A 52,947-nucleotide genomic window follows, 5' to 3' on the forward strand; every position below is an offset into this window, starting at 1 on the left:
TAGCGGGAAGTTGTAAATCTAATTGGCTAATTTTGTATGTTTTATTTATTATGGCCTTAAGTTGTTGATACTCTAAAAATGTATTCCTGCTAATTCCGTATTGAACAATAGGTGTATTGAAAGGTACAAACTGTCCTCCTACAATTACGTGCTGTAAATACCGTATTCCTTGATCTCTCCATTGAACGAAATTAACCATCTAATATCAATTAACCACATGTATATATGGTTGAAATTGTCATGCAGAATTTATGAAGGTTTGTAAAGCCATTCCCCTGCCACTTATTAATTTGATTAAAGGTGCTCTAATGTATGGAGATATTGAGACAGCACTTCCCCTGTTAGTTATTGAGGATTATGGGTTATTGGATAAGAAATGTAACAACAAGTTTATAAGGGCTGTCTTTAAGTCGAGATCATTTAACAACTATCACAGAGGTTTATATTCTGACACTTCACAGTCTTTAAGTTTGTCTACATTAGAAAAAGCCCACTCAAATTATATCAAATGGCCCATTCCCCCCAAAGTCAAGGAAACTCATTTTAAATTGATTAATAAAATGTATCCAACCGCTGAATTCTTGAGACATAGATTTAAATTTGAAGTTGACCCCTGTGTTTTTTGCAATGAATCTGAAGAATCACTTGATCACATGTTTTTATTGTGTCCTGTCTCAAAAGTTTTTTTGGCGTGAGATTAGAAATTGGCTATCTTTAAAAATGAATGACATTCCAAATTTAGAAATCGTTAACATTATTTTTTATATAGATACTATTGACAAATCTTGGTTAATGTCATTCTCTTACTGGCTAAATACCACATACATTGTTGTAAGTGGAGAAAAATTAAGCCCTCTTTCCATTTTTTTATAAATTATTTCAAAAGTTTTTTTGTTTCTTTAAAAAATATTAAGTCAAATAACTCTGCAAAAAAATTATTAACCAATATATCAAAGTATCTTTTATTTTAAGTCTCTTTCTGAAATGTCGATGCTATTTGCTTTAAAATGCCTTACTGTTCCTTTGTATTACTGTAACTTTACTTGTCTATCTTATTTTTGTTTATATGTCTCTTGTTCATGAAACCTCCAAGATGTTCTTTTTTCTCATTATATTTCCTCTACTAGCAGTTTTGTATAAAGTGTGTTTTTCTTGTTTAAAAAATTGTGTTCAATAAAAAAAATAAAAAAATCTATGTGTACGTGTATGTATCTATGTTTAAATGGATCTACGTGTATATATATCTATGTTTACATGGATTTACGTGTATATATATTTATGTTTACATGGATCTACGTGTATATTTATCTATGTTTAAATGGATCTACATGTATATAGATCTATGTTTACATGGATCTACGTGTATATCTATGTTTACATCATGGATCTACGTATTTATCTATGGTGCGGAGCGTGGGCTGTGTCCATGGATCTATTATATAACGGCTGTGTCACGTAAAGTGAGTTCAATAAAGTTGTTTGTTTGTGGTGATCTGCGCATGCGCAAAGCGGTGTTACAGCGGAGGTAAATAAATAAAAGTGAACTTTTGCCGACTTGGCGTGCACAAGGGCAGCGGGATGGACACCCGTCCACCGCGAGGAAGATTGTAGCTCACTTCAAAACACATACGTTTTATTCTTTTAAGCCAGAAAAGGACAGTATGTAAGAGTACAGTCTAAAAAGCACATTACTGCCTTACTTCATGACCTTGTTGCTCTTTTATTTGCTTATTTGTTTACATGCCTGCCGGGTATTTTAAATTGAGCTGCTGGTTTTATTTAATTCAAATGTATGTTTAAATTTGCACTATTTTACTAGTTAATAGTTGCACTATTATTACTTGATTGTTCAAGCTACCTCAAAGAGAACTGTACTGTTTAAGTGCAAAAATATGATAAAATGAGGTGAATATAATAAAAATAGGGGACAAACCCAGATCTGTTTATTTTGCATTTGTTCATTTTTTTAATGGTTTATGAAAGTATCGGATCAGGACTCGGTATCGGATCGGCACTCGTATTGGCAGATATTCAAAATCAAATGACTCAGAATCGGAACGGGGCCAAAAACACCCGATCAGGACATCCCTGGTATTATAGATTACCTTTTCTGACCCTGCTTAAATCATTCAAACTTTATTTGAAATTGTTTAAAATGAATCAACATCAGTAAATGTCAGGAAAACCTATTTTAAATATTGGATTTAACTAATTAAATTGGTCACAAGAGGAAATTGATTTAGACTGAAGGTGAAAAACCTAAGGTGTTTTGCATTCCATTTGCAGCTAGTCTTAGCCATATATGACTGTTCAATGAGGAAAAATGTAACACCACAGCTACTTATACACAGGAATGTCTTGGTTGAAGCTGTGCACTTTTTTTGTAGCTGTGCCAGGAGGGTCCCCCGGCAGGAAGATTATGATCCAGGTCCTGGTCCAGGTTTCTTCCCTCCTAAAGGGGAGTTTTTCTTGCCACTGTTTGGTTTAAGGTTTTTCTCCCATAGTGGAGTTTTTACCTGCCAATGTTTATGTTATGTTTATGTAATAATTTCACGGGGGTTGTATTCTGGTCTTTGGAAAGATCGTAGACAACTTCTATTGTAATAGATGCTATATAAATAAAATTGAATTGAATTGAATTGAAAATTGAAAGACTAGTTCAGCTCAAGACCGAGACCGAGACAAAAAGAAAACTTAGTTATTTCATCATCTTGCGTGAGTTGTAGAACATCAGCTCCATCCTGGTTCAGCTAGTTTCCATATGAGCTTGTATTCAACTGCAGCACAATAACACAGAGAAGTGGATGATGATGTTGACCTCACTATAAATGTTTTCATCAATCATCTGAGATCAGATATGTGTGGCGACTGCACTACCGCTATTTCTACACTATTGGAGGATTGACTCCAGTGCTTTTAAGGATTGACACGACTACTAACTATTCCCAAAGTCATCTAACAAAATAACCAGCCTCCAACACCCCCCTCCACCTCAGAAAAGTGTAATGAATAGTAAATGTTACTGATTTAAATTGGACTTAATTTGTAGATGAAATGTGAATTTTAAATATTAAAGATACTCAATTATCGACTTAAAATTGCATTATTTATCATTATAGTAGCAGATTACACTGTATATCAACATCACTGAAATGGCATAGACCTAATTCTTAATCAATCACAACAATATGCAAATATTATTCATATATTTATTCAAACAAGGCAGTTATAAACACAATACTGTAATTAAATACAGACACAGATGCACCAAAACATTAAATCAAATGCAAAATACAAATAGTTTACAAAACTGTACATTAACAAGAGGAAGAACTGGTGATCACAAGATTCTATCCGTCTGATTCAGTTTTATTTATATAGCGTCTATTACAACAGAAGTTGTCTCTAGGCGCTTTCGAGAGACACAGAACATGACCCCTGAGTAATTATCACATAAACAACATATGACTGATACATGGTTAGTTGGTTTACTACAGAAACCACTATATGAACAGGAGTAGATACTGAGGGGGTCACTGACTGCAGGTCAGCATGCAGCTCCTGAAGCTCTGGCCTGCAAACATGTACAGAAGAGAGAAGAGGGGGCAGACCAGCACAACAAACTACAAGAACAATGTAACAACTACGAGTAAACCTGCCCTCTGAGAACGGAGAGCTCTTTTATCAGTTAACAGTTTAATTGTTTCTAAAGAACTGCATTTGTAATCCAGGATATCACCTTTTTTCCATTTAGGATTATTACTGGTTCAAAGTCCTGTGATCTCAGCTCTATAAACCTTGAGATGTGATCCAGCTGGAAATGTGACCCTCCAGGGGTCTTCAAGTTTTAAATTGGACCCTTTACAGTATGCTTTGTTTTTATTATTTTCATTTTTTCAAGAGCACTTGCCTTTTTTTAAGTGGGCACATTTGGGGAATTTGATTCACTGTCTTTGCGCCTTCTTTCTAGATCCAGAAAACTATTCTTTGTGAGAGGCAAACAATACGAAAAGGGTGCAATGCTGCCATCTAGTGGATAACACACCAAATGACAACGATGTCTCGCAGTAAAACTTTTAAACTGTCATTGTAACCAAATGATGCTCATTATATCTAATATAAGAAATAATGATTACTACAATTAATAGTATACATCATTATATGAGTCATGTATAACCAGGCCGGGAGCTTGAGTCCACCATGCCCCAGAAATTAAGATCATGATTGATGAAATTAATGACAAAAAGAAATTAATAAAACATTGGTTATTCAGGACAGAAATACCGACAGAATAAATTATTTAATTACCCGACCCTGGTCTTCAGGTAGTTTCATAGTTCATGATACAGTTTAGCAGGTAAGATTCCAATCCATGGATCTGTCAAGACAACTACTGTTTCGAAACTACATAGGACTTGTATTTCATTTAGCTTTCTTTAGTCTCATTAAATTAATTATTTTATTCTGATGAAAATATTGTGATAAAAAAAAATGGAAATATTATATATGTGTAGTAGACTATATAAAAGGCGTGTTCTGTTTATTTATGGCCCTTTCAACAAATACATAAATAAGTAGATGTTTCTTTTGTCCAAATATTAGATAATTTAACAGAAATATAAAAATGTCATGAGCAAAATATAGAGGACTGTCTCAGAAAATTACAATATTGTGATTTTCTGTAATGCAATTACAAAAACAAAAATTTCATACATTCTGGATTCATTACAAATCAACTGAAATATTGCAAGCCTTTTATTATTTTAATATTGCTGATCATGGCTTACAGTTTAAGAAAACTCAAATATCTTATCTAAAAAAAATTGAATATTCTGGGAATCTTAATCTTAAACTGTAAACCATAATCAGCAATATTAAAATAATAAAAGGCTTGCAATATTTCAGTTGATTTATAATGAATCCAGAATGTATGACATTTTTGTTTTTTTAATTGCATTACAGAAAATAAAGAACTTTATCACAATATTCTAATTTTCTAAAACAGTCCTGTAGCCACATTATGTAGCCTATTTGCTTATTTTAACTGTCGTGGGATTGTATCCCTGAGAGTTTCTGATGGAAGCAGATGTGGAAGATGTAGTTATTATTAAATGTTACAGTGCGTTAACGGAATAACGTGTCAACTTTAAAACCTGTTCGCATTTAGTCTCAAAGATCGTTTACGAGCCTCTTTTGTGCACAACACAGGTTCGGAGACATGAACCGAGTCACTAGCTGCTGTCAGTAGCCTACAACAATAATAATAATAATAACAATATCAAGGGGGGTTCAGTCCGGATGACGCCATCTTTATTAAGGGACAATAACCGTATTCTTACAAGACAACTCATATTAATGTTCTAAAACTCCAGACACATCCACAGTACATTTATTCCCGGCGGTCTTTACCGTAGGCGCTTGTAAAGGCGACTTTTAAAGGGACTTTGTCGGTGTGGAGTCGGGGCACGGCGGCGGCGTCGCAGCCCGGGACGGGGCCGGCGTCCCGGTCCTCCCCCCGGCGCCATCTTTGTTTGGGGCGCCGCGAACCGCCCTCCATTTTCCTCCGCCTCTGCTCGTCAAGAAGATGGCAGCGTCCAGGCAGGCATGAGAGGAAACTACCCCGCTCTCGTCGCATGAACTGGGATTATTGACGCCGGATCGGAGCGCACTTGTGTGTTTTTGCATTTCCTGCACCGGGTTGAGTAAGTAGGACGCTGAAAAACGCGTGCCTTTGCGGGTTTGCGGCGCTTTGTTGTGGCGAGCCGCCCGGCCATTTTTCTTGTGGGTAAAGCGGGCCGAAGATGGCTGCTTCCTGAGGCGGCGTGAGGCACAATAACCACCCGGGATCGCCGCTCCGCTGCACCTAGCGGCGCTTTCCCGGCGTATCTGCAACCACAATCCCTTTAGGTGACTTATGCATGCAAGGATCGCTTGAAATCCCGGAGGTTTTAATTGTGAAATTACGGCAGATGCTGAAGCCGCGGAGCTAGCGGGCTAATGGCTAACGCGCTAACCTGCTAACGGAGCGCGACAAACATTTGGAGCCTACAGTCACAACATCAGCTCTTTTCTGGTGGAAACCAACCATTATGTGTGGGTTTAACGCCCTCATTTATTCCCAGTGTCTGTGTGCGCCCCTGGTGTTGTGTAGCTTGTCCAGCTGCGTTGGGAGGGTTGTATAGAGCTGGGGTTGTTAGCTACAACATGGCGACACCCAGAGAGGCATGAAAACAGCCGACTCCCGCTAAACATCTCCAACACAGACCTGCGCCGGCCAGGTGAAGCCCTGGTCACGGCATATAACCTATATCTGTGTGTCTGTACTGTGGCTTTGTTTTTGAGCGGGTTGGTGGATTAAGAGATGCATATTTTGCTTTTTAATTCGCTTCCGCCATTTTTTCCGACGGGCAGTGGCGTTAAGGCTGATTTATGGTTCCGCGTCACACCGACGCAGAACCTACGGCGTATTGTACGGCGTAGAGTACGCGCACCCTACGCCGTAGGCTACGCGTCAACTACGCCGTAACCCTACGCCGTAGGCTCTGCGTGGATTTAACGCGGAACCATAAATCCAGGCTTTAGCGGGTTTGTTTGGCTGCAAAGATGGACGAGATCCAGCCATCACAAGAGGCGCCTGCAGCCTCCAGCCTGTGAACTAACTGCTGCCCTGTGGTTGTGTGGTTGCCCCGGCAGGAGTCATGTCTGCCCCTGGCTCGGCGGGGTCTGGGACCACGGCCGCGGTGCTGCAGCCGCGCTGGAAGCGGGTCCTCGGGTGGTCCGGTCCCGTCCCGCGGCCCCGGCACGGACACAGAGCCGTCGCTATCAAGGAACTCATGGTTGTGTTTGGTGGAGGAAACGAAGGCATCGTTGATGAGTTGCATGTATACAACACTGGTAAGTTCATGCATATGGAACCTGCAGCAAACATAACCTTTCTCAGCATGTTCATGATCTTTTACCTGGTATGATGAGATACATTTTTGTAAAAGCTTTGTGTGAAATACTGATATGCAATGTAAATTCTTGATATGTGAAATGTAGCAGTCGTTAGGCCTTAGCAGGCCAAACAAACCAGTGGATTGTTTTAAATAAATGCCGCCCTCTGCCGGCCACAGGGTGTAGTTGCACCCTTCAAAAAAGGCGGGCTAAAATAAAATGGATGATGCTGGTTGGTTTAAGCGCATCCTCTGCCCCAGGTTGCTCCTCACATGCCAATGACAGACAACATCAGCAACTGTTCTGTCATATATTTACCATGCACGGCCTTGTTTAAGTCATATCTGCATTTTAGTTCAATGTAAAAAACAAAACAAAGAAAAACTTTCCATTGCTGTTGTCTTGTTTTCTAGCAACAAACCAGTGGTTTATCCCGGCGGTCCGTGGCGATATTCCCCCTGGCTGTGCCGCATACGGTTTTGTATGTGATGGCACAAGGTTGCTGGTATTTGGTGGAATGGTGGAATATGGAAAGTACAGCAACGACCTTTATGAACTACAGGTATCATCTGTTAAAAATAAAAACATTAACATCTTTTTGTTGGCACATTTAATTTTAGAAATGTCTTAAATGTTACTGCTTTGAATGTGATTTCAAACAAGTCCAAATCTTAACTCAAATGCGCTGTAGTGTAAAATCAGTGCTGTTTTTATATTAATATGCATATTTTTATTTTATGTTCACAGTAGGCAGTAGATGCATCATACTACTGGTGAAGAGTGTTTTGTTTTTTTTCAGCATTTATTTGTATCTTATATTTTCAGGAACAAGCAGAATTGATTAGATATGTCATCAACTTAATCACTGTGCACAGTCTGTGATCAGAGTTATTGTTACTATGAATTCTTATTATGGCAAATACAGACTGGTTAGTGTGTTTTGCAAAGTCAACTGTGTCATTGAATGTCTTTAATCCTCAGTATGTTAGAATTGAACTGAGGGGTTCATACCATGAAATCCAGACACAGGCCACCGTTTGTGGGGGAAGCATATGAATTTCTGCTGATTGATTGAGCACTATTTTAAAACCGCAAGTGGAGTTATAATTAGAGGAGAATGGAAGACTATAGAAAGTAAATTAAGTTATTGACCCAATGTCTAGCTAAAGAACAGAACTTTTGATCAACAAATTCAAGGAGTGCAGTCAGTGTTGTTAGCCAGCTGGGTTGATGTCACGAGCAGTAAAATGTCAGTTAAATATTCTCTGTAAACTATAGGGGGGAAAACATTTACTGACACATTTGACGGAAGTTGTTTGATCACCATCATCTTGTCTGTGCGTGACCAGTCAGCTGGTCGGACATCTAATGAAGACATCATTTTCTCTGTGGTCGTCCTAACAGGCCAGCAGGTGGGAGTGGAAAAAGTTGAAAGCAAAAAACCCGAAGAACGGCCCCCCTCCATGTCCTCGGCTGGGCCACAGCTTCTCGCTGGTCGGTAACAAGTGCTATCTGTTTGGTGGACTGGCCAACGACAGCGAAGACCCAAAAAACAACATTCCCAGGTAATTATATTGCAACAGGACCCTCAAACACACGACTGAGATTCTGCTTCAGCTCGTTGCCTAAGTGCTTGTTTTTTTTCCCAGATACCTGAATGACTTGTACACGCTGGAGCTCCGTCCAGGCTCCAGTGTGGTCGGGTGGGATATTCCCATCACTTACGGAGTCCTGCCTCCCCCTCGTGAGAGCCACACTGCAGTCGTGTACACAGAGAAGATGAGCAGGAAGTCTCGCCTCATCATCTATGGCGGCATGAGCGGCTGTCGTCTGGGTGACCTGTGGACACTGGATATCGGTAGGTTGTTGTTGACTGTGTTGTGAGAATGGGATGTACGGCCTCCTCATCGTCCCGCGCTGAGTATTCATCTGTTGTTTTCCCCGCAGACACCCTGACGTGGAACAAACCCACAGTGAGCGGCATCGCGCCTCTTCCTCGAAGTCTCCACTCTGCCACCACCATCACAAACAAGTGAGCCTTAAAGGACCATTTAACTATTTCTTTATTTCGAACATAAGCACAAAATATATCAAAATAAAACTACAGAACAATAAATCAATAACATAAAAAAGAACAATAATAATAATATGTATCATCGTAAACAAAGTAGACGAGAATTATTGAATATAATAGCAAATGTGTTATGCTCGTAAGAGGAGTAGGAAGAAGTAAAAAACGTATGAACTAAATGCTACTTTTTTCAGTTATTAAATATGAAAAAAAGAAAAAAAAACGACATCTAAAAGGTTGCAAAATTTAATAGTAAGAATTTTATAACTATAAATTGTGGTATACCCGAGTATTAATCACCTAAATTATTAACCCTGAGTCCCTGTATTCCCTGTATTCATATATGTGAAAGCAACATTATTTATGATGTGAATTTACATCCACCCGTGTACAATCTTATTCATAACAAACATTCCTACTCAGACATATTTCTACACACATTAAAGGAAACATATACACATGTAATTGTTTCTGTTCAAATACATATATAATATATATTATATACACACACACACACACACACACACACGTTTCCACATTTATATATATACACTCACAACCATACAAGTTACAAGTCCAGTCCCCCACAAAAGCCTCACCCAGCACGCCGGCTTCAGATCCACACTCTGTTCCATAGCCTTACTCTCTTACTTGTTCTGCAGAATCTTTTCATCGTAGTTCTATATTTTTGGATTTTGAAATTAACCTTTTCCCTTAAAAGAGCTTGAGGCAGGATTTATGAAAAAAATACGTATACGTTTTAAGTTTTCTAGTAATAATGTCGGATGAAGCGTTCCAAACCAAAAAGAATGAGCCCTCTAGTGTATCTCTCCGTTGCCTTGAACAGGCTGTGTGCTGAAAAATGTGCTGCTATTGTCACCGGAATTTCCCGCGCTGGGCTGCGGACGTGACGTCACATGACGCTGCATGCGCGTTCTCCCCGTTCTCCCGTGCCGGCTTCACTGTTGGCTGCAGTACCCCCGACGGCCGTCGTGGCGAAGGGTGGCGCTAGAGAGTCTAATTTCTTAAAATGAGCATCATGCTCCTTTTTAAAATAGAGAGGAAATAAAAAGTGAGCAGACCTCTGGCACTGGTCTCCGTCTGGACTCCTTGTACTTGTCCACTGTATTTCCAGTAATTCAATGTTCTCTCTGTGCAGGATGTATGTTTTTGGAGGATGGGTCCCGCTAGTGATGGATGATGTAAAAGTGGCCACACACGAGAAGGAGTGGAAGTGCACGAACACTCTCGCCTGCCTAAACCTCGGTTGGTCCCGTTGTTGGTGTGGGAGAATCGGTCGGACAGGGGGGGGATTACGACGGACAGCCCCGGTGCTGATTCTGTCCCATCTCTCTGCAGACTCCATGTGTTGGGAAACGGTGCTGATGGATACTCTAGAAGACAACATCCCCAGGGCTCGTGCTGGCCACTGCGCCGTAGCCATCAACTCCAGGCTCTACGTGTGGAGCGGCCGCGACGGTTATCGAAAAGCCTGGAACAACCAGGTCTGCTGTAAAGATCTGTGGTACTTAGAAACAGGTGGGTGTGTCGCAGCGAGCACGGTTAAAAGAACCGCTTGTTGTTCCGCGGTGTTTTTAAACTTTGCTGTTGTGCTTATTCCAGAGCGGCCACACGCTCCTGCCAGGGTCCAGCTAGTCCGTGCCAACACCAACTCTCTGGAGGTGAGCTGGGGGGCCGTCTCCACCGCCGACACCTACCTGTTGCAGCTGCAGAAGTACGACATCCCTGCCACTCCGGCCGTGGCTTCACCAGCCATGAGTGCAGCCCCGTCGCAGCCCCTCAACTCCCCGAAGAGCCCTGCCCCGGCGGCTGCAGCGCCCTCCTCTCAGAGCCTCCCACAGACAGGTATTACTCTGCACGGACAACGGCCACGGTTACATGATGTTTTTTAATTCGGAATTCATTATTGCGAATTAAATAATTCAGAATTAATCTATTTTTCTTCGAGTTTACATGGAAATAGTAATTCCGAATTGAGGTTTACATGGAAAACATGTTTGATCGGCTTTATCCAATTCAGCTTAAAGGAGCATGAGGCTCCTTTTTTAAGAAATGGGACTCATAAGCGCCACCCTTCTCCACGACGGTTGTCGGGGGTACTGCAGCCAACAGCGAAGCCGGCACGGGAGAACGGGGATTACTAGAAAACTTAAAACGTATACGAATTTTTTTTCATAAATCCTGCCTCAATCCTGCCTCGTGCTCCTTTAAAGTCTGGGGGTTGGGAAGGTTCTGATTGGATCGGGGGGCGGACGTCTTTACGTCTACCGGAAGAAAACAAAGTTACTCGATTAGCAGCAACATGGAGGACCACATTATTAGCATCCTCCTTCATTTAACCTAGCCGCTACAACTTTGAAAAGCTCACCATTTTTATGTTTCCTGCCATCTGTTCTTTTAATTATTTCCAGGTCCTCCGAGCTATTTATTAAATAAATGGTCTCTGCTCTTGACCACCGTTTACTGTGTGCTGCCATCTTGAAACTTTGTTTGGAAGCCCAGCCCAGCGCGGAATATAAGCGTCATGGAGACAGACGGGAGAGGGAACGAGCAGCGCAGAAAGACCGGAATTAATTTAAAGTGGAATGAGTGGATACATGATCGTGGAATTATTCTATTCGGATTTAAAATCAGAATAAACCAGCCACTTACTTCGGAATTAAGTTTAATTCGGAATGGCCATTTTCATTCGGGATTAGGTGTTTACATGGTAATTTTTACTCATTTTAAATCGGATTTAATTTTAATTCTAAATTAAAGAGGAATTAAACTTTGCATGTAAACGCACTGAATGTGACGACCAAGAAAACACAAACACACTTTCATTATCTGATTCCCTTTTCCCCAGCTGTTTTAAAGGTTGCAGCTCAGCAGTCTACAGGTGCATCTGTCGTCACAGTCCGGCCCAGCCAGCCAGGGAAATCCCCCGTCACTGTGACATCCCTCCCTGCAGGTGTCAGGATGGTGGTCCCCGCCCAGACCACCCAAGGATCGGTACGAGCACTTCTGTGCAACAGTTTACACTTGTGTGAGGTGACTTATCAAATTAACAAATGCGTTCAACGATGTGTGCATCTTCAGCCAATTGGAAGCAGCCCTCAGATGAGCGGCATGGCAGCGTTAGCTGCTGCAGCTGCAGCCACGCAGAAGATCCCGCCCTCCTCCGGAGGCACCGTCCTCAACATGCCTGCAGGCGCCACCATCCTCAAGACGGTGGCCGTGTCCCCCGGCACCGCCACGGTGAAGATGGCCTCTCCAGTAATGGTACACGTCCCGACCAAATGTCCGTCCCTCCAACGTTGTGCGTCCGTCCTGCCGGTTGGTGAGTCCATTGCTGTTGTGTTTTGTAGGTCAGTAATCCTGCTACGCGGATGTTGAAGACCGCCGCGGCCCAGGTGGGCACCGTGCCGGCCTCCTCCCCCACCAACACCAGACCCATCATCACTGTGCACAAATCTGGAGCCGTCACGGTGGCTCAGCAGGCCCAGGTGGTCACCACCGTGGGAGGGGTCACCAAGACCATCACGCTGGTCAAGAGCCCCCTCACCATGGGCAGCAGCGGCACTCTGGTAAGAAAACACACAAACGCTACTCAAAGTATCATTTGGTGTTATTCCAGGCAGGCTGTAAAGCAGTGGTTCTCAACCTTTTTGGGGTCCGGGACCCCCTGCAAATTTGTGATCAACTCTTAAGGACTCATCCTTTCCACCCCCATCCCAATGCGCACATGTAAACTGGGACATTAAGGAAATAAGTGGAAAATGGACTATACAGGACTGTCTCAGAAAATTAGAATATTGTGATAAAGTTATTTTATTTTCTGTAATGCAATTTAAAAAAAAAATAAAAATAAAATAAAATACAAGATTAAGATTCCCAGAATATTCTAATTTTTTTAGATAGGATATTTGAGTTTTCTTAAACTGTAAGCCATGATCAGCAATATTAAAATAATAAAAGGCTTGCAATATTTCAGTTGATTTGTAATGAATCCAGAATGAATGACGTTTTTGTAATTGCATTACAGAAAATCACAATATTCAAATTTTCTGAGACAGTCCTGTATATGTTGTTGTAAAGTCTATCCAGTGTGACATTGGTTATACATTTGCTTTAGTCATCACATAAATATGAAACTACCACATTCTAGCTTCAGCCATTCAGAATCCAGCCCCACACTCACAAAGGTTTTGAGGTTTTGGTTGTCATTACATGTCTGTGTCATGTTTGACTTTACTGGTGAAGTTTATTTCAATCAACTAAGTACACTTACAACTTACGTGGTTAAGAAAAACTTAAGTTTTTCTGCTGCAAACTTTGCTGTTCTCTATTGTTTAAATTGTGTTTTTGTATTTTGATTGTTGTACGGCGACCTTGAGTGCCATGAAAGGCGCCTAACAAATGAAATGTATTATAATTATTATTGTCACCCCGATCTGAGGGGTGGGGGTGGAATTTGACAGAAACAGACTTTTCCAGAACAAAACGAAAAAATCATAAATCAGCAGCAGCTCCTTGGTAGGATATCTATGCAGCATCCTTTCAACATGATGAAACAGAATAGATGCAGTAACTCTTCAAATAGCTACCTGGTACGAAGCTTGTAGAGAAGATGCTGAAGTCTTAAGGTGCTGACACACCAACCCGACGTCGCCCGCTCTCTGCCGACTGCTGTGTCGGCTCGCGTCGCCTGTGTCGGGCTCACTAGACACACCGCAAATACGACACCCGACGGCGAACTAGCATGTACGTTCTGCGCATGCGTGAGAGGTAATTCCCCTCCATACCAGCAGGCAGCGGTAGTCTGTATTCAGGGGCTCAAGGAGGAGGACAGCGCTTTTTTTTTTTTTTTCAAAGCTTTATTGAGAAGACACAAGTGCAATACAAAACAGACGGCACAACCACCTGCAGCTCTGTGGAGAATTAAAATAAATGGCTGGCTGAAATAAATCATTTAGGAAGATAAATGTTGGTTTAATAGATGAAATCTAACAGTTGTAGTTACGCCTGTTAAGAAATTTGCTCCGAAAATTTTGGGATTTTCTGCCTGCCGCCTCCGGAGCTGATTTATGGTTCCGCGTTAAATCGATGCAGAGCCTACGGCGTACGGCGCGCGTCGCCGCGCAACCTACGCCGTAGGCTCTGCGTTGGTGTAACGCAGAACCATAAATCAGCCTTTTATTCTGGCGCGGTTTGAAAAAGACAAGCGAGTGATTATATACATTCACTGAGTAAATATTATGAAAGTCACCGACGGCCAATTATCGGCTTTGTGTGTCAGGGCCTTTAGGGCCAATCCCAATGTTCACCCTACTCACTACAACTAGCCCTCACCCTCACTGAAGCCACAAAGGGTAGGGCTTTGTAATCTTCCCTAGGGATTGGGAAACCACTTGCTACGTCACTGCGTGGTTTACGTTCGGGTACGTAAACGGTCCTGGGCATTTCACGGATTTTTGTGAGATCAGGTTGAAAACAATATTTTGAGTTAGTTTCTGCATAAAAATGCGTTTTGATAACATTTTAGCGAGAAATATATATATTTTACTTTCATAATATTCACTCAGTGAATGTACATAATCACTCGCTTGCTCATTGTTGCAAAGTTTTTTCAGATCTCGCCAGAATAAAGGCTGATTTATGGTTCCACGTTAAATCGACGCAGAGCCTACGGCGTAGGTTACGCAGCGACGCGTAGCCTACGGCGTAGGGTTCTTAATTTTGAAGAACTGAAGGGTGTATAACACTGAAACTAGGGGGCTCTTAATTTGAAAAGGATGTAGATTGTGTTACGTTTGTATATACAGTGTTGTGCAGTAACTTCAACAATGCTAACGGGTGCAAGATTTCTTATTAAAATACAACAAATTACACTTGAGTAAAAGAAGGGTCATGTATTTTAGGTAGATAATGGTCTCAGTCATATTTGAGTAAAATAATAATCTTTAATATAATAATTTTATTATCATGGATACCACTGGGGGTCCGCCGAGCCTCCGGTTGAGAATCACTGCTGTAAACAATGGCCTTCTAAATGAATGTTTCACACTTGGTGTGTGTGGTGGTGTCACAAGACGGTGACAAAGTAGCATTAAACTAATGAAGGAGGGTTGCAAAGTTGGCCGGCAGTGCCTCTAGCGTGTCGTCGCTCATCTGCACGTCCAGTGGTCCGCCATCCCGCCGACCTCCCTGTCCTGTCCGACGCTTTCTGCTGACTCCTCAAGTGTCTCTCCTGGTTCCGCAGATCTCCAACCTTGGCAAGATGATGTCCGTGGTACAAACCAAGCCGGTGCAGACATCAGCGGTCACAGGCCAGGCCTCCACTAACCCCCTCGCACAGATCCTACAGGTCAGATCCGTGCACGAGGTAGGCACCGGATGAGCTCCTTCAAACGGCCTCAATGACACCTGCCTCTTTCCTCAGACTAAGGGGCCTCTCCCAGCGGGCACCATCCTCAAGCTGGTGACCTCCGCTGATGGCAAGCCTACAACAATCATCACAACATCCCAGGCAGGGGGCGCAGGAAACAAGCCCACAATCCTCAACATCAGTGGCGTCTCGCCCACCACCACTAAACAGGGCACCACCATCATTAAGACCATCCCCATGTCCGCCATCATGAGCCAGCCCGGAGCTACAGGTCTGAACTCGAAGGATATAAAGACAGACATGTCTGTCTGCAGCCTGAGGGATTATATGCTACAACAAAGTTAGTGCTGTTAGAGTTCTTCTTACTTTGGGTGACATGAGTTAGGGTTATGTCAAGGTTATCTGTCTGCGGTGTGATCACATCAAGGAGGATTTCAGGAGTATTTTTGTCTGCAGGTGTAACGAGCAGCTCGGGCATGAAGACTCCTATAACCATCCTGACCACCAAGGTGATGACGACTGGGACTCAAGGTAAAATCATCACCGCGGTGCCCAAGCTCGCCACTGCCGGCCAACAGGGACTCACGCAGGTAAACGCTGGAACCACAACCCACGCTGCTGTAATACGGCGCTTTTCCACTACTACCTACTAGGGATGGGTGGTATGGACTAAAAAATGTATCACGGTAATTTCTGGCATTTTATCCCGATAACGATAAAAATTACGATAAAAAAAATACCAATTCAACTCCACCTTTGTAACTATAAATCTATCACCACATTCAGTCTTTGGAGCCAAAACACTGCTCTAAAAGAATACTAAATGCTACCAAACTAAACCAATTAAATTGAATTAATAAAAACCAATTAAATTGGTACACCTGTACTGCAAAACTGTAATGACTCAAGCTCCTCGCTCTCAGATCCGCCATGTTTGTTACACAAAAACGTATCAATGGGAATTTATCCTTCTTTCTTTCTTTCTTGCTCATTTCCTTCCTTCCTTCCTTCCTTCCTTCCTTCCTTCCTTCCTTCCTTCCTTCACGTACGTTGTGCGTCGATTTATCGCAGAACCATAAATCCGGCTTTACACAAAAAACGTCATCAACAGGAATTTATCGTTTTTACCGTGAGATACAAATTCTTACCGTGGGGAATTTTTTTGACGGTATATCGTGAACGGTAAAATCGCCCATTCCTACTACCTACTCAGCCCGACTCGCCTTGCCCTCGTTTCTTTTCAATACCCAGAGCTGCTGTGACGTATTCGATGTGCGACATAAACGAAGAAGTAACGGCGCCAAAGACGGAGAACATGGATGAGTTGATATATCTGCTGCTTGTTCTGTGGCATTTATTTGATATAAATTTAAAACAACGTCATTGTTCTTCGAAAAAAATGAACAAGAAGCTCTTGAAATGATGTCACATCCTGACTCGGACACCTCTTTGGCCAACCCCCCCGACCAATCAGTGTCCTGTAGTGTGATGATGTCAGATACAGCCGACTCAGCAGCTTAGAACCTCGGCAGAATAGATACAGAAAAGTATCTACTCGACACGTTAGACCCCTAGTGGGAAAGAACCAAACCGAGTGGATTCGGGCTGAGTAGGTACTAGTGGAAAAGCGCCATTAGAGTCATAAATGATGATAGTGTTGCGTGAGACTGAGCAACATGTCTCCTTCCAGGTGGTCTTGAAGGGTGCTCCTGGACAACCTGGCACTATTTTGCGCACAGTTCCCATGAGCACGGTGGGCGGTGTTCGTCTCGTCACCCCAGTGACCGTGTCTGCCGTCAAGCCTACAGTCACCACGCTGGTCGTCAAGGGGACTACCGGTAAGAATAACCCTTTTGTTGTGACTCATTGTCATCATGTGACGCTGAAATGAGCGGCGTGGTTTGTTCTCTGTTTTCATACCTGGCTCCGTAACCCTGCAGGAGTCACCACTCTCGGTAACGTGACTGGGACGGTGTCCACCAGCCTGGCAGGCAGCACGGTGGACAGCTCCAGCGCCTCCCTGGTGACGCCCATCACCACCCTGGGGACGGTGGCCACGCTGTCCAGCCAGGTCATCACCCCCGCTCCCATCACCGTGTCGGCGGCCCAGACGAGCCTGAGCTCCGCCACCACCCTGCCCTCCTCCACCATCGCCGTGCAGGTCAGACCACCCGTCACTGGCCTTTGGGCATTTTTCTTTCATGAGGGCATCAAGTTGTTCATTACTTCATAGTAAACTTGAACAAGTATTTTTTTCTTTTTTATTGACAGATATATACAGAAAAGGTACAAAACTTCAGGATAAAATGCAGTTACAAATTAAGGACAGTAAATTATATATCAAAATAAAATAGAAGGCTTGAGACTTAAGGAGGAAAATTAAATAAAAAAAAAAAAGATCAGGAAATATCTGGTCCTGCTCAAGGTTTCTTCCTCCTAAAGGGGAGTTTTTCTTGTCACTGTTTGGCTTAAGGCTTTTCTCCCACTATGGGAGTTTTTACCTGCCATTGTTTATATAATAATTGCTCGGGGGTTTATGTTTATGTTTATGTTCATGTTCTGGATCTCTGGAAAGCGTCTAGAGACAACATCTGTTGTATTAGACGCTATATAAATAAAATTGAATTGAATCATATTTTTCACATAGGCTTCTCGTTTTTACCGCTTTGGGCTTTATGCTCTAAGACTGTCTGAATACGATATTAATCTAGCTTTGAGAACAATTATATTTGGACGTTGGCTAGCAAATCTAGTACAGTGAATATGATATTTAGCAATGATTAAGAGAAGGTTGATCAATATACTTTGTCTGGGCTTGTCATATCATTTTGGATACACCAAATAGTACATGTTGAATGCTCCACTTAAAGGAAGAATCAACTTTAGCATTTATAAAATTATTAAGGTCAATCCAGAGGTCATGAGTATATGTGCAATTCCAGAATAAGTGAGATATTGTTTCATCCACATTACCACAAAAAGAACAGAGTGTGTCAATGTTTATCTTATATTTAATAAGATTGGTCTTGACTGGATAGCATCTATGAAGTATTTTAAAAGTAACTCCTCTATTTGTAATACATTTCCTTGACAAGACCAATGTGTTTTTCCAATATATCTCATTATATACAGGACTGTCTCAGAAAATTAGAATATTGTGATAAAGTTCTTTATTTTCTGTAATGCAATTTAAAAAAAAAAAAAAAATGTCATTTATTCTGGATTCATTACAAATCAACTGAAATATTACAAGCCTTTTATTATTTTAATATTGCTGATTATGGTTTACAGTTTAAGATTCACAGAATATTCTAATTTTTTGATGGGATATTTGAGTTTTCTTAAGCTGTAAGCCATGATCACGATATTAAAATGAGAAAAGGCTTGCAATATTTCAGTTGATTTGTAATGAATCCAGAATGTATGACATTTTTGTTTTTGTAATTGCATTACAGAAAATCACAATATTCTAATTTTCTGAGACAGTCCTGTAAGTTATTCCAATAGAAAACTGCTGCAGGTTTAGAAACAATATCTCTGTATAATATATCTAATGCAATGAGTCGTAGCTTTATCACTTAGGAGCTGCTGCCTAATTCCACTGTACATGTACATTGATAATAAAGGCTTTCTATTCTTTTCTAGTAAAGGACAAATATTACCAACATATGTCATCAGGATTCAACCTTGGAATATAACAATTTCTACCTTTTTAGGAGCAAAACCCAGTAACCTTCTAGCACCGTCTGGTATTGAATCAAACACAGTTGAATATTCTCTAACTTAGTATTTTGCAACCTGATGACATGACGGTGATCTCATTTTCAGTTGCTAGGGAGACAATCCATGTGTGTAGCGTGTGTGTGACGTGCTCTCCTCTCTGCAGAACCAGCCCACCCAGGTGACCCTGATCACCACCCCCAGTGGCGTGGAGGCCCAGCCGGTCCAGGATCTGCCCGTGTCCATCCTGGCCTCGCCCACCTCCGAGCAGCCCAGCTCCACCGACGCTGCAGCAGCAGGGGAGGGCTCCGGCACCGTGACCCTGGTCTGCTCCAACCCGCCCTGCGAGACCCACGAGACCGGCACCACCAACACGGCCACCACCTCATCCGCCACCATGGGAGCCGGGCCGGTCTGCTCCAACCCGCCCTGCGAGACCCACGAGACGGGAACCACAAACACCGCCACCACGTCCTGCGCCACCATCGGAGAAGCCCAGAAGTGCTCCAACCCGCCCTGCGAGACCCACGAGACCGGCACCACCAACACGGCCACGACGGCGTCTTCCAGCATGTCTGGCCTGCGCATGTGCTCCAACCCGCCGCGCGAGACTCATGAAACGGGGACAACTAACACGGCCACCACGGCCTCGCCCAGCATGGGCGGAGCCCCGCAGGTGTGCTCCAACCCGCCCTGTGAAACCCACGTGACCGGCACCACGGACACGCCCACCCAGGTCTCGTCCAACATGAGCACGGGCAAGACGGGCACCGTCTGCTCCAACCCACCCTGCGAAACACACGAGACGGGGACCACCAACACGCCGTCCACGGCCACCTCCAGCATGGGCGGGGGCCAGACCGGCACGGCCGCATCGGGGGTGCAGAGGGTCTGCTCCAACCCGCCCTGCGAAACGCACGAGACGGGGACCACCAACACGCCGTCCACCACCACCTCCAGCATGGGGGAGGGCCAGGCCGCGGTCCAGAGGGTCTGCTCCAACCCGCCCTGCGAAACGCACGAGACCGGCACCACCAACACGGCCACCACGGCCACCTGCAGCATGGAGACGGGCGAGGACACAGGTACGGCAGCGGACACTCTAGGGATGGGAATGATAAGATTTTTTTCGATTCTGTTTAACGATTCGATTCTTTATCGATTCTCATTTGGGAAAAAAGGAGAACAAACAGGTCGATTAGCATCAACTTTGTTTTATATCTTTGAACAAAAAAATACAAGTGAGGTCAACAGTGAGGTGTTAAGACTCTCAGCCTTGGGCTCCTCCATGGTGGGCCAGGGGGTCCCAGAAAAAATTATTTGTTTTGAAAATAAATATAAAATAATAATAAAATAAATATTCTTCTCTAATAGAAATTAAAATTATCCTTTTTAAAAGGATATCTGAGCTGAGCACTCAAAAATAAAACCACGTCAGCCGATGACAAATACAGTCAACTCAAGTCCAATGGATCTGTGCAATTCTGCAACTATGAAGAATTAACAATTATTTTGCAGAAAAATAAGAATATCTGCCTTTTCAGGAAGGATACGCGATCTTTCTGGACTTATGGTGTCTCCAGCTGTGGAGAACAAGTCGCCCTGTTGTCATCCGTTTTGGTAAAATGTAACCAAACCTTCGAGCGTTTATGCTGCTTTGTCGCCATGTTTTCCTGCTGGTGACGTCATTCGCGCCCCCTGGAATTGATAAAGGGAATCGTTTGGAAAAAAGGCAACCGATTCCAAGGAATTGAAACACTGGGAACCGGTTCTCAACAAGAACCGGTTTTCGATTCCCGTCCCTAGGACACTCGCCCCAGGACCTGCACTCTGATAACCTGCTAGTTTGGAGAAACGGAATCAGGGGGAGTTGCAGTGATGAGCAGTTCTGACTATCGTGCTGCTGCTTCATACGTTCATACGTCAGTGTTTCTAAAACACAAAAATGTGCCACATTAAGAGACTTAAATGTTGTGAGATTATTTATTTCTGTTCATATGTTGGATTACTTCTCAGGCTCAAGTACTGGAGCCAATTACTTTCTTTAATTTGTAGTAAAATTATGGCTGGGGATCGATTCAAGATTCAGAATCGATTACCAAGATTTGATTTGATTCGCTTATTATTGATTTGGGTTAGTGTTATTAAAAATGTTTTTTGAGCTGTTGCATGAATTATGACTGTAGTTATGCAACATATGAATACTAGTATTATATTGAGATTCAACAGCAAGTATTGCAGCTAATGATGCTGTAAGGACCAATCAGCTCCCAGAATGCTGATAGAACTGCTTTCAGAAACATCGTGGGTCAGAATTACCAAACAGATCCAGGGCAGCAAAGGACGAATGAAATTGGTTTTATTTTTTCCCACATTCCGTTTTAATTTTTTCCATTTTCGGTCTATTTCGGTTTTTTATTTTTGAGAATTTGGTTTTTAGCATTTTATGCAAATGTAACCCCAAGACAGTATATAAAGTAATTGAATATAGACAATTTATGCAATTATAACTGAAAACTGTAATGTTTTTATACTTATATTACTAATATTTAAAGGCAAAGTCATTCTCGTGTCCAACAAAACATTCCTTTTTTGGGCATTAACCGAAAAATTACCAAAAGTTGTAATGTAATGATGGAAAAAAATCGATCTTTAGACAAACACCAATTTTTAGGAATTAATGAGAAACGATTTAGAATTGGAAAATCAAATTATTTATTTATTATTTTTTTTCAACACAGGCTGAGGTAAAATGTATTTTTTTTCCTTTTGATATGAAAGTTTAAATGGTTAAGATCTTGCATTTTTAGTGTGTGTGTTGGGCGGCTGGGCGGGGTGCTTGCCGCGTGGGGGTACCGTTAGACGTGAGTGACGTGATGCGTTTGTGTTCCAGCTGCCCAGCAGACGGAGGAGGCGACAGAAGGCACCAGCAGTACAGAGGCGGCCCCCACCACCACCGCCGCCGCGGCCATGGCCACCACCACCACCACCCAGGGCAGGGCCATCACCACCGTCACCCAGTCCACGCCGGCCCCCGGACCCTCAGTCCCAGTAAGCCCACCCCACGCCAGCGTGGATCACAGTGATGTGTAGGGTTGTGCCCCCCAACCCCCCGATGATGACCGCTCTGCGTGTCTTGCTCGTGTCTCTCCAGTCTATTTCCTCGATCACCGAGGGGGGGGTTTCCGCTGCCAGCTCCACAGAGGAACCCATGCAGACGGACGAGGCCGCACCCTCCGAGGAGGCCGCCACGGCCATGGAGTCACAAGCAGAGGTGAACAAACCGCATCCATGTTTACTGACGTGCCGGCCCGTGGGAGTCGTGCCCTTTGCTCAGACGCTTGTGTTCCTGTTTGTTGCTCCAGGGGGAAGCAGCGGCCGCCACGGCCCTGAGCCTGCCCTCGGAGCTGATGTCTGAGGGCCAGGGAGCCACCCTGATGGTGACGGGGCTGTCGGACGAGGAGCTGGCCGTGACGGCTGCAGCGGAGGCCGCCGCTCAGGCGGCCGCCACCGAGGAGGCTCAGGCCCTCGCCATCCAGGCCGTCCTGCAGGCAGCCCAGCAGGCCGTGATGAGTGAGTCCCGCACAGACACACGCTTGGACCTGCTTTTACCTTACACACCGGAATATTACTAAATACTAGAGACAGACATAACCGTTACACCAGAAATGCCAGCTCTGGATACCTGATACCTCCAACTCCCAGAACTAATATAATCAAACACTCTTTATCGTTATTTACCGTTCAATAATGTCCTGGAACTCTTTACCTCCTCACACATCTCGCTCACAAAACAAATTAACTTTTAAAAAACAACTTACGGCTCACCTAATGCTGTAGACCATATGACTGGGAATTTACTATTTATATTGAAATTAGTAGAATTATTATAATGATAGCAGTGACTGAAAATAAATTACTAATGTATGGTATTATTAGTGCTATTATAGTGTATTAGTATAATTATAGTGTTAATATATTTTGATATTATGCATATATAACTGGTGTGCGTGTGTACCTGTATGTGTATTAGGGGTGGGACGATACGTTAACTCACGATTTAATACTGTGGCGATATGTGGCCCACGATAATGATAATATCACGATACACGATATCTACGATATTCGATATATTTTAAGAAATTTCATCAACGATATATCACGTTATATGTGACTGAAAAAGAAAACATACACATAAAAAGGAAAACGTTGGTAGTTATGCATTTATTCAATGCCAAAACTTCATACAATGTACAAAGAAAGTGCATTTGTATATTTCCTCACTGCCTCCTAGTCTTGTAAATGTAAACACTGAACAGCTGGATTAATTAAAGTGCATGAACAATAGTGCAGTGACAACCGCGTAAATCAATGACGTATGTTATAATAAAATATTGATATTTGCCTTCAGTTTATCGATTATTTATTGCGACAGAGAGCGCAACAATATATTTTAATATCGATTTTTTTTTTTTTTTTTTTTTTTTTTTTTTTTTTTTTCCTCCCCACCACTAATGTGTATTGTTGTTTTTATTATTTTAAGTGTAGTTATGCTAGGAATGTATGATTGCATGTATTTGTCTTAGATGTTTTCATTTATGTAATATTTTATGTACTTAATGGACCCCAGGAAGATTAGTGGTCGCCACGGGGGCAGCTAATGGGGATCCATCCAATAAACAAAAAACCTTGATGTCATGATGCCGTAGATAAAAGGCTGGAGCTCCCAATGTGGGAGCAGGTGGAAGGTGATGCCTTCACTGAAATCCCCTGGATATTTACCAGTGGAATATTATCCGTCGTTTGCAGGTGAGGCTGATGCGTCCGGAGACGGCCAGCAACACGCCAACATCCCCATCATGCTGACCCAGCAGGAGCTGGCGGCGCTGGTCCAGCAGCAGCAGCAGCTCCAGGAAGCTCAGGCGGCGGCCCAGCAGGCGGCCGTGGACACCAACCTGCCCACCGAGGGCCTGGCCCCCGCCGACAGTCTCAACGACCCGTCTGTGGAGAGCAACGGACACAACGAGATGGCCCCCTCGGTCCCCACCACGGTGGTGTCCCTGCTGCCACGGACCACCGCTGAGAGTACGTTCCTGTTTGGTGTTCAGTGTTTATGTTCTGTGTGGGGCAGTTAACCGACCTCTGTGTTGCTCTGTGTTCACGCAGCGCTCGCCCCGTCAAGCACGTTTGCTGTATCAGTATCAGTTGCCAGTCCAGCCAAGCTCCAGGCAGCGGCCACGCTGGCCGAGGTGGCCAACGGCATCGAGGGAGAGGTGAGTCCTGCTCCGTCCGCTGTGGCCACGGTGACCACAGACCTCACAATTAAATCTGACCCTGTTTTTGAATCCGTGCAGAAGCCGACCCCTCCGCCGGCCCCAGTGAAGCCCGTCGTGAAAAAGGAGAACCAGTGGTTCGACGTAGGGATCGTGAAAGTGACAAATACGGTCGTCACTCACTTCTATGTGCCAGGAGATGATTCCCATGGAGATGTAAGTGTCCGAGGGGCCGCCGTGCAGACGCCGCTGTGCTCGGGGCTTCTCTCATCACTCTGCCTCTGTTGCAGGACGACTCCGGTATCGTCCCGGACTACAGCCAAATGAAGAGGATGGAGCTGCAGCCCGGCACGGCCTACAAGTTCCGCGTGGCCGGGATCAACGCCTGCGGCCGCGGAACCTTCTCCGAGATCTCCGCTTTCAAGACCTGTCTACCAGGGTTCCCCGGGGCGCCCTGCGCCATCAAGATCAGCAAGGTGAGGCTTCCCCAGCAGCTTTCCGATTCTAAATCGATTCTCATATTAATTCCTAAAAATCAATTCATACAGGACTGTCTCAGAAAATTAGAATATTGTGATAAAGTTCTTTATTTTCTGTAATGCAATTTAAAAAAAAAAAAAAAAAAATGTCATACATTCTGGATTCATTACAAATCAACTGAAATATTGCAAGCCTTTTATTATTCTAATATTGCTGATTATGGCTTACAGTTTAAGATTAAGATTCCCAGAATATTTAAATTTTTTGAGATAGGATATTTGAGTTTTCTTAAGCTGTAAACCATGATCAGCAATATTAAAATAATAAAAGGCTTGCAATATTTCAGTTGATTTGTAATGAATCCAGAATGTATGACATTTTTGTTTTTGTAATTGCATTACAGAAAATCACAATTCTAATTTTCTGAGACAGGACTGTCTCAGAAAATTAGAATTGTGTATGTCTAAAGATAATTAATTTTTTATTTTTTATTTTTTTTTCTTCTCATCATTACATTACAACTTTTGGTTGTTTTTTTTTGTTTATGCCCAAAAAAGGAATGTTTTGTTGGACACGAGCATAACTGGTGCCATGTTTTTGCCTTTTAAATATGTTTAAAGGTATGAAAACATTAAAGTTTTCAGTTATAATTACACAAATTGTCTACATTTCTTTGCTTTATATACCGTCATGCGGTTACATTTGCATAAAATGCTAAAAACCAGATTCTCATGAATGGGGAAAAATTGAAACCGATTTCATCCGTTTCTGTTTCCTCCCTGGATCTGTTTGGTAATTCTGACCCACGATGTTTCTGAAATCAGTTCTATCAGCATTCTGGGAGGTGATTGGTCCTTACAGCATCATTAGCTGCAAATACTTGCTGTTGAATCTCAATACAATACTAGTATTAAGATGTTGCAGAACTACAGTCATATAATTCATGCAACAGCTCAAAAAACATTTTTGATATAACTAACCCAATATCCGACTCGGATCGAATCATAGCGTGATAATCGATTCTGAATGTTAAGGATCGGAATTGAATCAATTCATTTAAACCGATCCCCAGCCCTAATGTGTCCACCTGTTGGTGTCGTGCACTGAATGACTCTTGATTTTCCCCCCAGAGCCCAGACGGGGCCCACCTGACCTGGGAGCCGCCGTCGGTGACGTCAGGGAAGATCATCGAGTACTCTGTGTACTTGGCCATCCAGAGCAGCCAGACGGCCGAGGCCAAGGCCTCCACCCCGGCCCAGCTGGCCTTCATGCGGGTGTACTGTGGGCCCAACCCCTCCTGCTTGGTGCAGTCGTCCAGCCTCTCCAACGCCCACATCGACTACACCACCAAGCCCGCCATCATCTTCCGCATCGCTGCCCGCAACGAGAAGGGCTACGGCCCCGCCACCCAAGTCCGATGGCTTCAGGGTGAGTTCGCTTCCTCCATTCTCCCGCGGCGCTTTTCCACTAGTACCTACTCAGCCCGACTCGACTCTACTCGCCTTGCCCTAGTTTCTTTTCGATACCCAGATCAGAAGTAGGAGGTTGGAGAGAAGCTGCTGTGACGTATTTGATTTGATTTGTTTATTTGCACAACATAAAAAAAACGGTACAAAAGTTTAAATAAACATAAAAAAAACATGAAAATATGTGCAGGTGAGAAAGGAAGCCCTAAATGGGCTTATTCAAAGTTCTCACCAGGAAAAATACATTGTATTGAAATAATAGCAAGAACAAAAAAACAAAAAAAAAAACAGCGTTAAAAAAAGATGGATATAAATAGACATTTTCTCGGTTTGCACGTGCAGAAGTTTGATTTGATTGTGTGATCTAAACGGAAAGACAACAACACTAAAGATGTAGAAGATGGAGGAGATGATAGATGTGCTGCTTAGTCTGTGGCTGTTGTTCGATACCAAGTTAAAAAATGAGAGTGAGAGAAGCTTCAAGCCGCGACGAGTTTTAAATTTTGTTTGTCTCGGCGCTGCTGAAAAGTCATCTGGAGCCGTGAGCAGCTATGAAGAGACAGAGCTCCTGGTAGATCTGGTCGTTCCTTATCTCCGTCTAGATCCCTTTTTAATTCTCTCCTCAGCACCAGGTTTATGAACATCTGCACCTCAGAGTTGGATCATGAAACAGACTTTTGTGCTGCCATTGTTGTTGAATAAAATGAACAAGAATCCGTCAGAGTCTCTTTCTCTGATTTCCTCCTCCTGACTCAGACGTCTGACTCCAACCCCCCGACCAATCGGTGGTCTGTAGTGTGACGATGTCAGATACAGCCGACTCAGCAGCTTAGACCAGGGGTCACCTATCCTGGTCCTTGAGGGCCGGTGTCCTTCATGTTTTAGAGTTTTTTTCTCTGCTTTAACACACCTGATTCTAATTAATCATCGTCATCAATGTCTGCACAATTCTGTTAACGACAGTCACTTTTATCACGGTGCAATGAAGCAGGGAAACATGTAAAACATGCAGGACACCGGCCCTCTAGGACCAGGATTGGTGACCCCTGGCTTAGAACCTCAGCAGAATAGTTACAGAAAAAGTATCTACTCCGCACGTTAGACCCCTGGTGGGAAAGCGCAAAGGCGAGTCGTGTCGGGCTGAGTAGGTAATAAAAGCGCCATAACTTTCTAAATGTGTAAATAAAACCCAATCTAATAATTTCTAACTTGCAGAATCTGGTAAAGATGCCGCCTCTGCAAAACCTGCCCCCAAAAGACCAGGCACCTCTCCTGATACGTGAGTAGCTTTTGACTGGTTCTGCACGTGATGACAGCAGCGATGGAGCACACATGCAGTACTCATTCTGGTTTTATGTCCTCCTGCAGTAAGACTACTGGTCCAAAGAAAGCAAGGACGGACCAGTGAGGTTGCCCAGAGACCCCTCCCAGTCTTTTCCAGTCTTTTGTCCTGTTTTTTTTTTTTTTTTTGCTTTGTTTTCTGGGTTTTTCCCCCTTTCCCTCCACTTGCTGTCCTTTCCATCAGGAAGACTGACCCTCACCCCTCCTCGTCCAAATGTCATCCTTCACCCCCTCAGATGAAGAACGGAGGCGAAACAAAGTATGAAGTGGAGATGAAAGTCAATCTGAGAGACGCTTCTGTAGATAAATCCTCGTCCTTCCTCGTTCTGTTGGTCGTACTATTTTTAGAGCAACACAAACCTAGAAGCACATTGTCTTTTTCAGTCCCCGCCCCCTTTCCATCCTTTTAACATCTATTTTTGGCTTGTTTCAAGTAGATGAACAGTAATAGAGAAGCATTTGCATCTTTCACAAACTGGGAGCCAGCCTGAGCGCAACGTTACCTTCTTTCTTCTGTTTTGTGAATTCTGGGGAATGTAGAGAGAGACTACGTTGAACTGTACAGTGTCGAGAAAAAAGCTGCGGAGGCATTTGTGTAGACGAGAGGAAAACAGGTATGGAGACAAACAAAGCACTTGTCCTCTAGGAACGAGGACATCCCTTTTCTTTTCTTTGTTTTTTTTTTTTTTTATTTTATTTTTGGCTCACAACAAATTTTCTGGCCGGAGAAGCGAGTGTACAGTCATCCTCCTGGAGCCCGGTCTCCCGGTGTCACCGTCACTGTGCTCTCCCCCCCCCCCCACCCCGAGAGGACCGGTGGACAAAAAGGAACAGCAAAAGGAAGAGATTTGTCGAGAGAGGAATGCGGACTTTGTTACGACAGAGACTTGCAGCACACGTTTAAGGAAAAAAAAAAAATCTTTCAAAACCCTCCCAAAAAAATTAGCAAGCAAGAAGATCTTTTGTGTAGTTTATTTTTGTATTTTTTAAGCTTTTTTTTTTTCCTCTTTTTTTTTTTCTCTTCCCCCTGTGTATGTGTATGTTGTGTGCATTTTTAAAAAAAACATGACTTTTTTTAACTGTTGTCCATCCCCGTAGTTTGTGTTGGCGTGAAGATGGGTGGCTGTGTTCAGGTTGCCACTATATTTTTACAACTGTTCATTGATTGGTTGCATGTTCCTGTGGACAGACGGCAGCGGAGAGAGGCGGCCTGTCGCGTTCGTTTGAGTTGAAGCGCGGAGGTTATAGGACTGAAGGGAACTTTGAGCTGGACCCGGGGGAGGAGACCTTTTCTTTTGTTTACTCTTCACTCAGTAGTTGTTGCTTCATTTTGCCAAACCAGGAATTTCCCCAGCCGTGAGGAAAGTCGACATCAGATCTGTCACGCCTTTCCTCGTGATATCCCGTTCTCCTGTTCCACGCTTTTTATGCTCATGAATGTGGTGTCTCACTCTCTTTAATTTTTAGAAGGCAAATTATATTAGTAGACCTCCCTCCCCCCTCCCCTCCCCTATCGATGTATGTGAATCCATTTAATAAATTTACATTTTTTTTTCCTTCCACGGCTTTGTATTTCAGACTGCAGATGGTGTGCAAGCGAAGTGTGACATGTAAACGCGTATGTCTTTGAATGGGAATGTTTTGGGAAGAACGCTTTCAGCCCGGAGTGTACTCACTTGTAAATTAGTTCCTTCATAGAGCAAGAATAAAAAAACAAAAAAAAACATCTTGGCCTTTTATATAATTACCTGTAACAAACCGTTTTTACATGTTGGTCATCTCTTGATTGCCTTTTATGTCTTTACTTATAAAAGAAAAAAATATATATATATAAATATATAAATATATATAGTCTCCCTGATTGTTCAAATGTTCTTCTGTCAAAGCTGATGGACTGTAGGAGTCTGAATCACTGCGAGGTTAACTTCAGTCTGAACGTGTACAGGGAATTTGTGACTGGACACGACTGTATATGTACTTTGTAAAAGCCGGTTCGGTTGTCATGGTAACGGCCAGGAGGAGCAGAGCCGCAGTTTCCGGGCGCAGCCTTTTCTCCAGCGCGCCTCAGGCTCCGTTTGTCGTTTCTCCCGATCTTTCTAGAAGTGAGCTTTTCTTTTCATATGCATTCATAGTTTTGTGCGTGTCGGTGTGTCTGTTGAACAAAACGAGACATGCATGCTAAAAAAGCAGTGTATTTTAGTAGTGATGCCTTAAGTTAGACCATAAGCTGAAGGTTCTCAGAAAAAGAAAATTAAAAAAAAAAAAAAAAAAAAACAACATTTAATGAGTTTGTTCCTCTCTCCATGTGGTATACAATTGTCCTCTCCTTCCACAGTACCTTTTGCTGGGTGGTTATTTTTGCCCCCGTGTTAGATAGGTGAGCATCCTTGGTGCCGGGGGGCCCCAGCTCCCTCCCCGGGGAAGAGCTCCCAGCACCCAAAGGTGGGGGGGTTCTCTCGGCTGTTCGCAGGTTATCTGGAAATGTCCTGTATTTTCCAATGTGTGTTTTTTGTACTGTAGGGAGTAATGTATCTTTTATCATTAAAAAAAATAAACATGTTAAACAGAGATTTCTGTCTTTCTTCTTTTTAAACTAAATGGATTAGCTCAGGGAGGGCTAATAATAAATAATAAACCTTATTTATGTAGCACCTTTCTTAAAGTTACAAAGTGCTTCCCAAGAACAATAAAATACATCAAGATAAAAATACAGTGCATAGTGGATAAGAATATAAGACAGGAATAGAGGTGAAAAAAACTTGCAGGTTGTACAGGACTGTCTCAGAAAATTTGAATATTGTGATTTTCTGTAATGCAATTACAAAAACAAATATGTCATACATTCTGGATTCATTACAAATCAACTGAAATATTGCAAGCCTTTTATTATTTTAATATCGTGATCATGGCTTACAGCTTAAGAAAACTCAAATATCCTATCTCAAAATTTTAATATTCGGGGAATCTTAATCTTAAACTGTAAACCATAATCAGCAATATTAAAATAATAAAAGGCTTGCAATATTTCAGTTGATTTGTAATGAATCCAGAATGTATGACATTTTTGTTTTTTTAATTGCATTACAGAAAATAAAGAACTTTATGACAATATTACAGTCCTGTAGATAAGAGACGATCAACATGAAGAATGGTCTTGGCTGTGAGTCTATGAGCTGTGGGATGAGACTACAGGCCTATCGTGACCTCAATATAAAGAGACAAAAGAGAGAAATCTCCCAGAATTTGGACATACCAGGTGTGTTTAAAAGTGGTAGAAATGTGATATTCTTTTGCTCTTTTAACAATAAAATGTTAGTTTAAAATAAAATAGGATTTCCATGCCTCATATCAGGATCAATTGAATCATTTATCAATATATGGTTATGAAAAGACCACGTGTCAATACTTTTGTAAACTGAAGCACATACTTTACTACATGTCCACTGCTGCTCGTCTCCTCCTCCTCCTTCTCCTCATAAGAACTAAAGCCAGGGCTTTTCTTTGAAGCAGGGACAGTGTAGCGAAAGTTGGGAGCAGCTACAGACAGATACATTTTGCAAACCGAGCCGTCGCTACTGTACGTCCAAACGAGTGGGAAAACGGCGCCAGACCGGAAAAAACTTTTTTTCGGTCGCCTAGCAACTTGCAACAAATATGTACGTGATGCGCGCATGCGCGCGCTGCTCTGCGCCGAGAAATACACGAAGCAAAGCTTCAAATATCAAATAAAGCGATAGAATTGGGGTTTTTTCTCTTTGTCGTATAATGTTCACAGAGTGTAATGCAATTCATGTGAGGGGTAGTGTATTTTGAAGGATCAAATACTCAACATCCCATATTATCAATTTTAAATCAATATTTCAGGGGTAGTAGTGTGGCGGACACAATAACGGACCTCGCACCCATCAGGACTGTATGGAAGGGGGCGTGGTCACAAGCATGTATTTGGTTGCTTAGCAACGTGTGTTAGTTTACAGTTGTCAACTGACAGTTCTTTTGGGCAGTTGGATTCCGCTGTCACGGAATAAAGACGTGTTTTACCAACCTCTGGAGTCGAGCCTCATCCTGCCACATTGGTGACCCCGACGTGATAGTGAGCGAAAGTATAGTGTTTTTGACCGTGAGTTGTTGGCGCTGTACCTCGCCACCCGTCATTTTCGTTTTTTTCTAGAAGGCCGTTCATTCACGGCATATGTAGACCATAAGCCGTTGATATTTGCAATGTCTAAAGTGACAGAGCCGTGGTCCGCTCGCCAGCAGCGCCATCTAGCATCCATCTCAGAGTTTACCACGGACATTCGGCATGTCGCGGGTAAAACAAACCTGGTGGCCGATTGCCTGTCACGCGCGCTGGTGTGCCCTGTAAACCTGGGAGTTGATTTTTCTGCTATGGCTGCTGACCAGGCTGATGACCAGGACATCGCGACTCTTAGGTCTGCTGGTACCGGTCTCAGACTAGAGAACTTGGCGGTGGAGGTCGGAGGTCCAGCTCTTCTCTGCGACATCTCCACGGGTCGGCCCCGTCCGGTGGTCCCAGTTTCCTGGCGCCGGCGGGTTTTCGATTCCGTACACTCCCTCTCACACCCTGGCATCCGGGCGTCAGTGAAACTGGTTGGGGCCAAGTTTGTCTGGCCCGGCCTCCGCAGGGAGGTTAAAGAGTGGGCAGCTGCATGTGTAGCATGCCAGCGGGCTAAAGTTCACCAGCACACAAAGGCGCCCCTGGAACCGTTCCCCATTCCAGCCAGGCGGTTTGACCATGTCCACATTGACCTGGTGGGCCCTCTTCCTCCATCGCAGGGTTACACGCACCTCCTCACCATGGTGGACCGTACCACCAGGTGGCCCGAGGCAGTGCCCCTTTCCTCTACAGGGTCAAAAGATGTGGCGCGTGCTTTCCTGGGTGCCTGGGTCTCACGTTTTGGTGTCCCGTCTGACATCACGTCTGACAGAGGACCCCAGTTCATTTCAGAACTTTGGTCGTCGTTGGCAGAAGCTTTGGGAGTGCAGGTACACCGTACTACTGCATACCACCCACAAGCTAATGGCCTTTGTGAACGTTTTCACAGGTCCCTCAAAGCAGCACTGCGTGCTGCGCTCTCGGATGGTAACTGGGTGGACCGCTTATCGTGGGTCATGCTCGGTTTGCGCACGGCCCCGAAGGAAGATTTAAATGCGTCGCCCGCAGAGCTCGTGTTCGGTCAGCCACTCCGTGTGCCAGGAGAATTTTTGCCTGAAAGCTCAGCTCCGCAAATTCACCCAGCAAGCGGTCCCTTCGCATCCAATCGTTTTTTGACCCCGGGGCCCATTCACCACTGTTTTCCGTGAACATTCATTCCATCGGAGCTCAAGTCGGCTCAGTTTGTCTTCGTGCGGCATGATGCTCATCGCTCTCCTCTACGGCCTCCATACGACGGCCCCTTTAGAGTCCTCGAGAGAGGCCCTAAGGTTTTTTTGTTAGACCTAGGAGGCCGCAAAGAGCACGTGGCACTAGATAGGCTTAAACCCGCACACACTGTAGCGGATGAAGCTGTGGTCCCGGCCCAGGTCCCCCGTCGTGGACGCCCTCCACTGAGACCTCCTATCGATGCTGCAAAGGATGGACATTCTAATTTACCACCGAAGACTGTTATTTTTTCTCCGCAGCATCCTGCTCACACTGATGCTCCTGTTGTGGTACAGGAAGGACGGCGCAGCCGTTATGGTCGGCTGATTAAGCCACCAGTGAGGGACTGATGGGCCCTTCCAAGGACAACCTTCTGGGTGTTCTGGGGGGGGCTGTGTGGCGGACACAATAACGGACCTCGCACCCATCAGGACTGTATGGAAGGGGGCGTGGTCACAAGCATGTATTTGGTTGCTTAGCAACGTGTGTTAGTTTACAGTTGTCAACTGACAGTTCTTTTGGGCAGTTGGATTCCGCTGTCACGGAATAAAGACGTGTTTTACCAACCTCTGGAGTCGAGCCTCATCCTGCCACAGTAGCATAATTTGATAGTCCAGTAACATCCTATCAAATAATGCTCCCGTCACTTAATGCATTCAGGTAAAATACTAATCAACTCACTGCCCCTGTAGGATGAATGTCAGCATACTTACACCCCCCAATTTATCAATTTTAACATTTAAGGTTAAAAGTTAACGTTAAACGTTAACAGCAGCGTGGACTGAAGGGAAGCAAGAAATTATGAGCGTGGCAATCAAACTTTGAAAATCGACTGTGCGCATGCGCAGAACCACAAAGTTGCAGTTCTCGACGAGTAGCATGGATTGACAGAAGACCGGCCTGGACTGCAAAAGCTCATCACCTTTATATAAGTATATACTCCAACACCGGACTGACGGGACGGGTTCAGGTGTAACATTTTCACACGTATTTATAAAAAGAAGATGCTGGAGTTTAAGAGGAAAAGTAGGAGGGTGTCGAAGTTGAACTTGAACTCGTGAGAAATCCTTAGGACACCGAACTAGATATAAATTAAATCAGATGAGTGTATTTATTGTGGAAAAATCGGGTAGGTGACCCGTCTATTTTATTTCGATAGTCATTAAAGTCATTTGGAAAACAAAATAAGACTCCAATATTTTCTCAAATGTGACCTTGAGTTATGTTCAGTGTGTTTTGTACAGTTTATTGTACAAATAGAGAGATGCAAGTAAACTTTGTGTTTGGAATGAATATGATGACGTAAACTCAGAGTACAGATGTTCCAGTATTGCACATCTTTTTTTATCATTTTTATCATTATTATTATTATGTTCATAAAAATAACATGGAATGCTCAGATGTAAATACTTCCCTATTGCGATGGCCTTATTGTTATCAATCTTTATGAGTATTTCTGATCAGAGTTTTGGTATGGGGACGGCTCTTTTGGGTCAAGACAGTAGAGATCCTGTAACCAGACGCTGGAGTCTAATCTGGTCTTCTTCTTTTTCCTGGACTGTGACTGACTCACCTGTCGGTCGCTCAGGTCCGTTTTGTTGCCCAGGACGATAAAAGGGAAGTGGGATGGATCCTGGTGCTCGCCCTGGACCAGAAACTCCTTCCGCCACATGTCCAGGGCCCCAAGACATGGACCACCAGCACGCAGCAGTGGCTGCCCTGGTACAGGGGGGGCCCGGGGGGCCCAGGGACCGGAACCTCTCTGTGCCCGCCGGGTCCCATATCTGCCCCACACGCACACATCAACAGGACTGGGGGGAGCTGGAGCAGCTGGAACAGCTGGAGCAGCTGGAACAGCTGGAGAAGCTGGAGAAGCTGGAGGAGCTGGAGGAGCTGGATCAGCTGTTCCAGCTGATACAGTTTAAGATTAAGATTCCCAGAATATTCTAATTTTCTGAGATAGGATTTTTGAGTTTTCTTAAGCTGTAAACCATGTTATAATATTGAAATAATAAAAGGCTTGCAATATTTCAGTTGATTTGTAATGAATCCAGAATGTATGACATTTTTGTTTTTCTAATTGCATTACAGAAAATCACAATATTAAAATTTTCGGAGACAGTCCTGTATATATATATATATATATATATATATATATATATATATATATATATATATATATATATATATATATGTTACAGCCTAAAGTCAGACTTTCTGAAGCATGAATTGAGATGTTAAAGTTACCCGGAGTTTCCTATGAGGATTATTTTATTATTTAACTTTAACTTATTTAACTGGAGCCTTTTCTTCATTCATGTTGAAGTTTGCGACCTGCGTCCCTCTGAGGCTGATGATGCATTCAAGTGCTGCTCCAAATTCTAACTTAAAAATAAATGGTTTGCCTTTTCAAAATGTTAATTTTAAATAGTTCAACTCAACTGTCACTTTGATCATTGTTTACACCGCATGGAAGATATGGAGAACAATTTTTTGTTTGTCTTGTTTAATTCCTCCTGCGCTGAACACCGTTTTCTGAACATTAAGTCAGAACTTTTTCAGACTTTGAGACGTCCAGTGTACTTTACTGTGGGAAAAAGTCCTTTTTTATTTTTTAAAGGTCTTGAAGACTTGACTGGTAAGGACTTTAAAAAAAGAATTGTAAATTACACCTATTAAAAAATGGTATTTGGTGATACCTTTGCTCGCCACCAGAGGGCGGCAGAAGCTTCAGCTGACTGACCTTCACCTAGGACCCCGTCAGGACCCCGTTCGGGCCCGCGTTAGGGCCCCCGTTAGGGCCCCGTTACTCGTCACTATCTATCCATATACTCTGCTAATTGACTGAATGTGAATAGACATGATTTATTGAAATAAAAAAATAAAAATGGGCAGCTGTTCATGGGAATGCTCAAAACGTGGGAAAAAGTTGGAATAATGTAGTTTTCAGAAACATTCCTCTTCGCATTTATAATCATATCATGGAAAGATGTAAAAAGTGTTTTATTTGAACCTTATGGCCAACAGGGTAAATACCACAGCAAAAGTCACGTAAAAACGCTCATAATCAGGATAGATTTAATTGAAGCGTTAAGGACGCCCACATAAAAAAAAAAAGAGTTAGATTTTGAATATGTTTATAAATACGTGTGCACATATGCACACCAAAAAAAGTGGAGACCGGTTGGAACCGGCTTATATTTGCAGCACCAAAGCTACATATACCGCTCAATACAATTCTTTAAAACTTGGTACTGCTGATTTCCAAAGACATGGACTCAAAAACAGGAACCCATAACATCCCAGAGTCCCACAGACGTATGTAGACCATGTTCAGGAGAAGTGTTAAAAACAGGTGCAGCAACAAATGGAGGAAAGTTGGAGACAAAAACGATTACAGGACGCGACACATGTGGGTTCAGTCTTCTGCCTCTGTCATGTTGACGCCTCTGAGATGCAGCAAATGCATCGATCATGAGAACCACGGTGGATCATGACCAGTACTGGAGTTGAGGGGGGATGAGGGGGGATGAGGGGGGATGAGGGGGGGTGAGGGGGGGTGAGGGGGGATGGCATCCCCCCTGAAATAAAAACGGTCAAAATCATCCCCGCAGTAAAACTGCAATTTGACAATTTTCACCTGTTTCAAGTAAACTTTCACTTGAAATAAGTAAGAACATCTGCCAGTGGGACAAGATTTATCTTCTTATTACAAGCAAAACATCTTGTTCCACTGGCAGATTTTTCTACTTATTTTAAGAGAAAATCTACTTGAAACAGGTGAAAATTGTTGTTTTTTCCAGTGATGAGTCTTGTTTTAAGTGTAATAAGATTTTTTTTACTAAAATTAGACATTTTAACTAGAAATAAGACAAATATTCTTGTTAAGATTTTGAGTTTTTGCAGTGATCCATTTTACTTATCCTGTGAAGGACAGAGTCATATTGATAAGTTCAGAAACAGTTTTTTATTTTTGTGTTTTGATGTATTTGATATAAGCCCATTTATTTATTCCGATTCTAAGTTACATCATGTAGATTATGTTTGTTCAAGGATCAGCCAGAGCCTGTACTTTTTGCGCAGGCTCAGGGTTCATGGAGTGGATAAAGATGTCATGTTGTTGTTCTACAGAGCTGCCATAGAAACCATCATCCGCTATGGCATTACAACTTGGTTTGGCAACCTGACCATTAAATGTAAAGTACAACTCCAAAATCTGATCAAAAGGGCAGGGAAAATAATTGGTATGCTCCTCCATCATCCCTGCAGGAGATATTTGAACAAACCCTTATGAAGGAAGGTCAAAAAATCATCTCAGACCCAAATCACATCCTGCACAGGGAATATGAGCTGATGCCTTCAGGCAGAAGGTATAGGTTGCCAAGCTGTAAGCTCAATAGATATACATTCTCATTTATTCCATTATCAATTAAGTTACTCACCAACAGGAAATGAGCTGTGTGTGTGTGTGTGTCTGTGTGGGAAGGGCGGAATGTGCAATAACGTGTGCTGCTGTATGAATAGAGGGATGTGCAATAATCACTGCGCTTTTGTATGTCTATAGGGATGTGCAATAACGAGTATGCTGCTGTATGTATAGAGGGAAGTGCAATAATGTTGCTCTAGCAAGGGGTTTTTTGTGTAGAGGTGTTTTCAGGACATTGCGGGGGGGCATGCAAAGAGCGGGGGGATATGACGATGTGTTATTTGTTTATTGTGATTTTATATGTTTTGTTATATATGTGGTGCCTGGAGTCTCTAGTTTTGTCCAAGACAAATTTCTCTCAAGGGAGACAATAAAGATTATCTTATCTTATCTTATCTTACCCAGTGGATATTTAAAGCTTACAGAAGGCTGCATTTAACTGCTGCTATGTGATTCCTGCAGTATTTCTGCAGGTGTTTTGGTCACTGCTATTATTTGTAATATATTATATTATTTGTAATCAGCACAAATTATCTGTCCCCATATGATAAAATCCACCATCCCCCCTGATTTTTTTTTTTACAACTCGACTACTGATCATGACGACCACGGTGGATCATGAGCAGTACTCGAGTTGAGGGGAGATGAGGGGGGATGAGGAGGGATGGCATCCCCCCCTGAAATAAAAACGGTCCAAATCATCCCCCCTGTAAAACTGCCATCCCCCCTTTCCATCCCTTATGTCATTTCATCAATGAATGTGGTTTTACTGCTATTTCAACATTTAGAGTCATCACCAGAAAAATAACTTATTTGACAATTTTCACCTGTTTCAAGTACATTTTCACTTGAAATAAGTAGGAAAATCTGCCACTGGGACAAGATTTATCTTCTTATTACAAGCAAAAAGTCTTGTTCTACTGGCAGATTTTTCTACTTATTTTAAGTGAAAATCTACTAGAAACAGGTGAAAATTGTTGTTTTTTCCAGTGATGAGTCTTGTTTTAAGTGTAATGAGATTTTTTTACTAAAATGAGACATTTTAACTAGAAATAAGACAAATATTCTTGTTAAGATTGTGAGTTTTTGCAGTGATCCATGTTACTTATCCTGTGAAGGACAGAGTCATATTGATAAGTTCAGAAAAGTGTTTTTTATTGTTGTGTTTTGATGTATTTGATGTAAGCCCAGTGGATATTTAAAGCTTACAGAAGGCTGCATTTAACTGCTGCTATGTCATTCCTGCAGTATTTCTGCAGGTGTTTTGGTCACTGCTATTATTTGTAATATATTATATTATTTGTAATCAGCACAAATTATCTGTCCCCATATGATAAAATCCACCATCCCCCCTGATTTCTTTTTACAACTCGAGTACTGATCATGAGGACCATGGTGGCTCTAAGATGCACCTCATGAGTCGACTGGTAACAGCATGTGCAGCGTGACAACAACACTACTGAGGAGGTAACTGTTGATGATGATGGTGAGGAGCGTCTGAGTGTGTGTTGAGGAGAGGGCTGACGGGCTGACGGGTGGACGGGCGGACGGGCGGACGGGTGGCGACTCAGAGCTCTCCTGGGTATAAAAACTGCTGCTGCATCTCTGCGCTGAAGAGATAAGGCCGCCGCCTTCACAGAACCACGGTTCTTGGGAATTTGAAGGCTTTTCTCACAGTCCACTGGTGACACACAACACATCCGTCACCCAGCGGCGACGGATTGACACAACCTCCCAACTGTCCAGCAGCATTTAGTAGCACCTCAGAAGGTTACTGCCCAAACCCTGATCACTGAGCAGGTGTGAGTGTGTGTGTGTGTGTGTGTGTGTGTGCGTGCGTGTGTGTGCGTGCGTGTGAACTTGCTGCAGGGTCCAGCGGGTCTGCTGCTGTCTAACAGCGAGCCAGTCATTCCTGGCCTCCCGCCTTCATCTTGATAAGGACTTATCAGCGCAGCGCAGGCCGCTCATGCCGGCCGCGTCGACCTCCTCTCCCTCTGCTCCTCCCAACTCCACGCTCATCCACGCTCATCGACGGCCAACGCCGCCGCCATCTTTCTCCGTGTCATTCGGACGTTACTGTCCTGAAATAGCAGCAAAAGCATCCACACAAAGAGACGGCAGCGGCTTAAGTTGATGCGTCAGTAACGCGTGGCTTCATGGCCAGCTCACACGCCGTCCTCCCCACCTGCAACCTTTGACCCCACTGAAGAACAAAAACACCACAGATTAGCGCTACAAACACTGATCTCCCTGCCAGCACTGTCACTGTTTTGGTATAGAACGTTAGATTTCCCTCTGGAGCATGTATTTATGTTTGTTTGTTGGACACGGGTTCCTCCATCCTCCAGAGTTCCCAGAGCAGAGCCTTGGACCGAGAGGAAACCCCCCCCCCCTGCTCCGAGTCGACAGCCACCTGTTGAAGGTGTTTCTGCAGAGACTCTGGTCTGGGAGCGAGCGTAGCCGCAGAGGAGAGGAGAGTGGAGGAAGATGCTCCGTTCAGGGACACATTCTGCTGCAACGGCCGTGACCCGTGTATTGATTTGCATTTGGCCTAACTGATGTGGGTTATCTGTAACTTAACTGCTGGGAGTTTGTGCATGGCAGAAAAGGGCCCAATGTTGGATTTAAAAAAAGGCTCTAATTCCTCCCAACTGTTTTTCTCCCCCGATTTCCCTGAAAACTGTTAATGAACAAAGAGGGAGGAAATTTGGGGATCTGCTTTGACTATCAAATGACTAGGACAGTGTTGGCCTGTGCACGGCCGGGCTGTGTGCAGACCATATCTTACCCCTGTGACTGCAGCTCTTTTCCTGATTTGCATTACTGTGTTCCACTGTAAGCTTTTTTGGACCACAAAGAAATTGAGTCTTTGCATTTTATATTTGCTTTGTTCAAATGTCTGTCAAACTCTTTTCCATGTGGGCTTGTTCTTATCAGGAGCCATATGCACATTTCATCAACAGACAAAAAAAAAAAAAAAGCTTCCATCATGAGTGCTGCACGGCCTGAAACTGCAAAAATCCTCCACCCTTCCCCGGTGTAATGTCAAAATCCTGCTCATGAATACAGACAGCGCATCAAACATTTCTGCCACCTTCCTGTAACGGTTTGATAACAGCTGTGGTTTTGGAGCTGATATTGTGTTTTACACTTGTGGAAATCATCAGATACATGCGTGATGTGGACGAGGCCATGGAGGAAGAGCGGAGGGTCCGTGGCCGACTCCGTCACCTGTGCTGCATCCTCCCAGTGCCGCAAGCCTTTCTGGATTTATTTGGAATTTGCTGATAAATAACTCAGAAGTGATTTTGAAAACTGGTGGTGGTAAATATGTGACATCTGTCATACGCAAGTCCTCACCCTGCGGATCAGAGAGGTGTGTCTTGTGCAGAAGTTGTCTCCAACCCCTCCCACGGCTGTCTCGCAGCCCCAAACTTTGCTGCTGGTTGGAGAAGTTGCTGTCAAAGCCGTCAGCCTGCAGCAGCGTCGACAGACACTCAGTCGGACCGAGCCGCCGTCCTGCTCGCCACGCTCACCTGTCACGCCAACCGGACGGGCCTCTCGCTCACCCGTGACCTCTGCCCAGGTAGGTAACCCCGCCGCCTCCTCTCCGGACCCGGCTGGTCCTGGTGCTTCCCTGGAGTTGTGCTTGAACAGAAAAGTGAAGACGGACGTCCTCGCAGGGGAGAGTGGAGGTTCCTCAGGTCCGTTACTGCTTTGGTAGAAACTGCAGGCGACAACTTTGCAGTGGGATGAGGAGAGTCTGTTTCCAGCTCAGTGAACCTTCCTCGCACTTGTGTTTTATTTTACTTAATTGTTTTTTTTTAATGATTTGCAATATCAGTTAGAATCAATATTTAAATCAATTCAAGAAGAATTGACCAAATATTTGAACCCTTTATGCTTTATACCCTGTAGACCTGAGGTCTTTCTTTAAATCAGGCCTAAAAACATTACTATTTACTGAAGCGTACTCTTAAATTAAATACTTACCTGCTGGACTCTACTGCACTTACTTTTTAACAACTTGTGCTTTTTATTATTTTACCTCTTTTCTTATCATTTTATTTCATTTTATTTGTTATTTACTGTTTAATTGTGTCTTGCTGCTTTTATTTTGATGTAAAGCACTTTGAATTAGCTTGTGTTGAATTGTGCTGTACAAATAAGTTTGCCTTGCCTTGCCTTATGCAGTGTTTGGATATATTCCCTGTTAGAGACAGATTTGAGACAGACAATCAATAAATGATGATCTTACCTCATAGGAAGCTCCAGACAGAAAACAAGTTTTACTTTCTAGTTTTGGTTTTTCTCCTCAGAGCTTTCATTTACTCCTCCGTCCACGACTGTCTGCGTGGCCCCCGCCGCCCTCCACTCCCGCTGCACGTTCCACATCCAGCAGATTTCTATTAATCAGATGGGTTCTCTCAGCGTATCGTGTTGTATCAGCGGAGCTGGACGCATTTAGTGTTACAATAAGACTTTATCAGACGCTATCAGTCCCCTGTCTTTCCTCTTCTCTTTCCTGTCTAAGGTACCAAGTGAGAGCACTTGTAACTTTCACTCAGCCTCTCGTCACGTTTCTGAGTTACAGCAACAATCTGGAACGTGTGACTCAGAACTTTGAGTGATTCTTGCATGAAAATGGAAATATTTTCCACCTCTGAACGACAGGAAGACCGGCGTGAGAACGCAGTTCTCTGATCAGATTATTTTTAATTTGAGAGACCTGCGTGTGCGTGTGCGTGAGTGTGTGTTTGTGTGTGTGAGAAAGAGAGAGAGAGAGTGTGTAAGCAATGATGGTAAACTGAATGAATTAGCACTGACATTATCACTGTGTAAAGAAATTAAAAGAACAATCAAGCAGTGGTGTAAAGTAACGAAGTACAAGTACTGTGTGCGGGTGCGTGTGTGTGTGTGTGTGCGTGCGTGCGTGCGTGCGTGCGTGCGTGCGTGCGTGCGTGCGTGCGTGCGTGCGTGTGTGTGTGTGTGTGCACGTCCCTGGCCCCGTGTGTCCCTCAGCAGCGTATCTTTAGCTCGGCTCTAACAGTCGTACCGACTTCGGCCGCTCGCTCTGCAACCGTTTGATGACTTGCTGTATCACCCCATTTATAGAGCCATTTATTTTTAGTCTTCACTTTCAGCCACAGTCAAATGAGGATCCAAGAAAAGGAAGTTTGACAAAAGCCTGCTGTCGAGCGATCTTGCGTCTGATAACTTTAAGTTACACTGGTGAAGTGAAGCGCTTGATGATGAAGCTTCAATCAAAGTCGAGGCCTGGAGGATTAGGGAGGAGCGAGGGATTCCTTGAGAAGGGCAGATGAGAGCTAACGTGGATTCCTTGTTTCTTTGGCTGCAGACTGAGACCCCCCCGCCAGCATGGACGACACCTCGGAGCAGTCCCACTGGGCGTCCCCCTCCCTGCTGGGCTCCGACCCCCTGGCCGTCTTCTCCTCCGACCCCAACCTGCTGCCTCCGGGAGAGGACGGGGAGTCCTTCTTCTCCAGCGCGGAGGCGGACTACTCCGGCCTGCCCTCGTTCTACCCCACTCCGAGCCACGGCCGCGCTGCGTCCAGCTACAGACACGGCGCAGGTGACCCCCGACCCCCGCCGCTCACAAACACAGCTCCTCCACATCTTAAACCAGTGGTCCTCAACCTTTTTTCAGTGATGTAAACCGTGTGAAATATTTTTTCAGCCAAGCACCCCCTAACCAGCGTAAAGCACCTTTGGTTGTAAAAAAAAAAGACCTAAAACCGAGCACTGTGCCATCAGTAACTGATTTACTAAACATGAAAATATTGCTGCTATGCTTCAACCAAGACTCCATCGTTGGTCCAAGTGATTGACAGGTGAAGCCAGGTGATTGACAGGTTAGGTGGAACCATCCTGGTGTGGGGGAGACTCTGCGGTTTTAGGATAATAAGTTGAATAGCCTACTCCTGAAGATAAAATTCATTTTATGAACTTAGACTTATATTTTCCTCAATTACTTATGAAATATTTATTTTTAAAGGATTTTTGCATGGATGCTACTTTTTAAATACGTCATTTTAAAATCTCACGTACCCCCTGTAGTAAGTCAAAATGTGGAGAAAAAATTCAAAATGTGGAGAAAAAAGTCTAAATGTTGAGAAAAAAGTCAAAATATGGAAAAAAAAGTCAAAATGTGGAGAAAAAGTCAAAATTTGTAGAAAAAAGTCAAAATGTGGAGAAAAAAGTCTAAATGTGGAGAGAAAAAGTAGAAATGTTGAGAAAAAAGTCAAAATGTTGAGAAAAAAGTCAAAATGTGGAGAAAAAAGTCAAAATGTGGAGAAAAAAGTCAAAATGTTGAGAAAAAAGTCAAAATGTGGAGAAAAAAGTCAAAATGTGGAGTACCTCCATGAGAACCACTGTCTTAAACTAATGTGTTTTCTGTCTTTCTGCTTCAGTCCGGCAGGTGTTCGGCTCTCCGGGTCTGCTCAGCAACCTGCAGCTGCTGGACGGCGTGCCCGGCCACTCCCTGGCCTCCCCCTACAGCCCGGCCGCCTCCTCCTGGGGCGGCAGCCCCCTGAGCAAGGCGTCGCTGCACTCCCACCCGCCCACCTCGCTGCACACGCCCGGGGTGGGCTCCGCCTTCAGCGCCTCCAGGGACATGTTCTCGTCCCCGGGCCGGGAGGGCCGGGAGAGCCCCCGGCTGCAGGAGGCCCTGAAGGCGGAGCGGCTGAGCCCGCTGGGGGGCCCCGGGGCCGGCGGCAGCTTCCTGAACCTGACCCCCGCGGCCGGGGGGCTGTACACGCCCACGTCCCACTCCCACCCTCACATGCTCAGCCCCTACAGCTCCTACATGAGCGGGCCGCAGGAGTACGGCTCGGCCCTCTACTCCTCCCCCGGAGCCTGGATCAGCCCCTCATACTCCCCCAAACTCCGCAACAAGATGAGGGCCACCACTCCAGGTGAACACACACTCAGGGCCGGGAGTTCAGTCTTCAAGTGTGTTTTATTAGAGCACATTAAAATACAGTTGCTAATTTACAGTATACACACATCAGTGGCCATGGGTGCAGATCCCGGGGGGGACGGGGGGGACATGTCCCCCCCAATTTCTGAAAAACATGAATTGTCCCCCAATAAAAATACCCTAAATTATTCAAAATTGAACAAATGTATTTTCAGATTTGAATATGTAGAATATTTATTAAAAATGTATTTCTAAAAAAATAATATATCCACGGTGCGTTTTGAGGTGTACAGAATGAAAGTATTGCTACGCCATAAATATTTTTTTTTTAGTCTGAATTAATATTTTTTAAAATTTTTGACGGGCTCGAATCAAGCTGTTTAGGACAAATAAACAAGAAATAAACAAGAAAGGTAAGCACAATAAATCATTCCCTGTGCAGTATTTTTTGGCGAGCCTTTACCAATTTATGGCATGGTATGAGTTGCATATTGGCAAAAAATTAAAAATTAAAATCACGTTGGTGTCCTCCCCAATCCTGACATCGGATCTGCACCCCTGATCAGTGCGCATAGAGTACAGGTCATTGTGCACTTTTTTTGTTTTCTTAGAACATAATAAATGAAGAACCTGATATAAAATGTGGAATGCAAAATACAAAGAAGGAAAAATAGCTAAGAATAACAATAGATAAATAAATGAGTAAATAAAAAATTTTATAAATAAAGGTAAAAATACTTAAACAGCCCCCCCCTAGCCAGTCTTACTCTTCCGTCCGTTCACTACTTTGTTAATGTGAAGGGGAAATGTCCATTTTCTGATAGAAGGTGTGAGATAATGAATGAGAGGGGACCACATTTTTTCAAAGTAAGTGAGTTTATCCAGAAGATTATATCTTATTCTCTCTAAGTGGAGTGTGTTAGTGAGGTCACTGAACCACATCTTTATGGTGGCTACATCTTTTTTCTTCCAATGCACGAGAAGTAATTTTTTTTGCAATAATAAGAGTTGAGGGTTCAGATTTGGTGAATGAAGTTTAGTTTGTAAGACCGTCCTCCAGGTCGTCAGAGATCAGGATGGAAGCTCCCCATTGGTTTCATAGTGAGACATGAACTGTGTAATGATTGGTTCTGACACTTTGGGTCATCCTGTTCCCTCTGTGAGCCGCGTACGGAGCCGTGACGGCGTGTGTCTGCTCTTCCACAGAGGCCCGCGAGTGCGTGAACTGCGGAGCCACCGCCACGCCGCTGTGGCGCCGCGACGGCACCGGACACTACCTGTGTAACGCCTGCGGCCTGTACCACAAGATGAACGGCCAGAACAGACCCCTGATCCGGCCCAAGAAGCGGCTGGTACGACGCCACACACACACCCCCCCCAGAGGCCACATTTATAAAGCCCTTCAGAAACCTTAATAGTTTCCTTTTCTGTGTTTCAGATCGTCAGCAAGCGCGCGGGGACTCTGTGCGCCAACTGCCACACGAGCACGACGACCCTGTGGAGGCGCAACGCCAATGGAGAGCCCGTCTGCAACGCCTGCGGACTCTACTTCAAGCTGCACAACGTAAATATATATATAAAACGTACCCTGCCTACGTTGGTCCAAAGTGCAAAAACGTAGAGGGGTTACAATAATAGCCCTTGAATTGTTACATTGTTACATTTTTTCTGCCTATTCGTTTTGTGTCCAGGTCACGTGACTTTCAAGATTCTGGCCGTGACACCAAAAAACATGGCGGACATTTCTCATTTTTTTGTGAATAAAATCAATATTTTGAGTTAGTTTCTGCATAAAAATGCATTTTGATTACATTTTTAGTGAGAAATATATATTTTACTTTCATAATATTCACTCAGTGAATGTACACCACTTGCTTGGTCGTTTTTTCAGATCTCGCCAGAATAAAAGCTGATTTATGGTTCCACGTTACACCAACGCAGAACCTAAAGGCTGAGTGATTTCATTCACTAAAAAATGGGAAATATCCGCCATGTTTTTTGGTGTCACGGCCAGAATCTTGAAAGTCACTCAGCCTTTAGGCTCTGCGTTGGTGTAACGCGGAACCATAAATCAGCTTTTATTCTGGCAAGATCTGAAAAAACTTCGCAACAAACGAGCAAGCGAGTGATTATGTACATTCACTGAGTGAATATTATGAAAGTAAAATATATATTTCTCACTAGAAATGTAATCAAAACGCATTTTTATGCAGAAACTAACTCAAAATATTGATTTTATTCACTAAAAAATTAGAAATGTCCGCCATGTTTTTTGGTGTCACGGCCAGAATCTTGAAAGTCACGTGACCTGGACGCAAAACGAATAGGCAGAAAAAGTGTAACAATGTAACAATTCAAGGGATATTATTGTAACCCCTCTACGTTTTTGCACTTTGGACCAACGTAGGCAGGTTTTTATGTGAGACTGTGTTGCTCCGGGGCGTCTCCAGACGCCTGCCGTCTCTAACAGACGCTCTCTCCTCCCACAGGTCAACCGGCCGCTCACCATGAAGAAGGAGGGCATCCAGACGCGCAACAGGAAGGTGTCCAGCAAGAACAAGAAGAGCAAGAAGGCGGCGCTGATGGAGCCGTACTCGGACGTGCAGGCGTCCTGCCTGGACGACGGCGGCGGGGCCTTCTCGCTGGGCCCCGGGGCCCTGCTGACCTACAGCCACGCGCCGCACCTGCTGCCCACGCCGTCGCCCCTGCACCCCCCCGGCAGCCTGCCCTACCCCCACCACCTCAACAACGGCATGGTGCCCACGCTGGTGTGACCCGGGAGCCGCTCGCTCACCTGGATTTGTACATAGGATATCAAGTGGACTGAGATTTGTGTATTTTCCACTGTATTTTTCAGAAGACACAAACGTTGTTGATGTTATTTCGTGCAGTCAGATAAAATCACTCCCCGAGGTCTGTGTGGATGTAAACGACTGATAAGGGATCGTTTTCAGCCGTAGTCACAAGCCCACAGCCCACCGACAACCCACCCGAGTGAAAAGTCCCCCTTTATTATTCCTAATGTGAAACTTTAGTTTGATGTTTCAGGGGTTTCTGTTATGTATTTGCATGATTTATATTACTGAAACTACAGAGGAAATAAAATGATTTACCTATTCTGTTGAACATTTGGAGCCTTCTGTTTCGGGTCATTTGAATGTTCAGGAGACCCCCCCCTGCACACACACACACACACACACACACACACACACACACACACACACACACACACACACACACACACACACACACACACACACACACACACACACACACACACACACACACACACACACACACACACACACACACAGCCGTGTGCGGTGTCTGCTGTTGTTGTCCTCCGCCCAGGCACAGAGGCTCTTTGTGCAGCACTGATCCACTTTGACAGTGTAATTGAACACAGCAGGTATGCAAATCCTCCTTCCGCATAAGTGACAAACACTCAACTAAAGTGCGACACTTACACCTGCTTTTCTGCTCGCAGCGGCTCTCCCGAACACCTGAGCATCTGTCTCCCACGCACACGCCGGGTCGTGTACAGTATGTTGTTGTTCCTAATCTCTGTGAAATGGTGGAGGGGGTTTTTGCACGCGTTTATTTTCCACTCGCATGGCATGCTTGAGTGCAGAGACGTGACCGTGCAGAGACCCTGCCCAGGGCCCCGCCAGTCACGAGTAACCATGTTGTTCATGACGTCACAGCTCTTTCTGCAAAGAACTATTTGTAAGAAATGTATCCATATCAAAAACCCTGCAAGGTCTATACAAAAAATGATGTTACAGTTCAGAAAACCATAGCTACAGCACAAGACGTGCTCTCAGAGGTAACGTTTTACTGCCAAAAATAAAGACAAACTATGGTAAAAGAACGGTGATGTACAGAGCTACGTCTGCATAGAACACTTCCCAAACTCTTTAAGCAAACTATTAACATAAAAGAATTCAAATTTTTAGTAAAGAAACTTCTCTTGAATAGACACATATAAAACTTATTTAATTATTATTAAATAAATAAATAATGTAGATAGTATATGGGTATGTGTATATATATATATATATATATATATATATACCGGTATATATATATATATATATATATATATATATATATATATATATATATATATATATATATATATATATATATATATATATATATGTATATATATATGTATACACATACCCATATACTATCTACATTATTTATGTATATATGTATACATTACGTATGTATATGTGTATATATATATATATATATGAATAATAATAATAATAATAATAATAATACATTAATATTTATTACAAATGGTTATTGGTGCAAACTATAACTATACATTGTTTGAATTTGTTGATGTTATAAAATGTATGAATATGTATTGTTTTTATTTATATCTAAATGTTAAACGGAATTACTTTTTATTTTTTCTTTATTTTCTGTTTTTCCTTTCTTTTGTTTTATAAGCTACCTCTAGGTTTGCTTTTAATTTTTTTTGTAATGTACTGTGTTGGATCCCAGGAAGAATAGCTGCAGTTTTGCTGTAGCTAATGAGGATCCAAATTAAAACTATAAACTATAAACTGATGATGGACAAGTAAACGTACTCTAAATTTAAAACCACAAATATCATTATGATTATTGTTATTTAATTGGTTTGGATCATGTAACATGAAGGAAACTGCCTGTGCTGTAAACTCGCGTGTGTATATTACACTGGAGGCCAATAATTATGATTCATTAACAGGTTATCAATAATTGACAATAATAACTTCTTCATGTTGTGGCTGGTGCAGTTTTGTCTTTAAACCTCTTTTGTTGTTTAGTACTTTTTCTTTGTCTCGTTTGAAAAACCTTAAAATTAGGAGATTCGGTAAGATTTTCACAGAAATGATTTTGGACTGAAAGCACATGTAAAACTTGAAAAACTATACTATCATTCTTATCATCGTATTTAATCCGGCTATATAAAGAATACTTGTCCTCATTGTTGAATTTCAAAAGTGTGGCTGGAGAGCCGTGATTGTTTAGTTAGAGGCCTCCTCTCAGTTCATATCAATATTGTGGTCGCATTCACGCAGATCAGATTAGATAGTTGAGTGAAGTCTCCGACCAAACCGAGCTGCAGAAGCCAGAGTGAAAAAGCTTTCATCACGCTGAGAAACAGGTTTAACTCCAAGTGCCACTTCATTAACATCTCATAATAAATAGGTGCAGTAAACAGGCAGCGCAGACGTGTGTGTGTTTGGTGTTTTGCAGCCAGCGGCAGGGCTGGGGTCGCTCACTCAGGACTGCCAGATGGCTGATAAGTTATCACTGGGGCTGCAGACCCCCGGAGCATCCACCTGCTGCTGCATCCACCCGCCGCCACTCACACCCCCTGGCAGTTACTGCAGGGCCCCAGTGTGTGTCTTAGGTAACACAAACAAACACACACCACTGGAAGCATCTGAGCAGCAACGGAGACCTGTTGCATGTCGCCGCATCGGCTCTGTCGCAGCACATATTCATCTATTTATTTATTTATTTATTTATTTATTTATTTATAACAGATCCCCATTAGTCCTCACTGCACTGAAGACTACTCTTCCTGGGGTACAAGTGTCAAAAGTATTCACATTCATTACTCAGGTAGAAGTATAGATACTAGAGTTTAAAAATACTCCTCTAGAAGTTGAAGTATCAACTCAAGTTTTTTACTCGAGTAAAAGTATAAAAGTACTGGTTTCATAAAAGTAAAAGTAATGTAAGGGAGAAAAAAGCCATTAAGGACAAAGGCCATTGAAATGAATGCATCTTAGTATAATGCAAATATATTAAAGAACCATATATGTGTACTATTGAGCATTAACATGTGTTTCAGAGAGCAGCAGATATGATGACTAGTTGCCTATAAGTATTGTAATGGTGCAAAAAGTCAAACTTCAGAGGCATGTTATCATTTATCCTAACCTTTATTGGAATGTACATCCAAGTTTAGTTGCAGGAATCTGAGGGAACGGATGTAAGAACAAAACTGGACAAGAACATCTGAAACAACCACAACCAAATTCACTCTATCCGGATGGAGCAATTTAACTGGATAGTTTTTTTTAAAGGCCGAAATGAAATAGAGTAACGAGGCTGTTTTTAAAATGTAAGGAGTAAAAAGTACAGATAATTGCGTGAAAATGTAAGGAGTAAAAGTAAAAGGTTGTCTGAAAAATAATGACTCCAGTGAAGTATAGATAACCAAAATTTGTACTTAAGTAAGGTAACAAAGTATTTGTACTTTGATACTTGACACGTCTGGGTCCAACATTGCACACATAAAACAATAAAATACAATCCTTACAATTCAAACATAACTAAATCTAAACAAAAATGATCTGAGATGTAATTGAATTCAACCCTTAAATTGTTGAAACCAGCCAGAACCAAACAAAGAAAAAAATTCCATTTTACACACTCAGAATTTCAGAATAAACCGAGAATTTCAGAATAAACCAACTAACTAAAACTGACTTCCTTGCTAAGTGCTGCTTTTCTTAATTTATTTTTGAATCTAGCTTTATTGTTTATCATGGTTAAATGTGGTGGAAGCTTATTCCAGTATGTTACTGCTCTATACATTGTAGCCTCTTTAGTGCATTGATTCTTGGTAGACGAAGAGTAAAGTGTGACATAATCTGTGGGTTTGCAGAAAACGCTTCACTTTGGCCAAATCTAGCGATGATTGCTCATCTCAGCCGCATGCTTTCATTACTGATTTGTCCATGCTTGACTGGACACATCAAGCACTTTCATTCATGCAGCTGGTTTCATGTTGCCGAGCCCAGCCCTGTGAACATCTGGGCACGCCACCCACAAACCCAGTGGATCGGTGATAAACCAGGGGCCGGATTCACCAATATGTTCTTAAGAACAATCTTAAGAAATGTCTTAAGATCTAAAATTAAGAAGTTCATAAGAAAGTTCTTAAGTGAAATTCCTCAATATTTTCTTAAGAACCGTCTTAAGAACTGTCATTTCTTACGAATTTCTTATTTTTCCTACTTAAGAACTTCTTAAAATATGTCATTGCATTGCACGCGCCAACAAACAACATTTATATATTATATATACAGGTAGTTTGCGTCTTAACCGTCAGTCACTCACTAAACATGGAGGAGAAAAAGAGATGCAGGAACTTTTCAAGGTTATGGTGGATGAGATTAATGTGTTGAAAAAAAATACTATTGGGGAAAATTAATAATAATTAACTACCACGCTAACTAACATGCTAACAAACAGTTAACAGGCTCTTTGTGTAATTAATTACAAAGTATATCCTCAAACCATGACCTACTAGTCTAAACTTGTCTAAAATGTGTTGAAAAAGGTGATATTAGAGGCTTATTATTATCATTATCATTATTATTATTATTATTATTATTATTATTATTATTATTATTATTATTATTATTATTATTATTATTATTATTATTATTATTATTATTATTACCTTTTCACAGAAGACATTTTAAGACAGGTCAAGGTTGTCTTAAAGTTAAGAAAAAAGTCAAGAACAAATTTGAGAACTTTTATTTCAAGAATACCATTTATTCTTAAGTTTTTTCTTAAGAAGAATGTTAAGAAAACACTTAGAACTTTTTTGGAGAATATGACTTCTTCTCTTTTTTCTTCTTAAGACTGAACTTAAGAAAAAAATGACACTTAAGAAGATTTTTTTTCTTAAGAATGTTTTGTGAATCCGGCCCCAGGTCTTGGGGGGAACATCCACATTATAAACATTCAATTTACCTCTGTGTTCTTCGTAGGGCAGCCTAATTTCATGGGCAATCTCACATTACATAACATGACTCATGTGATTCCCTGTGGACTTTGAAGACGGGAATTAACGATAAGCAAAGTGACAGAGTGTGATGCAGGGGTTTCTCTTTGAATCTGTTTACCATATCTAGTCAAAAGTTCCCCTAAACCGCACCAGAGAAGAGACAATTCTGCGAGGTTTATCTTCACAGGAGTCCTCATGATTACTGGTGCAACAGTAAGTGCAAAAAGAGAGAGAGGAAGAAAAAAAAAAAAGGACACAAAGTGTGGCAATTTTGGCATGTACATCCATAATTTATACTCTTTCCTCAACCGTCTCTATCTGCTGTTTATCTGCAGCAGTTGCCAGCTCTGCTCTGGGGAAATGGCAGCAAATGACAGGGATAGATTAGCAACCACAGGCGTCTCCAGCTCAGTCACAGAGCCATCCGTTAGTGGCCTCCTCTGCTCGCTGCCCCGCTGCCACTCCAGCCTGCAAACGTCCTCAGAGAGCCTGACACTTTATTAATTATCTTGCTGTCTTGGAAGACTTTTGAAGAAACCAGACCAGACATGGACCAATATGTGCTTGTGGTGTTGCACTGAGCTTTCTTCTAGGATAACGGAGGACTTGAAACAACATCATGCAGATGCTGCCTCCAGGTCCCACTGTCTTGTGTTTTGAGCATTTGAAACCCGCGGTACTTAAGCACCCCCACATGGTAAAATCCT

At 43.0% G+C, this 52,947-nt stretch overlaps 2 protein-coding genes across 3 annotated transcripts; both read left to right on the plus strand.

The window, feature by feature from the left end:
- Positions 1–5,568: 5,568 nt before the first annotated feature.
- Positions 5,569–29,240, plus strand: hcfc1a (host cell factor C1a). Of its 2 annotated transcripts, none has more exons than XM_061728038.1 (28): positions 5,569–5,702; positions 6,694–6,894; positions 7,350–7,498; positions 8,341–8,501; positions 8,586–8,794; positions 8,884–8,968; positions 10,167–10,273; positions 10,367–10,546; positions 10,631–10,873; positions 11,877–12,022; positions 12,110–12,292; positions 12,379–12,597; positions 15,273–15,377; positions 15,453–15,738; positions 15,855–15,988; positions 17,089–17,236; positions 17,339–17,559; positions 19,285–20,203; positions 22,012–22,169; positions 22,273–22,392; positions 22,484–22,691; positions 23,928–24,203; positions 24,285–24,391; positions 24,473–24,607; positions 24,682–24,867; positions 26,002–26,299; positions 27,553–27,616; positions 27,706–29,240. In XM_061728038.1, the coding sequence occupies exons 2-28, from the start codon at positions 6,699–6,701 to the stop codon at positions 27,743–27,745; spliced, it is 5,283 nt and encodes a 1,760-aa protein (XP_061584022.1). In that variant the 5' UTR covers positions 5,569–5,702; positions 6,694–6,698; the 3' UTR covers positions 27,746–29,240. The 2 variants fall into 2 exon arrangements, with proteins under 2 accessions (XP_061584022.1, XP_061584023.1); XM_061728039.1 differs by having other exon boundaries at positions 15,453–15,669.
- Positions 29,241–40,667: 11,427 nt separating this feature from the next.
- On the plus strand, positions 40,668–47,543 carry gata1a (GATA binding protein 1a). The gene is made up of 6 exons (XM_061728748.1): positions 40,668–41,073; positions 42,847–43,080; positions 43,919–44,422; positions 45,634–45,779; positions 45,866–45,991; positions 46,917–47,543. Exons 2-6 carry the CDS (start codon positions 42,867–42,869, stop codon positions 47,199–47,201), a joined length of 1,275 nt encoding a protein of 424 aa, XP_061584732.1. The 5' UTR covers positions 40,668–41,073; positions 42,847–42,866; the 3' UTR covers positions 47,202–47,543.
- Positions 47,544–52,947: the final 5,404 nt, after the last annotated feature.

This window comes from Cololabis saira, chromosome 8 (genome assembly GCF_033807715.1).
Source record: "Cololabis saira isolate AMF1-May2022 chromosome 8, fColSai1.1, whole genome shotgun sequence".
NCBI lineage: Eukaryota > Metazoa > Chordata > Actinopteri > Beloniformes > Belonidae > Cololabis > Cololabis saira.

What these genes read in the sequence shown, in the direction of transcription:
- hcfc1a (XM_061728038.1), top strand. Translation starts at nt 6,699, where the DNA reads ATGTCTGCCCCTGGCTCGGCGGGGTCTGGGACCACGGCCGCGGTGCTG. An exon ending in CCCAGACCACCCAAGGATCG is followed by an intron (nt 12,023 to 12,109) that starts GTACGAGCACTT and finishes GTGCATCTTCAG; the next exon opens with CCAATTGGAAGCAGCCCTCA. An exon ending in CCAGGCACCTCTCCTGATAC is followed by an intron (nt 27,617 to 27,705) that starts GTGAGTAGCTTT and finishes GTCCTCCTGCAG; the next exon opens with TAAGACTACTGGTCCAAAGA.
- gata1a (XM_061728748.1), top strand. Translation starts at nt 42,867, where the DNA reads ATGGACGACACCTCGGAGCAGTCCCACTGGGCGTCCCCCTCCCTGCTG. An exon ending in GATGAGGGCCACCACTCCAG is followed by an intron (nt 44,423 to 45,633) that starts GTGAACACACAC and finishes GCTCTTCCACAG; the next exon opens with AGGCCCGCGAGTGCGTGAAC. An exon ending in TCCGGCCCAAGAAGCGGCTG is followed by an intron (nt 45,780 to 45,865) that starts GTACGACGCCAC and finishes TCTGTGTTTCAG; the next exon opens with ATCGTCAGCAAGCGCGCGGG.